At 42.7% G+C, this 72,089-nt stretch overlaps 2 protein-coding genes and 1 long non-coding RNA gene across 6 annotated transcripts; 1 reads left to right on the forward strand and 2 right to left on the reverse strand.

Moving 5' to 3' along the window:
- Positions 1 to 14,574: 14,574 nt before the first annotated feature.
- Positions 14,575 to 41,082, reverse strand: LOC115167863 (histone-lysine N-methyltransferase PRDM9). Of its 4 annotated transcripts, none has more exons than XM_029722575.1 (12): positions 40,470 to 41,082; positions 40,086 to 40,154; positions 38,684 to 38,801; positions 34,048 to 34,176; positions 26,765 to 26,853; positions 19,073 to 19,222; positions 18,815 to 18,947; positions 18,571 to 18,699; positions 18,185 to 18,456; positions 18,030 to 18,097; positions 16,192 to 16,382; positions 14,575 to 15,880 (listed from the first exon to the last, which is right to left on the reverse strand). In XM_029722575.1, exons 2-12 carry the CDS (start codon positions 40,101 to 40,103, stop codon positions 14,874 to 14,876), a joined length of 2,304 nt encoding a protein of 767 aa, XP_029578435.1. In that variant the 5' UTR covers positions 40,104 to 40,154; positions 40,470 to 41,082; the 3' UTR covers positions 14,575 to 14,873. The 4 variants fall into 4 exon arrangements, with proteins under 4 accessions (XP_029578435.1, XP_029578426.1, XP_029578443.1 ...); XM_029722566.1 differs by having other exon boundaries at positions 40,466 to 41,082; XM_029722583.1 differs by lacking the exon at positions 40,470 to 41,082 and having other exon boundaries at positions 40,086 to 40,308.
- Positions 41,083 to 41,549: 467 nt separating this feature from the next.
- Positions 41,550 to 43,487, forward strand: LOC115167919 (uncharacterized). The gene is made up of 4 exons (XR_003870597.1): positions 41,550 to 41,677; positions 42,384 to 42,445; positions 42,899 to 42,994; positions 43,264 to 43,487. It is a non-coding gene; the product is annotated as an uncharacterized LOC115167919 (long non-coding RNA).
- Positions 43,488 to 67,781: 24,294 nt separating this feature from the next.
- LOC115163939 (probable histone-lysine N-methyltransferase PRDM7) lies at positions 67,782 to 68,600 on the reverse strand. The gene is made up of 3 exons (XM_029716133.1): positions 68,597 to 68,600; positions 68,233 to 68,364; positions 67,782 to 68,121 (listed from the first exon to the last, which is right to left on the reverse strand). Exons 1-3 carry the CDS (start codon positions 68,598 to 68,600, stop codon positions 67,826 to 67,828), a joined length of 432 nt encoding a protein of 143 aa, XP_029571993.1. The 3' UTR covers positions 67,782 to 67,825.
- Between the last annotated feature and the right edge of the window lie 3,489 nt (positions 68,601 to 72,089).

Here is a 72,089-nt window from a genome sequence, read left to right on the forward strand (position 1 = left end):
TGTTGGCACAAAACTGTACCTCCATACTTCCATTCATTTTTATGGGTTACCTTCAGACGAGTCCCGTGACACTTGTGGGGGTCGTAGAGCAGAACGGAGAACACCATCGTGTTTGTGATATTAGTTTGTAGGCCAAACAGTTTGGACGTTACAGATAGAAGTTGGCACATCAGCGTTACCGACTTCAGACGAGTCCCGTGGGGTTTGTAGGGGACGTAGTGTTTGTGAGAGTCTCATCTTTCGGAGGCTACAAATGTTTTTGTGAGAAGACCGATTTCGGGATGTCTCATGGTTTGACAAACACCACTGTTGCTAGGCCACCTTGCACCGCTGTTGCTAGGCCACCTTGCACCGCAGATGCGGAAGGGCGATATCAGCGGATTGAGACGCAGCCCATGCTGCACGTCATTCCTCATCTGGATTCATTTTAATTCAGACCTGAATTAAACTGACAATCAGCCCCATGGCCCCACTATATAGAGAATCAGCCGCATGGACCCACTATATAGAGAATCAGCCCTATAGACCCACTATATAGAGAATCAGCCCCATGGACCCACTATATAGAGAATCAGCCCCATGGAACCACTATATAGAGAATCAGCCCTATAGCCCCACTATATAGAGAATCAGCCGCATGGCCCCATGGACCCACTATATAGAGAATCAGCCGCATGGCCCCATGGACCCACTATATAGAGAATCAGCCCCATGGCCCCACTATATAGAGAATCATCCCTATGGGTCCTGGTTGAAAGTATTGCATTATATCGGGGATAGGGTGCCATTTGGTACACAACCAGAGTCACACTATACACCGAATGTACAAAACATAAACAACACCTTCCTAATATCTTTTGCCCTCAGAAAAGCCTCAATTTGTTGGGGCATGGACTGTCGAAAGTGTTGAAAGGGTTCCACAAGGATGCTGGTCCATGTTGACTCCAACACTTCCAACAGTTGTGTTAAGTTGACTGGATGTTCTTTAGGTGGTGGACCATTCTTGATACACAACGGGAAACTGTTGAGTGTGAAAAACCCAGCAGCATTGCAGTTCTTGACACAAACCGGTGCACCTGACACATACTGCCATACCCCGTTCAAAGGAACTTAAAACTTTTGTCTTGCCCCTTCACCCTCTGAATGGCACACCTACTCAATCCATGTCTCAATTGTCTCAAGGCTTAAACATCCTTCTTTAACCGGTCTCCTCCCCTTCATCTACTCTGATTGAAGTGGATTTAACAAGTTACATCAATAAGGGATCATAGCTTTCACCTGGATTCACCTGGTCAGTCTATGTCATAGAAAGAGCAGGTGTTCTTAATGTTTTGTACACTCAGTGTACAGTATGGTGGTGTTGATATAACTGGTAGCTTTAGTCTGAGATGATATAACTGGTCGTTTCAGTCTGAGTTGATATAACTGGTAGTTTTAGTCTGAGTTGATATAACTGGTAGCTTTAGTCTGAGATTATATAACTGGTAGTTTCAGTCTGAGATGATATAACTGGTAGTTTTAGTCTGAGTTGATATAACTGGTAGTTTCAGTCTGAGATGATATAACTGGTAGTTTTAGTCTGAGATTATATAACTGGTAGCTTTAGTCTGAGTTGATTTAACTGGTAGTTTCAGTCTGAGATGATATAACTGGTAGTTTTAGTCTGAGATGATATAACTGGTAGCTTTAGTCTGAGATTATATAACTGGTAGCTTTAGTCTGAGATGATATAACTGATAGCTTTAGACTGAGATGATATAACTGATAGCTTTAGTCTGAGATGATATAACTGGTAGCTTTAGTCTGAGTTGATATAACTGGTAGCTTTAGTCTGAGATGATATAACTGGTAGCTTTAGACTGAGATGATATAACTGGTAGCTTTAGTCTGAGATGATATAACTGGTAGCTTTAGTCTGAGTTTTGGTTTTGTCACATGTATTTGAAACACTTTATATTAGCAACTGTAGCATTGTAGAGACATCTATAAAACTAAAACAGTATTATCATAAAACACCAATCAAAATCAGTAGATATGACGTTAGAGGTTCATTCATTGGATCGCACAGTCCAGTGATCTCTTGATTCATTTCTTCAGAAAATAGGGTTTATTTGAGTATTCTGAATTATTGAGTGTAGTGTATAATTATATCTGTAGTATTGTACTGTGTAGTGTATAATTAAATCTGTAGTATTTTCTGTGGTGTATAATTATATCTGTAGTATTGTGTGTAGTGTATAATTACATATGTAGTATTGTGTGTAGTGTATAATTATGTAGTATTGTGTGTAGTGTATAATTATATTTGTAGTATTGTGTGTGGTGTCTAATTATATATGTAGTATTCTGCTGTGGGGTATATAATTATATCTGTAGTATTGTGTGTAGTGTATAATTATATATGTAATATTCTGCTGTGCAGTGTATAATTATAGATGTAATATTGTGCTGTGTAATGTATAATTATATATGTAATAGTTTGCTGTGTAGTTTATCATTTTATCTGCAGTATTGTGTGTAGTGTATATATCTGCAGTGGGACTGTAATAATTATTCAGAAGGAGCACTGCTTGGTCAGCAGATATACTCTGTATGTAAACACCAGCTATGTGGATGGAGACTGGCCTGTCTGTGGTCTTCACACTCACACCTACAGACATGAACATGTTCAAACATTAACATAAACATGCACACACACATAGATCTATGATGTACCGCACACAGATCCATGATGTACCACACACACACACACACACACACACACACACACACACACACACACACACACACACACACACACACACACACACACACACAGATCCATGATGTACCACACACATAGATCTATGATGTACCGCACACAGATCCATGATGTACCACACACACACACACACACACACACACACACACACACACACACACACACACACACACACACAGATCCATGATGTACCACACACAGATCCATGATGTACCACACACACACAACACACACACACACACACAGAGAGAGAGAGATCCGTGATGTACCACACACACACAAACAGATCTATGATGTACCACACACACAGATCTATGATGTACCACACACACAGATCTATGATGTACCACACACACACATATATCTATGATGTACCACACACACAGATCTATGATGTACCACACACACAGATCTATGATGTACCACACACACACATAGATCTATGATGTACCACACACACAGATCTATGATGTACCACACACACAGATCTATGATGTACCACACACACAGATCTATGATGTACCACACACACAGATCTATGATGTACCACACACACACACAGATCTATGATGTACCACACACACACACAGATCTATGATGTACCACACACACAGATCTATGATGTACCACACACACAGATCTATGAGGTACCACACACACAGATCTATGAGGTACCACACACAGATACAAACATTGCCTCAGTGGCCATAACCATCTAGTTACATCTCCTCCCACCACATGTACATACATGGCAGAAAGTGGACAGATCTCTTGAGTTCGGGCCACTATGGTTGATGTGACTTGATTTCTTATCACTGGTATGAGCATGCATGGCAACCAATGATGAGCCTCTTATAATTGGTTGAATTAGTTTGATAAACCTCCTGAGTACTCTGTTTGTGGTTGGCAACTAATCAAACAGCAGATCAGGATAACACAATCTTTGCAAATAGTGCATTTCAGTTTTTATTTATTTGTGTCCCGGATAGAGCGACATGCCACTTGATTTAGGAATCCACAGTGCGGAAAATCCACAATCTGTTGTCTATCCACTATCTGTCTTCTATCTACTATCTGTCTTCTACCTACTATCTGTCTTCTACAGTGCCTTGCAAAAGTATTCACTCCCCTTGGCATTTTTCCTATTTTGTTGCATTACAACGTGTAATTTAAATAGATTTTTATTCGGATTTCATGTAATGGACATACACAAAATAGTCCTTGTTTCCAAAAATGCAAAAAAATTACAAACGGAAAAGTGGTGCGTGCGTATGTATTCACCCCAGTTGCTATGAAGTCCCTAAATAAGATCTAGTGCAACCAAATACCTTCAGAAGTTACATAATTAGTTAAATAAAGTACACCTGTGTGCAATCTAAGTGTTACATGATCTGTCACATGATCTCAGTATATATATACACCTGTTCTGAAAGGCCCCAGAGTCTGTAACACCACTAAGCAAGGGGCACCACCAAGCAAGCGGCACTATGAAGACCAAGGAGCTCTCCAAACAGGTCAGGGACAAAGTTGTGGAGAAGTACAGATCAGGGTTGGGTTATAAAAAAATATCTGAAACTTTGAACATCCCACGGAGCACCATTAAATCCATTATAAGAAAATGGAAAGAACATGGCACCACAACTAACCTGCCAAGAGAGGGCCACCCATCAAAACTCATGGACCAGGCAAGGAGGGCATTAATCAGAGAGGCAACAAAGAGACCAAAGATAACCCTGAAGGAGCTGCAAAGCTCCACAGCGGAGATTGGAGTATCTTTCCATAGGACCACTTTAAGCCGTACACTCCACAGAGCTGGGCTTTACGGTAGAGTGGCCAGAAAAAAGCCATTGCTTAAGGAAAAAAATAAGCAAACACGTTTGTTGTTCGCCAAAAGGCATGTGGGAGACTCCCCAAACATATGAAAGAAGTTACTCTGGTTAGATGAGACTAAAATTGAGCTTTTTGGCCATCAAGGAAAACGCTATGTCTGGCACAAACCCAATACCTCCCACCACCCCGGGAACACCATCCCCACAGTGAAGCATGGTGGTGGCAGCATCATGCTGTGGGGATATTTTTCATCGGCAGGGACTGGGAAACAGGTCAGAAACCTGTTTCAGTCTTCAAGAGATTTGAGACTGGGACGGAGGTTCACCTTCCTGCAGGACAATGACCCTAAGCATACTGCTAAAGCAACACTCAAGTGGTTTAAGGGGAAACATGTAGATGTCTTGGAATGGCCTAGTCAAAGCCCAGACCTCAATCCAATTGAGAATCTGTGGTATGACTTAAAGATTGCTGTACACCAGCGGAACACATCCGACTTGAAGGAGCTGGAGCAGTTTTGCCTTGAAGAATGGGCAAAAATCCCAGTGGCTAGATGTGCCAAGCTTATCGAGACATACCCCAAGAGACTTGCAGCTGTAATTGCTGCCAAAGGTGGCTCTACAAAGTATTGACTTTGGGAGGGTGAATAGTTATGCACACTCAAATTTTCCGTTTTCTTGTCTTATTTCTTGTTTGTTTCACAATAAAAAATATTTTGCGTCTTCAAAGTGATAGGCATGTTGTGTAAATCAAATGATACAAACCCCCTAAAAAATGTTATTCCAGGTTGTAAGGCAACAAAATAGGGAAAATGCCAAGGGTTGAATACTTCGCAAGCCACTGTATTCTCTATCTGTATTCTCTATCTGTATTCTACCTACTATCTGTATTCTCTATCTGTATTCTCTATCTGTATTCTACCTACTATCTGTATTCTCTATCTGTATTCTACCTACTATCTGTATTCTCTATCTGTATTCTACCTACTATCTGTATTCTATATCTGTATTCTACCTACTATCTGTATTCTCTATCTGTATTCTACCTACTATCTGTATTCTCTATCTGTATTCTACCTACTATCTGTATTCTCTATCTGTATTCTACCTACTATCTGTATTCTATCCACTATCTGTCTTCTATTCACTATCTGTCTTCTATCCACTATCTGTCTTCTATCTACTATCTGTCTTTTATTCACTTTCTGTCTTCTATCCACTATCTGTCTTCTATCCACTATCTGTCTTCTATCGACTTGCTGTCTTCTATCCACTATCTGTCTACTATCTGTCTTCTATCCACTATCTGTCTACTATCTGTCTTCTATTCTGTCTTCTATCCACTATCTGTCTTCTATCCTGTCTTCTATCCACTATCTGTCTTCTATCGACTTGCTGTCTTCTATCCACTATCTGTCTACTATCTGTCTTCTATCCACTATCTGTCTACTATCTGTCTTCTATTCTGTCTTCTATCCACTATCTGTCTTCTATCCTGTCTTCTATCCACTATCTGTCTACTGTACTATCTGGCTTCTATCCACTATCTGTCTACTATCTGTCTTCTATCCACTATTTGTCTACTATGTGCCTCTTACTAAGATACCTTTCTGCTTTCAGATCTCATCTCCTTCCAGGCATTGGGCTTTATTATTTTTGGTGTAATGGCTCTATTCAGCCTGAAATTTGCTATGAGTTTTATTGGAAACCTAAGCCTTTCTGCGAAGTGCTGTTGTTTTACTTTGATCTGAAGTCTCTGTGGTTTTTTCTTTAAAAAAAATTGAACTAGGTAAGTCAGTTAAGAAAAATTCTTATTTACAATGACGGACTACCGGGGAAAAGTGGGCTAACTGCCTTGTTCATGGGCAAAATGACAGATTTCTAGAAAACTGTGCCCTAAAAACTTGCAATCAATCAATTGCAATCAATCAATTGTTTAAATCCTTCATTATCTGAGCACATAAGTTCATTAAAGCCGGCAATCAGCTGAAATTACTCCTCAAGTTCACTCATGTATTTAAGGAATTAGCTTCTGTAATGGGTGGGTTTTTCCTAAACACAGAACCATTGTCACCAAGCAGGGAATGACTTGAGGACTTGAGGGCTTGATATGATCACACAGAATTAGGAGGAAATATGTTTTATAGTCATATCAGTCTGTTTTCAAGTTTAGGCTTTAATGTTGGTTTCTCCCTAAGTAATTAGCGCCTGTTTCTGCTAATTAAGTAATTCCAATAGAAAGATCCAGTCCATTAACTCACAGTGGCTGCGTTTGGCACCCTATTCCCTAGTGCACTACTCGTAGAGCTCTGGTCAAAAGTAGCGCACTATATAGGGAATAGGGTGCCATTTGGAACACAAACAGTTTTGGAGTGAAAACAATGTCCCTTTCATTATTAAACACTGCACAGCAGCTCTGCGTGTGAACACGGCTGTATGCACAACACATTTCTACAGTAACATAACCCACTCTTATTGTATAGAGCTGTTGCTTCTGTCATTGTGGTTGTTGTGAATTATTGTATAGTATAGTTAAGGTACACCACATGACCAAAAGTATGTGGACACCTGCTCGTCAAACAGCTCATTCAAAAATCATGGGCATTAATATGGAGTTGGTCCCTCTTTTGCTGCTATAACAGCCTCCACTCTTCCGGGAAGGCTTTCCACTAGATGTTGGAACATTGCTGTGGGGACTTGCTTCCATTAGTGAGGTCGGACACTGATGTTGGGCAATTAGGCCTGACTCGCAGTTGGCATTCCAATTCATCCCAATGGTGTTCGATGCGGTCTAGGCCAGGGCTCTGTGCAGTCCAGTCAAGTTCTTCCACTGCGATTTCAACAAACCATTTATGTATGGACCTCACTTTGTGCATGGGGGCATTGTCAAAGTTGGAAGCACAGAATCATCTAGAATGTCATTGTATGCTGCAGTGTTAAGATTTCCCTTCACTGAAAATAAGGGGCCAAGCCCGAACCATGAAAAACAGCCCTAGACCATTATTCCTCCTCCACCAAACTTTACAGTTGGCACTATGCATTGGGGCAGGTAGCATTCTCCTGGCATTCGCCAAACACATATTTGTCCATCGGACTTCACTAGATGGTGAAGCGTAGGTTTGTTTGAAGCTGCTCGGCCATGGAAACCCATTTCATGAAGAGCCAGACGAACAGTTATTGTGCTGAAGTTGCTTCCACTGGCAGTTTGGAACTCGGTATTGAGTGTTGCAACCGAGAACAGATTATTTTTCCATGTTACGCGCTTCAGCACTCGGCGGTCCCTTTCTGTGAGCTTGTGTGGCCTACCATTTTGTGGCGGAGCAATTGTTGCTCCTAGACGTTTCCACTTCACAATAAGAGCACTTACAGATGAACTGGGCAGCCCTAGCAAGGCAGAAATTTGACGAACTGACTTGTTGGAAAGGTTGCGTCCTATGACGTTACCACATTGAAGGCCACTGAGCTCTTCAGCATGGCCATTTTACTGCCAATGTTTGTCTATGGGGATTACATGGCTGTGTGCTCGATTTTATACACCTGTCAGCAACGGTTGTGCCTGAAATAGCTGAATCTCCTGATTTGAAGGGGTGTCCACATACTTTTGTATATATAAAAAGTGTACGTTTTTATTAACAGATACTGTAACAAGCTCCCTTCCAACCTTGAACAATCAAAACTCCTCCAGCAACATTACTATTGTACTGCATTTTGCATCACCTCATACAATATCACTTCTCTCCACTCTCTCTCTCTCTCTCTCTCTCTCTCTCCCACTCTCTCTCTCTCTCTCTCTCTCTCTCTCTCTCTCTCTCTCTCTCTCTCGCTCTCTCTCTCCACTCTCTCTCTCTCTCTCCCACTCTCCTTTCCTCCGTTCCCGTGTGTGTGTGAATGATAATCCTTCCTTTATAACTGGAGGTGAAAATGTGCCTGACACTGAGCAGGCACCGTTATCATCCCCACCAGTGTTCTTCCTCTGAGAGGAGCCAAGAGGAAACCCAAAGAAGAGGCAGGCAGGGTATTGATAAGGTACTTTCTCTCTCTAATTCCCACCACAGCCATTTACAGTCCCTTGAAATCAAAGGAAGGTTTCTGTATGAAAGGAAGGTTTCTGTATGAAACAGGAAAGACCATGTTCTGGGCCAGAGTGCTGTCTACAAACTTTTCATTCAGGCAGCTCCCAAGAGCACAATTGCTTTAGAATAAAAAGTGTTCCTCATCTCTGGCCTTTTCTTTTGTTCGCACATTCTATTGAGTGTCTGCCTGCCTGTCTACGTGTGTGTGTGTGTGTGTGTGTGTGTGTGTGTGTGTGTGTGTGTGTGTGTGTGTGTGTGTGTGTGTGTGTGTGTGTGTGTGTGTGTGTGTGTGTGTGTGTGTGTGTGTGTGTGTGTGTGTGTGTGTGTGTGTGTGTGTGTGTGTGTGTGTGTATGTCACACAAATTAGCCCTACCCTCTGTGTGGGATTTTCAGGGCAGTTATTAGTGTTGTAGAATGCACGATCAGCTAGGAGTGAGTCCCTAGCGAGGTTACTTAGGATCTTAATTTGATCACCCTGTTGCTGTAGAACTATCCTGCAATGCAGGACATTTTGTAGTGTGTTTGAGGTTTAAAAATGCTTCTGAAGTTTGTAATTTCCACTTTAGAATTTCAGACTTCATTTTCCCTCACGAAAAATATATCAACTCCTAAAGAATTTCCATTAATTATAATCCACATAATAATTCACCTTTCTTGATGCTGCAGGATTATTTTCATGCTGTAGCAAACTGGCTCAAATGAAGATCCTACATCTGCAAGCACACACACGTAGCGGACACTTCAGAGAAGTCTATAACCCTCAGAGCGGCTGTGGGCAGACAACTAGAACATAATAGAGGTGTTACATCTACACTGGATACATACCCCCTAGCATGACTCTGTACACACATTACATCCAATCACATCTAAAGCCTAGTTAAGAGATCTAGCCAACGGATGTGCTGTTGTAAAACTGTGTCTTATGAAACCGATTGTCCTCACTAAGACATGCAGGTGAAAATAGAGATGGAGAGGGATTGTCGTTGTGTGTGTTGATAGAGACCTTGGATGGTTCCCTCCTCTCTCTCTCTTCCTTCCTTCCTTCCTTCCTTCCTTCCTTCCTTCCTGTGCAGAGGAGTGCACAGTGTTGTCTCAGAGATCCCACAGGGAACATATAGGGAGAGAGAGACACACACACACACATATATATACACACACACACACACACACACACACACACACACACACTGTAATGCTCGGGCATAGTGGGAGAGGAATAAAACGCAGGAAGCAGCGATACAGGGTAGTGGCTTTTAATGAGCCAAATGGCGAAAACACAAGCCACCCCAAACAGCGATGAGAGCGCACATAAAACAAAGTGCCCCAAACACAGGGGAAAAACACAGCAGTCGGCGCAAAACCACGCACTAGCGCAAAAACACAAGCAAACAACGGAGAAACAATCCCGCACAAAGAGCAGGCGGGCCAGCTAGCTCATATAGCCCCGCTAATCAACCCAACTAAGGACAGGTGCAAACAATAACAGAAAGGGGGAAAACAAAAAGGAATCAGTGGCAGCTAGTAGGCCGGTGACGACGACCGCCGAGCGCCACCCGAGCAGGAGGGGGCGCCACCTTCGGTGGGAGTCGTGACACACACACACACACACACACACACACACACACACACACACACACACACACACACACACACACACACACACACACACACACACACACACACACACACACAGAGAGGTGTCCTCCATCCTCTCTGGGAGACAGAGACCTTGAGACAGCTGCTCTGAATGGCAGAAAAACAATGAGGTACTTTGCTGCTCTGGTGAGGAGGTGTTGCCTAGCAGCAGATACGTCAGGATGTTTCATCGTCTGTAGCCGAGGGGAGGGACTGGGAAAGGGAGGAGTGTGTGTGTGTGTGCATGCGTGTGTGCGTGTGTGTGTGTGTGTGTGCGTGTGTGTGTGTATGTGTGGGAGACCAGACCTGCACCACTTTTAATAAACACCACAATTACCGCAGCATGACAATTATTATCACTGAATCTTTCTCTGGAGGAAGCTCTGCAGAGTGGTCAGTATCTGGCACAGCCACAAACCATAACCTTAACCCTAACTCTAACCTTAACCACACTGCTAACCCTAATGGCTAACCCTAACCTTAAATTAAGATTAAAAAGCTTTTTATTTTCTAGAATTTTTACGATGGTCCTTCTATCGGAAATCGCTCAGTCCTGCCTGCCTATTCATGACAATAAACGTCAACCTGCACAATTACTCCTTCTGCATTCCATTTCTATAACTGAGTTATTGATACCGCGGAGAGAGGGAATGAGAGAGGATAGAGAGAGTGAGAGAGGAGGAAGTGGAGGTGAGTGAGAGAGATGAGGGTGAGTGAGAGAGGAGGGTGAGTGAGTAAGAGAGGCGGGATAGTGAGAGAGGAGGGAGAGAGAGCGGAGGGAGAGTGAGTGAGAGAGGGTGAGTGAGAGAGGAAGGAGAGTGAGAGAGGGGGGAGAGTGAGAATGGAGGGTGAGTGAGTGAGAGAGGGTGAGTGAGTGAGAGATGAGGGATAGTGAGAGTGAGAGAGGAGGGAGAGTGAGTGAGAGAGGAGGGAGAGTGAGTGAGAGAGGGTGAGTGAGTGAAAGAGGAAGGAGAGAGGAGGGAGAGTGAGAATAGAGGGTGAGTGAGAGAGGGTGAGTGAGTGATGAGGGATAGTGAGAGAGGAGAGTGAGAGAGAGAGGAGGGAGAGCCATATGATCAATCTCCCTGCTGTGTTTAACCATGCTGGGACAGGTTCCCCTTCTCTGAATGTAACTCTCTCCACCTCTTCTTCTCTCCCTCTCTCCCCTTCTTCTTCTCTCCCTCTCTCCACCTCTTCTTCTCTCCCTCTCTCCACCTCTTCTTCTCTCCCTCTCTCCCCCTCTTCTTCTCTCCCTCTTCTTCACTCCCTCGTCTTCTCTTCCTCTTCTTCTCTCCCTTTCTCCACCTCTTCTTCTCTCCCTCTCTCTCTCCCTCTTCTTTTCTCCCTCTCCCCCTCTTCTTCTCTCCACCTCTTCTTCTCTCCCTCTCTCCACCTCTTCTTCTCTCCCTCTCTCCCCCTCTTCTTCTCTCCCTCTTCTTCTCTCCCTCTCCCCTTATTATTCTCTCCCTCTCAATAATATTGAGTGAGAGGATCTGCAGTGAGAAATGGCGGGAGGGAGAGAATAAGAAGGGGAGGGAGAGAAGAAGAAAGGGAAAGAGGGAGAGAAGAAGAAGGGGAGAGGGAGAGAAGAAGAAGGGGAGAGAGGGAGAGGGAGAGAGTGAGAGAAAGAGGGAGAAAGGAAGAAAGAGAGGGGGACGGAGAGGCAGAGGGGGGGATTATGGTAATATAAAATAATCACGGCCCTCCCTCATTAATTTTCATTCATGAGAACCAACTCTTCCAATGTCATCACGTCAAAACACAATTGATTTGTGTAGCTAAATCTCTCTCTCCCTTATCTGTCTCCCAGCCACTCTCTCTGTCTGTGTCCCTCTCTCTTCCTCTCTCCCCTCTATATTGCTCTCATTGTCCCCCCTCACTCCCTCTGTCTCTACCCCATCTATCCCTCTCAATCTCAATCCTCTCTCTCTCCCCTCACTCCCTCTCGCTCTCCCTTCTCCCTCCTTATCTCATTAAATTGCATAACCTGCTGTTAAATTCAAAACCAACAAGGTTGAATGAAAGAGATCATGCTTGGAGGTTGCTGTGATTCATACAGTCCAAATATAGGGATAAATCATGTTGACACAATGTCAGTTTAAGCTCGTGTCCCAAATGGCATCCTATGCCTTACATAGTGCATTACTTTTAACCAAGTTCCACAGGGCTCTGGTTAAAAGTAGTGCACTGTGTAGGGAATAAGGTGCCATTTGGGACGTATCCTGAAACCCTCAGACACAGCAGTAATGGCAGACGCCACTCAGATGAACCAAGGCACGATGGGACAGGGCTAGACACACACACACACACACACACACACACACACTCACACACACACACACACACACACACACACACACACACACACACACACACACACACACACACACACACACACACACACACCTTGGCCCTGTATGTCTGTGTTCTGCTATAGCCCAGTCTAATCCAGCCATGGTACTATAGAGCCACCCAGCTTGTTCAGCAGACAGCCCTGCTGGAACAACACTGGAACTCATTGTTATTTCTCTAACCTTGTTACTCAATTCCATCTCTCTGGTTCTCTGTCCAGTCCTCTCTCATCTCTCTGGTTCTCTGCCCATTCCTCTCTCTCATCTCTCTGGTTCTCTGTCCATTCCCCTCTCTCATCTCTCTGGTTCTATGTCCATTCCCCTCTCTCATCTCTCTGGTTCTCTGTCCATTCCCCTCTCTCATCTCTCTGGTTCTATGTCCATTCCCCTCTCTCATCTCTCTGGTTCTCTGCCCATTCCTCTCTCTCATCTCTCTGGTTCTATGTCCATTCCTCTCCTTTCTCTACCCTGTATCTATCTATCCTTCCCTCTCTCCCAAGCTCAATACAGGCTTACCCTGGACCCATTCCTGACTAGGGGGTCATATGTATCAAGTGCCTCAGAGTAAGAGTGCTGATCTAGGATCAGGTTTCAACTTTTAAGTTTTAATGTCAAGTGCACAAGTACAGTGAAATGCCTTTCTTGCAAGCTCTAAACCCAACAATGTAGTAATCAATAACAATGTAATACAAAAAATAACATATGGTAGAAAAATAACAGTGAGCATACTATATACAGCTAATATTCATTATGATCTAAAAGACTAAACTGATCCTAAATCAGCACTGCTACTCTGAAACACTTAATATGGCCACAGAACAGGAGCCAATCCTGTCAGGAAATTAGGTGCATGTGCAGTGATTTTCCACTGGGCAAATCAATATTTTCTCTGGTAGGCATGACCTACCTGGCAGGTCAAAACCGTTACATGTTTCCTCAATCTACAAATGCTGCCAACAGACCTATACACAAACTCACATACACGCTGACACACACACATGTTTACACTCATCATATGATGCTGTTCTTCATTTTACTCTTATCTGTCCTGATGCTTAGTCACTTTACTCTGCCTTTATGTACATTTCTACCTCAAATACCTCGTACCCCTGCACATTGACCTGGTACTGCTACTCCCTGTCACAGGAGGCTACAGAGGGGAGGACGGCCGTGTGTTTTATGTATGTTACCATTTTACTCATTCCGCTCCAGCCATTACCATGAGTCCATCCTCCCCAATTAAGGTGAGAACCAACCTCCCGTGCTCCCTGTATATAACGTCATTCTTTCGCACTGATTTCCTCGTGTTAATAGTTACATTTTTTGTCATTGGGAAGGGTCGTAATTTCAAGGTAAAGCCATACACCTGTTGTATTCATTACACGCTGATGGGGGTACTGGAGTTGGGCTGATGGGTGTACTGGAGGATTGGAGGTGGGCTGATGGGGATACAGGAGGACTAGTTGGGCTGTTGGGTGTACTGGAGGACTAGAGTTGGGCTGTTGGGTGTACTGTAGGACTGGAGTAGGGGGCCAGTTTTGGACCTGGTCCTTGAATCCGGGAACTGGACTATAACGGTAGGAATTACTTGAGAGCTAATCAAATGCTAATCTGCCATATAGCAGCAGCCCTCTTGTGTCTATTCAAGTGTTTTTTATTTGAAATATTATAGGTGTTCTTAAATGGTTTATATTAATTGAATTCATGGTCAAATGAAATGACTATCTCCATCCTGGGTTACACACTGGTCAGTTCCTTGGCCATTCCCGCCCAGTTGGGCTTTTAGTAAACATGGATCATCAAAGTTTAAATGTACTTATGGAGTGCACATCATCATCAGGAAATTAAAAGTGAATTAATGGAATGATTAGGATGAAGATTACTGAATCCTCCTCTGGGTGAGTTGTTAATATCTGACACTAATTACACAAGACTAACACAAAAGGTGTATTTTATTATCACATGTTTATAACTTGGAAGGTATACATTTCAGTTTAATAAAAACTGTCGTTAGTATTTACACATATAACATTTATGTAAAATGGCTTTGTTCATACCATAAAATACAATTCATACATTTATGCCTAACAAATTTTAAAAAAACTGTTAGTTGAAAGTTCCACAAATACCATAATTGATATAAAAATAATTCATATTTTATATTTCTTGTAACAGTGATGTAAGTGTAATGTTCTATCAGTGTTACATCACCGTCCCAAAGAGAAATCTAAAGTTCTTTACTCTTTTTAGAACACTTGTGTGTCTTTAGATGTCCTGACTGACTGAAGCTCTTCCCACACTGAGAGCAGTGAAACGGCTTCTCTCCTGTGTGAATGTGCTGGTGTATCTTTAAGCATCCTGACTGACTGAAGCTCTTCCCACACTGAGAGCAGTGAAACGGCTTCTCTCCTGTGTGAATGCGCTGGTGTATCTTTAAGCATCCTGACAGACTGAAGCTCTTCCCACACTGAGAGCAGTGGAACGGCTTCTCTCCTGTGTGAATGCGCTGGTGTATCTTTAAGCATCCTGACCGACTGAAGCTCTTCCCACACTGAGAGCAGTGAAACGGCTTCTCTCCTGTGTGAATGCGCTGGTGTATCTTTAAGCATCCTGACCGACTGAAGCTCTTCCCACACTGAGAGCAGTGAAACGGCTTCTCTCCTGTGTGAATGCGCTGGTGTATCTTTAAGCATCCTGACCGACTGAAGCTCTTCCCACACTGAGAGCAGTGAAACGGCTTCTCTCCTGTGTGAATGCGCTGGTGTATCTTTAGATGTCCTGACTGACTGAAGCTCCTCCCACACTGAGAGCAGCGAAACAGCTTCTCTCCTGTGTGAATGCGCTGGTGTATCTTTAGATGTCCTGACTGACTGAAGCTCCTCCCACACTGAGAGCAGCGAAACAGCTTCTCTCCTGTGTGAATGCGCTGGTGTAGCTTTAGATTTCCTGACTGACTGAAGCTCTTCCCACACTGAGAACAACGGTGTGGTCGTGGCTTGTCCGTCTCTCTCTGTTTCCTGGTGGGAGCTGGGTTGAATGAACCTGTGGTGGTTCCATGGTGTTCTGAGCTGCTGGAGGACATGAGATTCTCCGATCTGATCTCTCCACTTCTCAACAGTCTGACATACTCATCATGGTGACATCTCTTTATGTGCTTGATGAGGAAGATCTGAGAGGTGAAGGAGAACGGACAGCCAGAACACGAGAAGATCTGGAAAGACTCAACGTTCACATCTGTGAGAGATGGAGGGGAGAGAGAAATAGTAATTAAATCAAGTTCACAACGTGCATAATCATTATTTTTCTAACACACCTGACATGAACAGAGAACTCAGGACCAGTATGATAATACACAACACAAAATATATTTAACATCAATGATGAGTTTCAATTGAGAAATAAGTAATAATTATGTAATATGAAGTAAATAAAATGAATGTAAGAGGAGTGAACTGAGGAGGATGTAGCAAGGGCAGTGCTCGTGTTGTTCCAGAGGAAGAGAGAGAGGGATGAAGAGAGGAGGTTAAGGGGAGAGAGTAAAGTACCTTTAGCACAGCTCTTTTTGTCCCAGAGGTAGTCGAAGACAATGCCCAGGTCTCTGGCGTACTCCCCTCCGTACCAAACCAACAGCTCCTCTCCAACAGCTATGGGCTTACAGCAGCGGTACAGAATCCCTCCTCTGTACTGGAAGGCCACCAGATTCTGTTCTTCTTCACTACGAGCACAGTTCACATACCTGAGAGAGAAGTAGAGGGTTAATAATGTTCAAGAAATACATTAACCTCTTGGCGTTACCCTAGGATAGGGGGCTCCACAGCGCATTTTGAAAATAATTTGTGCCCATTTTAAACGGCCTACTACTCAAACTCAGAAGCTAGGATATGCATACAATTAATACTTGTGGATAGAAAACACCCTAAAGTTTCTAAAACTGTTTGAATGGTGTCTGTGAGTATAACAGAACTCATATGGCAGTCAAAACCCCAAGACCGATCGAAACAGGAAGTGGAATTCTGAATTGTGGACTCAACTTCACATCTTTGCCTATTAATCACACCGTGAGCTATGGTTCATTGAGCACTTCCTATTGCTTCCACTAGATGTCCCCAGTCTTTACAAAGTGGTTTGAGCCTTCTACTGTGGAAACTGACAGAATGACACGCTGTTGAAATTGGTCACATGAGGAGGGCCATCACCATTATGACGCCGGCGGCCCTGTCTACCCCCTCCTTTGGAAACGTTTTGAAACATAATACAATCGTCCCCCTCAAATCTTATTGGCTCTCTTGTTGAAACAGGCCCTTGGATATTTATGTTATACAACGGTTGACATGTTTGAACGAACCTAAATGGGGGAAAAATGTTTGTTTTGTTTTTTTCTCTCGAAATGGCTGTCCCGCGGCCGACGAAGGTTTTGGATCAGCCTTCAGACGCGCTAACAACAACAAGCTAATGGAACATAAAGGATGGACTTTTTCGAACGAAAATACATTTGTTGTGGACCTGGGATACCGGGAAGTGCTTTCTGATGAAGACAACCAAAGGTAAGGGATTATTGACAATAGTATACAAGATTAGATGTGATATGCGATTGTTCCAAGAAGGCGCAGAGCTGTATTTACTTGGTAATTTTCTGAGTATCGCATCCCCTTTTATCGCAAAGTGTGATTACCCAGTAAAGTTATTTTTAAATCTGGTATTACAGGTGCTTTCAAGAGATATTCATCTATAAATCTTAGAATGACAATATTACATTTTTAAAATGTTTTTGAATAGTAATTGAGTAAATTGTAGCGCTGTTTCCCGGGATGCATTTGAGGGAAAATAGTTAGTCAACGTCACGCGCCGATGTAAAATGCTGTTTTTATATATAAATATGAACTTTATCGAACAAAAGAATGCATGCATTGTGTAACATGATGTCCTAGGTGTGTCATCTGATGAAGTTTGTAAAAGGTTAGTGCTGCATTTAGCTGTTTTTTGGTTATTTGTGATGCATGTGGTTGGTCGGAAAATGGCTATGTGGCTACTTTTACGATGTACTCCTCTAACATAATCTAATGTTTTGCTTTTGCTGTAAAGCCTTTTTGAAATTGGACAATGTGGTTCAATTCAAGAGAGGTGTATCTATAAAACGATATAATTTTTAAAAAAATGTGAAGAAAAAAAAGTATTACATTTTGTTATGCTAATGGCGATATGATTTTTCGCTGGATGTCCGAGGCCGCACAGGGGTTAAGATTATCAGCTATCAAATAGAGTATGAGACAGGTAGGTAGGTACAGAAAAAGAAGGAGGAAGAGGACTGAGACTTCCTCCGTACTTAGAGAGAAAGAGGAGGAAGAGGACTGTGAGACTTCCTCTGCGCTTCAGTGTTGCTCACCTCATCCAATTGGAGTGAGTGTCTCTCCCAGCATCAATGTAGTCGTCCCAGTGTCTGCTCTTGTAGATCTGAGGAAAACAACAATTCATATTTACAGTTTTGATCAGGTTGGAAAAAATGTAAGCACAGACCAATGACACACACACTCCTCTCACCACCCAGGAGTATCCACTCTCCATGGCCTGGTCCTTGTCTGTGATCTCTCCTTCATAAGGGCCATAGTGGGCTCCTGCAGGCACAGTGTTTCCTTGGTTGAACACACCCAGTCCTGCTTCAGGGATGCTGGATGTCCTGACCTCCAGGCCGGATGGCAGGGTGAGTCTGGCCCTATCAGGGGCTCCTAAGGGGACAGGGATATCAGGGACGAAGAAGGCAGGACCATGAAGCTCACACTCCTCCATGAAAAAAGACTTGCAGTCCTCACAGTCTGAGAGAGAGAAAGATAAACAGAACATGTTAAACATCAGTTTTCATGATGATGAAGACGCATTCAAAATGTAAAACACCAGAGTGGTTGAGAGAGAAAGATAACATGACTCACAGAGGTAGTGGTCATCTTTGGGGTCCTCCTCCTCTGTGTAAGTGATTCTTGGTCTGTCTCTCAGGTTTCTACCGCGCTTGTATGTGTTCAGTGCTTTCTGCCTTTCCAGCCACTCTCTCTTAGACAGACCTGGTGCAGACAATGCACACACACGCTTAAGTCAATGTGCCCCATCTTTTCTCTCAGACCAAATACAATCTTAATATCAAACTCTTAACAGTCTATTCATGTCTGTCCCTGTTACCTGAGGTTGATGGTTTGGGGTGCAACAAGGGAGTCCCTCTCTGAGTGAGAGCTGGGGTGTCTGCCCCTCCTCCCTGAGTGGAACGCCCTGTCTCCCCTCCACTGGTGCTGGAGGTTGCTTCACTCTGACCCTCCTGGAAAGAGGAGAGGAGGGTTCAAACTGACCACTGGGTCTGTGTGTCATCACTTGGCCTTTGTTTTGTAGCATCATTAATGAAAAGATTGTGTGTTGTGTTGTGTGTATGACAGTAACACACACCTTGTCTCCTAGCCCCTCCTGTTCTCCACTGTGTGTGTCTGCTGTGCTGCCGTCTCTGAGGAAGACCACTTCTTCAGTCAGCTCCTCCAGGAATGGCTGGGGTGGTTCTGTCCCCATATTACTGGGTCCTGCCTCCTCACCACTGAGGGGCTGAGCGTTATGACAAATATCACAATGATGACTAGACAGAACTGTTAACCCTCTTCATCTACAGTGTGGCAATTTCCTACAGAACCTGATACACAGTGTAAGTATTCACACCCCTTGTCTTTTTCCACATTTGAATTTAAAATGTAGTTTTGGTCTCTGGCCCACACACACACACACACACACAATACCCCATAACGTTAAGGTTTTTGAACATGTTCACAAATTAATAAAAAATGAAAAGCTGAAATGTCTTAAGTCAATAAGTATTCAACCCCTTTGTTACGGGAAGCTTAAATAAGTTCAGGAGTAAAAATGTGCTTAACCTCTTTGGTATAGGGGGCAGTATTGAGAATTTTGGAAAAAATATGTTCCCATTTTTAACTGCCTCCTACACCAACTCAGAAGCTAGAATATGCATATTATTGTTCAGGTTTGGATAGAAAACACTCTGAATTTTCTAAAACTGTTTGAATGGTGTCTGTGAGTATAACAGAACTCCTATGGCAGGCAAAAACCTGACAAGGCTTCAAGCAGGAAGTACCCTGTCTGACAAGGAGTCGTGCGTCTTACCTCTTTTTATTGAAAAGTAAGGATCTTAGCTGTAACGTGACAATTCCCAGGGCTCCAATAGGCTCTCAGAGCCCGCGAAATAACTGAAGGTTTACGAGGGAACCTCAGGTTGAAATATATTATCGCCTTTTGTAAGTGGATGCTCGGAGGACCTTTCAATGATGCGCGTGCATGAGTCGCTTCTGAGGAGAAATTTTATTCGGCTGTTTAGGCTCAATGCATACTCCCGGTCGGAATATTAACACTTCTCTATGACATAAATGGCATAAAAATTGGTTTTAAACAGCGGTTGACATGCTTCGAAGTACGGTAATGGAATATTTAGACATTTTTGACACGCCAATGCGCCATGCGCGACACCGCGAAGAAGCATTCTAGAACTCACGAACAAAACGTCGCTGTTTGGATATAACGATGGATTATTTGGGACCAAACCAACATTTGTTATTGAAGTAGAAGTCCTGGCAGTGTATTCTGATGAAGAACAAGCAAGGTAAGAACATCTTTCTTATAGGAAATGTGATTTTGGTGGATGCTGACCTGGGTGGGTATCTAAATAGCTAGCCCTGTAATGCCGGGCTATGTACTTAGATTATTGCAAAATGTGCTTCATCCGAAAAGCTATTTTAAAATCGGACATATCGAGTGCATAGAGGGGTAATGTATCTATAATTCTTAAAATAATTGTTATGCTTTTTGTGAACGTTTATCGTGAGTAATTTAGCAAACTGTTAGTAAATTCACCGGAAGTTTGCGGTGGTTATGCTTTTTCTGAACGTCACATGCTAATGTAAAAAGCTGGTTTTTGATATAAATATGAACTTGATTGAACAGACATGCATGTATTGTATAACACAATGTCCTAGGTGTGTCATCTGATGAAGATTATAAAAGGTTAGTGCTGCATTTAGCTGTGGTTTGGGTTTATGTGACATGATATGCTAGCTTGAAAAATGGGTGTCAGATTTTTTCTGGCTGGGCACTCTGCTGACATAATCTAATGTTTTGCTTTTGTTGTAAAGCCTTTTTGAAATCGGACAGTGGGGTTAGATTAACGAGATTCTTGTCTTTAAATAGCTGTGAAATAGTCATATGTTTGAGAAATTGAAGTTATAGCATTTCTAACGATTCAAAAATCGCGCCACTGGATTTCAGTGGCTGTTACGTAGGTGGGACGAGTTCGTCCCACATGTACTAGAGAGGTTAACAAGTCACAGAAGTTGCATGGTGGTACAATAAGTGTTTAACATGATTTTTGAATTACTCTTTACCCCACACATACAGACAATTGTAAGGTCCCTCAGTCGAGCAGTGAATTACAAATACAGCTTCAACCACAAACACCAGCGAGGTTTTCCAGTGCCTCGCAAAGAAGCGCACCTATTGGTACATGGGTAAAAAAAAATAAGACATTGAATATCCCTTTGCGCATGGTGAAGTTATTAATTACACTTTGGATGGTGTAGCTATACACCCAGTCACTACAAAGACAGGCATCCTTCCTAACTCAGTTGCCAGAGGGGATGGAAACATTTCACAGCTTAGAAATGTTCCATACGCACAAAAAGCTGATTTCTCTCAAATGTTGTGCACAAATTTGTTTACACCCGTTTGTGAGCATTTTACCCTTTGTCAAGATAATCCATCCACCTCACAGGTGTGGCATATCAAGAAGTGAGTTAAACAGCATAATCATTACACAGGTGCACCTTGTGCTGGGGACAACATAAAGGCCACTCTAAATGCGCCGTCGTGTCACAACACAATGCCACAGATGTGTCAAGTTTTGAGAGAGCATGCAATTGGCATGCTGACTGTAGGAATGTCCATCAGCACTGTTGCCAGAGAATTTGATGTTCATTTGAAGAGTATTTCTGTTTGTAATAAAGCCCTTTTGTGGTGAAAAACTAATTCTTATTGGGTGGGCCTGGCTGCCAAGTGGGTGGACCTATGCCCTCCCAGGCCCACACTATGCTGCGCCCCTGACCAGCCATGTAAAATCCATAGATTAAGGACAAATTTATACATTTTAATTGACTGATTTCCTTATATGAACTGTAATTCTGCAAAATGTTTGAAACTGTTGCATGTTTATATTTTTGTTCAATATAGTTACTCCACAATACTAAGCCTCTACAGAATAAAAAAAAAAGATTCCAAAACATCCAACATGGCATTAAAGTAAGAGTAATATGGCAAATAAATGTACTTCATGTCCTGAATACAAAGCGTTATGTCTGTTATTCAAACTCAATCAGCATGACAGAGTGATCTCCAGCCTTGTCCTCGCCAACACTCACACCTGTGTTAACTTTTTTAGGATAGGGGGCAGCATTTGGAATTTTGGATGAAAAGCGTGCCCAAAGTACACTGCCTGCTACTCAGGCCCAGAAGCTAGGATATGCATATAAGTGGTAGATTTGGATAGAAAACTCTAAAGTTTCTAAAACTGTTCAAATAATGTCTGTGAGAATAACAGAACTTATTTGGCAGGCGAAACCCCGAGGACAAACCATCCAGGAATTTTTTTGTTATTGAGGTGACAGTATTTTCAATGGGTTTTCTATGTGGATCTAGATTTCTAAGGCCCTTGCTTGCAGTTCCTATCGCTTCCACTGGATGTCAACAGTCTTTAGAAATTGGTCGATGTTTTTCTTTTGAGTAATGAAGAAGTATGGCTGTTCAGAACGAGGGTCGAGTCTAGTGTACTGTTGTGGTTGGGGCGCGTGACCTGAAAGCTTGCTCCACTTTGTTTTCGTCCGGTATTGAACAGTTTATCCCATCTTAAATTTTAATGATTATTTACGTTAAAAAAATACCTAAAGTTGTATTAGGAAAGTTGTTTTAAATGTTTGGATCAAGATTACAGGTAACTTATTAGATATTTTGTAGTCATGTTGCGCAAGTTGGAACCGGTGTTTTTCTGAATCAAACGCGCCAAATAAATTGACATTTTGGAGATATAACGACGGAATTTATCAAACAAAAGGACCATTTATGATGTCTATGGGACATATTGGAGTGTCAGAAGAAGATCTTCAAAAGTAAGGCATGAATAATATCGTTATTTCTGAGTTTTGTGTCACGCCTGGCGGGTTGAATTATGATTGTCATGTGTTTGTTTGATGGGGTGCTGTCCTCAAATAGCATGGTTTGCTTTCGCCGTAAAGCCTTTTTGAAATCTGACACGGTGGCTAGATTAACAAGAAGTTAAGCTTTAATTTGGTGTATTACACTTGTGAATGTATGAAAGTTAAAAATGTCTAATATTTATTTTTTTATTTCGCGCTCTGCCATTTTACCGGATGTTGTCGAAACGTTCTGCTTGCGGAACCCCTAGCCGTAAAAGGTTAACGAGAGAGTCACTGACATGATGTCAGCTGGTCCTTTTGTGGCAGGGCTGAAATGCAGTGGAAATGTTTTTTGGGGGGATTCAGTTCATTTGCACGGCATAGAGGGACTTGGCAATTAATTGCAAATCATCTGATCACGCTTCATAACATTCTGGAGTATATGCAAATTGCCATCATACAAACTGAGGCAGCAGACTTTGTGAAAATTTATATTTGTCATTCTCAAAACTTTTGGCCACGACTGTAGAGCACCCGTCCAGCACTCTAACATCCACGGGAACGGAGAGGGGTTGAGTGGGGATGCCCAGCTCGGATGCCAGGGTAACATCCATTAGACTCGTATTGGCCACCCGAGTCGATGAGTATCTGGAGAGACTTGGACTGGTCGCCCCACAACAGGGTGGCATGGAGAGGGGGGCGAGTAGGGGGAGAAGCAACATTATCTTTAAGACCCACCAGAGTACTCAATCCTACCCATGAGCTAGGTCTCTTGAAGGGACTGGTAGACACAATGACCGGCAGTACCGCAACACAGACAACTCTGGGTGTTAAGTGTGCGTACGCATTCGGCTGGAGACAGCCTAGCCCGGCCGAGCTGCTGCGGCTCGGGAAAGGGCAAATTGGCAGTCTTCGGAGGCTCTTGGAGGAACTCGGGTAAGCTCTGATCCTCTCGGGGACTCCCGGAGTTCATCAGATGCAAGGTGGGATCCTTGAGTGAGCAATTGGCACTGCAATCGAATACCTCCAGACTGAGGCAGATGGCGGATTGTTGCTCCCACACCACCGTGGCCCAGGGGAGTGCCCTCCCGCACATCAGCGTAATAATGTACGCTATCTTCGAGCGGACTGAGGGGAACAAAGGCGGCTGCAGCTCGAAAACGAGGGAGCACTGGGAGAGAAAGGCCCAGCAGGTTCTGGAATCTCCATCGTAGCGCTCCAGGGGAGGTAAGCGGGATTCCCGGGAAACCGGGGTGATGGCGCTGTTACCAGCCGGGTTACTGAGGGGCTGGGAGGTTACTGTCGTGGTAGGCAACCCACGGAATTGCTCCCGCAAAGCGTCCAATGCTAGGTCGTGACGGTCGGCCACGTCCTGGAACCCTTCCATCAGACCACAAAGCAACTCCTCGTGTCTACCAATGAGGGCCCCTTGGGAGGAGATGGCGTTGCAGAGCTGGTCTGCTGGGTCAGTCATGGCCAGTTTGTACTATCAGGTTTCAGGTAAGACCGAAGTGCAGGCTGTGTTGAAGTAACAATGTTTATTGCAACAGGGGCAGGCAAACAACAGGTCAAGGCAGGGGTCAATAATCCAGAGTAGTGGGGCCAAGGTACAGGACGGCAGACAGGCCCAGGGTCAGGACAGGCAGGGGTCAAAACCAGGAGGACGAGAAAAAGAGAGACTGGGGAAATGCAGGAGCGGAGACAAAACGCTGGTTGACTTGGACAAACAAGATGAACTGGCACACAGACATAAAACACCGGTATAAATACCCAGGGGATAAGTGGGGAAGAAGGGCGACACCTGGAGGGGGGTGGAAACAAGCACAAGGACAGGTGAAACAGATCAGGGCGTTACAAAATCTAAACTGGATTTGCTTACCAAAACATTGAATGTTCCAGTGGCCTAGTTAGTTGACTTAAAAAAAAAAAAAAAGGCTTGAAAAATCTATGTCAAGACTTGGAAATGGCTGTCTAGCAATGATCAACAATCAAATTGACAGAATTTAAGAATGGGCAAATATAGTACAATCCAGGTATGCAAAGCTCTTTGACACTTACCCAGAAAGACTCACAGCTGTGAATACTTATGAAAATGGTATATTTCGGTTTTCCTTTTCAATACATTTGCTAACATTTCTAAAAACACGTTTTCACTTCATCATTAAGGGATATTGTGTGTAGATGGGTAAGAAAAATATATATTTAATCAATTTTGAATTAACCTGTCTGGGCCAGGGGGCAGTATTGAGAATTTTGGAAAAATATGTTCCCATTTTTAACTGCCTCCTACACCAACTCAGAAGCTAGAATATGCATATTATTGTTCAGGTTTGGATAGAAAACACTCTGAATTTTCTAAAACTGTTTGAATGGTGTCTGTGAGTATAACAGAACTCCTATGGCAGGCAAAAACCTGACAAGGTTTCAAGCAGGAAGTACCCTGTCTGACAAGGAGTCGTGCGTCTTGCATCTTTTTATTGAAAAGTAAGGATCTTAGCTGTAACGTGACAATTCCCAGGGCTCCAATAGGCTCTCAGAGCCCGCGAAAAACATGAAGGTTTACGAGGGAGCCTCAGGTTGAAACAGATTATCGCCTTTTGTAAGTGGATGCTCAGAGGACCTTTGAATGATGCGCGTGCATGAGTCGCTTCTGAGGAGAAATTTTATTCGGCTGTTTAGGCTCAATGCATACTCCCGGTCGGAATATTATCACTTCTCTACGACATAAATGGCATAAAAATTGGTTTTAAACAGCGGTTGACATGCTTCGAAGTACGGTAATGGAATATTTAGACATTTTTGACACGCCAATGCGCCATGCGCGAGACCGTGAAGAAGCATTCTAGAACTCACGAACAAAACGTCGCTGTTTGGATATAACGATGGATTATTTGGGACCAAACCTACATTTGTTATTGAAGTAGAAGTCCTGGCAGTGTATTCTGATGAAGAACAAGCAAGGTAAGAACATTTTTCTTATAGGAAATGTGATTTTGGTGGATGCTGACCTGGGTGGGTATCTAAATAGCTAGCCCTGTAATGCCGGGCTATGTACTTAGATTATTGCAAAATGTGCTTCATCCGAAAAGCTATTTTAAAATCGGACATATCGAGTGCATAGAGGAGTAATGTATCTATAATTCTTAAAATAATTGTTATGCTTTTTGTGAACGTTTATCGTGAGTAATTTAGCAAACTGTTAGTAAATTCAACGTAAGTTTGCCGGGGGTTATGCGTTTTCTGAACGTCACATGCTAATGCAAAAAGCTGTTTTTTGATATAAATATGAACTTGATTGAACAGACATGCATGTATTGTATAACACAATGTCCTAGGTGTGTCAACTGATGAAGATCATCAAAGGTTAGTGCTGCATTTAGCTGTGGTTTGGGTTTGTGTGACATTATATGCTAGCTTGAAAAATGGCTGTCTGATTTTTTCTGGCTGGGCACTCTGCTGACATAATCTAATGTTTTGCTTTCGTTGTAAAGCCTTTTTGAAATCGGACAGTGGGGTTAGATTAACGAGATTCTTGTCTTTAAATAGCTGTAAAATAGTCATATGTTTGAGAAATTGAAGTAATAGTATTTCTAACGATTCAAAAATCGCGCCACTGGAATTTCAGTAGCTGTTACGTAGGTGGGACGAAATCGTCCCACATACCCCAGAGAGGTTAAGGCTATAACACAACAAAATGTGGAAAAAGTGAAGGGGAATGAATACTTTCTGAAGGCATCATAATTTAATTCATTGGTTCACACTTCATAGCACCTTGAGAGCACAAGTATCTGCTAGTGTAGTGCTGAAGAGAAACAAAAACTCACCAGATATAATAGTATGCACCTGTGCAGGTATTTTAAAAAACAGTTACCTGTGCAGGTACTTTTTACAAAACACTTACCTGGACTGTAGGTGTAGCAGGATTGTCAGGCTGAGGTACTCCCCGAGACACTGCTGGTCTCCTGGTTGGGGGTCGGAAGCTCCGTGGTGCTGTGGGGACAGATCAGAGAACTAATATAAGCCTTACCTGGCAACTAACAGACCTCTTCTATTAGGGACGTCTAACGTTCAGCTTGCAGCAGATCCTTTGGACGCTCTAGTCTAAAGCGCCAGGTTAAATTGTGTTCAGGAATAAACATGTTTTATCTCTAAAATGGTTAAACTAGTGAGAAATGTGATTTACTGAACAAATCTGTGAGTTTGCTTCATTACTATCATCCTAACATCAGATATTGAACCATTTTGCCATATCTAATTAATGTGTGTTACACTACTTTTTATGAAGAGGTTACTACTTTACACCCCACATTTTAACATCAAACTGGGGGGAAATACACGTCCTTTTTACCTCAGATTGGTAATGTTAGTATAAATGTTTACAGTCCACACAATGACAAAAGATCAAATACATAACAGATTAATATCTTTGGTTTTATACTGTTGATTTTGTTAATACACGCTGGGGTCGTTACCATTTTCTTTCTCAAATGGCACTGATAATTCGTGGAATTCTTTTAAAATGTTGCTGGCCACACAGTCTAGATAGAAGCTTTCTACAGGTTCTCAGCTAACCAATATATATATACAGTGGGGAGAACAAGTATTTGATAACCTGCAAAATCGGCAGTGTTTCCTACTTACAAAGCATGTAGAGGTCTGTTATTTTTATCATATGTAGACTTCAACTGTGAGAGACGGAATCTACAACAAAAATCCAGAAAATCACATTGTATGATTTTTAAGTAATTAATTTGCATTTTATTGCATGACATAAGTATTTGATCACCTACCAACCAGTAAGAATTCCGGCTCTCACAGACCTGTTAGTTTTTCTTTAAGAAGCCCTCCTATTCTCCACTCATTACCTGTATTAACTGCACCCGTTACCTGTATAAAAGACACCTGTCCACACACTCAGACTCCAACCTCTCCACAATGGCCAAGACCAGAGAGCTGTGTACGAACATCAGGGATAAAATTGTAGACCTGCACAAGGCTGGGATGGGCTACAGGACAATAGGCAAGCAGCTTGGTGAGAAGGCAACAACTGTTGGCGCAATTATTAGAAAATGGAAGAAGTTCAAGATGATGGTCAATCACCTTCAGTCTGGGGCTCCATGCAAGATCTCACCTCGTGGGGCATCAATGATCATGAGGAAGTTGAGGGATCAGCCCAGAACTACACAGCAGGACCTGGTCAATGACCTGAAGAGAGCTGGGACCACAGTCTCAAAGAAAACCATTAGTAACACACTACGCTGTCAAGGATTAAAATCCTGCAGCGCATGCAAGGTCCCCCTGCTCAAGCCAGCGCATGTCCAGGCCCGTCTGAAGTTTCCCTGCTCAAGCCAGCGCATGTCCAGGCCCGTCTGAAGTTTCTCCTCTGGACCATCTGGATGATCCAGAGGAGGAATGGGAGAAGGTCATGTGGTCGGATGAGAAAAAAATAGAGCTTTTTGGTTTAAACTACACTCACCGTGTTTGGAGGAAGAAGAAGGATGAGTACAACCCCAAGAACACCATCCCAACCGTGAAGCATGGAGGTGGAAACATCATTCTTTGGGGATGCTTTTCTGCAAAGGGGACAGGACGACTGCACCGTATTGAGGGGAGGATGGATGGGGCCATGTATCGCGAGATCTTGGCCAACAACCTCCTTCCCTCAGTAAGAGCATTGAAGATGGGTCGTGGCTGGGTCTTCCAGCATGACAACAACCCGAAACACACTGCCAGGGAAACTAAGGAGTGGCTCCGTAAGAAGCATCTCAAGGTCCTGGAGTGGCCTAGCCAGTCTCCAGACCTGAACCCAATAGAAAATCTTTGGCGGGAGCTGGAAGTTCGTATTGCCCAGCGACAGCCCCGAAACCTGAAGGATCTGGAGAAGGTCTGTATGGAGGAGTGGGCCAAAATCCCTGCTGCAGTGTGTGCAAGCCTGGTCAAGAACTACAGGAAACGTATGATCTCTGTAATTGCAAACAAAGGTTTCTGTACCAAATATTAAGTTCTGCTTTTCTGATGTATCAAATACTTATGTCATGCAATAAAATGCAAATTAATTACTTAAAAATCATACAATGTGATTTTCTGGATTTTTGTTTTAGATTCTGTCTCTCACTATTGAAGTGTACCTATGATAAAAATGACAGACCTCTACATGCTTTGTAAGTAGGAAAACCTGCAAAATCGGCAGTGTATCAAATACTTGTTCTCCCCACTGTATATAAAATGTGATTGCTGAACAAATCTGCGAGTTTGCTTCATTACTTTCATCCTAACATACTTCAAATAATATTTTTGCAGGAATCTCCTTGCGAATGATTCTGCCGAAGATTGTATCTTAGCCGGGCTGGGCAACCCGAGCTTTTGATATATATATATATGCACACACATACACGGGGTCATTTAGCAGACACTCTTATCCGGAGCGACTTACAGGAGCAATTAGGGTTGTGCCTTGCTCAAGAGCACAGAGATTTTTCACATAGTTGGCTTGTGGACTTGAACCAGCAACCTTTCAGTTATTGGCCCCACACTCTTATTAACAGCTAGGCTACCTGCAAAGTTTCCATGTGGACTTTGAATAGTGTTAGTTTTAACAATGCTACAACCCAAGAGTTTGCCCCCCTTTCTATTGATTTCAGCATGATATCGATGAAAGTGATTTACAAAAAAAAAGCATTATGTTACACTTACCGTGTTGGCGACCCACTTTAATCAAAATGTAGCTAGCTGTCTTCTACAAATTGTCTAACCAGTGATATACACATTATTCCCAGATGCAATGTTGTTTTTGAGCTGTGTTAGTTTTAGCAGGAAGTGCACGTCACACCCTGATCTGTTTCACCTGTCTTTGTGATTGTCTCCACCCCCTCCAAGTGTCGCCCATCTTCCCCTGTGTATTTATACCTGTGTTCTCTGTTTGTCTGTTGCCAGTTCGTCTTGTTTGTCAAGTCAACCAGCGGGTTTGTGTCAGTGCATGCTTTTCCCCAGTCTTTTTTCCCCCTTGTTCTCCTGGTTTTTGACCCTGTACCTGACCACTCTGCCTGCCCCTGAGCATGCCTGCCGTCCTGTACCTTTGTCCCGGTTGCTGTAATAAACATTGTTACTTCGACACGGTCTGCATCTGGGTCTTACCTTGATACCTGATAGTGCAACCTCATTAGAGGTCGACCGATTAATCAGAATGGCCGATTAATTAGGGCCGATTTCAAGTTTTCATAACAATCGGTAATCGGTATTTTTGGCCACCGATTTGCCGATTTAAAAATTACACCTTTATTTAACTAGGCAAGTCAGATTAAGAACACATTCTTATTTTCAATGACGGCCTAGGAACGGGGGTTAACTGCCTTGTTCAGGGGGGATTCGTTTTTGCAACCTTCTGGTTACTAGTCCAACACTCTAACCACCTGCCTTACATTGCACTCCATGAGGAGCCTGTATGGCAGGCTGACTACCTGTTACGCAAGGGCAGCGAGAAGCCAAGGTAAGTTGCTAGCTAGCATTAAACTTACCTTGTAAAAAACTATCAATCTTAACATAATCACTAGTTAACTACACATGGTTGATGATATTACTAGTTTATCTAACGTGTCCTGTGTTGCATATAATCAATGCGGTGCCTGTTCATTTCTCATCGAATCACAGCCTACTTCGACAAACGGGTGATGATTTAACAAGCACATTTGCGAAAAAAGCACTGTCGTTGCACCAATGTACCTAACCATAAACATCAATGCCTTTCTTTAAAATCAATACACAAGTATATATTTTTAAACCTGCATATTTTGTTACTATTGCCTGCTAACATGAAATTGTGTCACTGCTCTTGCGTTCATTGCCTGGCTCGTTGTGAACTAATTTGCCAGAATTTTACATAATTATGACATACCATTGAAGGTTGTGCAATGTAACAGGAATATTTAGACTTAGGGATGCCACCCGTTAGATAAAATACGGACCGGTTCCATATTTCACTGAAAGAAAAAAAAAAAATTGTTTTCGAGATGATAGTTTCCGGACACACTATTCAACAGCCAGTGAAATAGCAGGGTGCCAAATTCAAAACAACAACAATCTCATAATTAACATTTCTCACACATACAAGTATTATACACCATTTTAAAGATAAGACTCTCGTTAATCCAACCACATTGTCCGATTTCAAAAAGGCTTTACGGCGAAAGCACAACATTAGATTATGTTAGGACATCAACTTCACAAGAAAAACCACACAGCCATTTTCCAAGCAATGAGAGGTATCACAAAAACCAGAAATACAGCTAAAATTAATCACTAACCTTTGACGATCTTCATCAGATGACACTCCCAGGACTCAATGTTACACAATGCATGTATGTTTTGTTCGATAAAGTTCATATTTATATCCAAAAACCCCATTTTACATTGGCACGTGATGTTCAGAAAATGTATTGCCACCAAAACTCTCGATGAATGAGGACATCAATTTACAAAAATACTCATCAAAATATTGATAAACTTTACAACAGTAATTGAAAGAATTATAAATATACTACTCCTTAATGCAACCGCTGTGTCAGATTTCAAAATAGCTTTACGGCGAAAGCACATTTTTCAATATTCTGAGTACAGAGCTCAGCCATCAAAGCAAGCTATACAGTTACCCGCCAAGTTCTGGAGTCAAAACGTCAGAAATAGTATTATAAATCTTCACTTACCTTTGCTGATCTTCGTCGGAATGCACTCCCAGGACTCCCACTTCCACAAGAAATGTTTGTTTTGTTCGATAAACTCCATATTTATGTCCAAATACCTCATTTTTGTTTGCGCGTTCAGACGAGTTATCCAAATGCGCCATGCTCGCGCATTTTGTTGAGACGAAAAGTCCAAAAAGTTATACTACAGTTTGTAGAAACATGTCAAACGATGTATGGCATCGATCTTTAGGATGTTTTTATCATACATCTTTGATAATATTCCAACCGGACAAATCCTTTGTCTTCAGAAAGGAAAAACAAAGCACCTCCCGCTGACGGGCACGCGCATGAATGATCTAATGGCACTCCGGTTGAAATGACTGTCATTCCCTTCCAGGTCACAGTAGAAGCCTGTAACAGCGTTCTAAAGACTGTTGACATCTAGTGGAAGCCTTAGGAACTGCAAAATGACCCCTAAGTCACTGTAGTTTCAATAGGGAATCAATTTAATAAACTACAAGCCTCAGATTTTCAACTTCCTGGTTGGATTTTTCTCAGGGTTTTGCCTGCCATATGAGTTCTGTTATACTCACAGACATCATTCAAACAGTTTTAGAAACTTCAGAGTGTTTTCTATCCAAATCTACTAATAATATGCATATCCTACTGTCTGAGTAGCAGACAGTTTAATTTGGGGACGCCTTCATCCGGACGTCAAAATACTGCCCCCTACCCTAGAGAAGTTAATGACCTAAGGCTCGTAAGCATTCATTCAAACAGCACTTTCGTGCGTTTTGCCAGCAGCTTTCGCAATGCATTGCGCTGTTTATGCCTGTCAACTCCCAAGATTAGGCTGGTGTAACCAATGTGAAATGGCTAGCTAGTTAGCGGGTGCACGCTAATAGCGTTTCAAACGTCACTCGCTCTGAGACTTGGACTGGTTGTTCCCCTTGCTGTCGATGTGTTCCTGGTAAGAGCCCAGGTAGGAGCGAGGAGAGGGACGGAAGCTATACTGTTACACTGGCAATACTAAAGTGCCTATAAGAACATCCAATAGTCAAAGGTATATGAAATACAAATCGCATAGAGAGAAATAGTCCTATAATTCCTATAACTACAACCTAAAACTAGTTACCTGGGAATATTGAAGACTCGTGTTAAAAGGAACCACCAGCTTTCATATGTTCCCATGTTCTGAGCAAGGCACTTAAACGTTAGCTTTCTTACATGGCACATATTGCACTTTTACTTTCTTCTCCAACACTTTGTTTTTGCATTATTTAAACCAAATTGAACATGTTTCATAATTTATTTGAGGCTAAATTGATTTTATTGATGTATTATATTAAGTTAAAATAAGTGTTCATTCAGTATTGTTGTAATTGTCATTATTACAAATAAATCCCAAAAAAATCGGCAGATTAATCGGTATTGAAAAATCATAATCGGTCGACCTCTAAACCTCATCTCCCTGTTATAATCGATGAGTGGACAAAACTGCGATGCGTTTCTCTTTCTGTTTTGGTGACCCTCGTATAAAAATGAAATATTCAAAAATATAGCTGAATTTGTTCTGCAGGTTGTCTTCTAACCAGAGATGTAAAAATATCTCCAGCTCCATGTGGTTTTTGAGTTGTGGTAGTTTCCACAGCGCATATACCCCCCCCCCTCTCATTTATTGCCAATTGTCAAAACAACAGCGGTTTTGTTGCGTGTGCAGTTTATAAACGGCTTGTTTAAAAAATTACAAGTAACAGGATTACTGTTGTTGTAAATGTATTTGTAGATAGTAAAGTTTGTTTTCAATATATCACAAACTGTTTCTGCATTTTGGTTATTGATATGGAAACTTGAAAACTATTTCTCAATATGTCTTGTCAACATTAAGCAGCAACAGCATCATTTTAAGTTTTAGTAATATAAATGGAACTTTCAACATTCATTTCCAATGGTATAGAACTTAATCAGGTAAAAACCACTGAACGACTCCACATACCAGACATCACCAAAATGGGTTTGCCCTAGCAGTAACACAGACCATTTCACTTATTTTAGCATACCTTACACTCCTTTAGCTCTACCTGTCTACTAACCTAGTGGTATCTGTGTAGGTCCTACCCGTCTACTAGCCTAGTGGTATCTGGGTAGGTCCTACCAGTCTACTAGCCTAGTGGTATCTGGGTAGGTCCTACCTGTCTACTAGCCTAGTGGTATCTGGGTAGGTCCTACCTGTCTACTAGCCTAGTGGTACCTGGGTAGGTCCTACCAGTCTACTAGTCTAGTTGTACCTGGGTAGGTCCTACCTGTCTACTAGCCTAGTGGTATCTGGGTAGGTCCTACCAGTCTACTACCCTAGTGGTATCTGGGTAGGTCCTACCAGTCTACTAGCCTAGTGGTATCTGGTTAGGATCTACCTGTCTACTAGCTTAGTGGTATCTGGGTAGGTCCTACCAGTCTACTAACATGATACTTCTAATAACATCCACATTTACTACTACAGCTCTACCTGGTGGGCATCTCTCCAGCCGAGGGGTCCACTCATCCTCCTCGGAGTCACTGGGTGCGAGAAGCGGAGCATTGTTCACCAGTTTAGGTCTGCCTCTCCTCATAAAAGCAGGTACTGGGGAGTTCAGCCCTGAGGGACACATTCGCACACACAGCAAAGATACTGCTCAATACAACACATAGTAGAGACACTGCTCAATACAACACACAGTAGACACTGCTCAATACACGAGGAAGTTCCATAATTTAATGATTATGACAGCCCAAAACGCAACCAAACTATACCGACTATAGAACAATGTCACACTTTTGAGCAGAGCCAGGAGAGACCCAATTTAAGAAACTCAACCCAAATTCACCCTAAAAAGGAAACATCTATATTACAGGTATTTCACAGCTTAGAAATATTACAGTAGTAGAGACACTCTGCTCAATACAACACACAGTAGAGACATGACGCAATACAGGAGTAGGACAGGAGTAAAAAAAAAAGTAAGTGATGAATCTAAAATCAGTCAGAAGAGGGTAACAGACACATCACAGGGGCTATAATGCTGAAGCATCTGTTTAGAACATTTTTCTCACAACCAAATATGGTTGTGATAGGAAGTCGAGTCTAGAGGGAGATTGAATGAGGTGAAAAACTAGGCCCACATTCTGCTCATTTACTCATCGATGAAACACCTGATCTCAATAAATGTTTCTGTTCCCAAAACTTTAATCTGTTACAAAAACAGTGCACTAAGTTTTATAGACCTGATGCTTTGACCAATTTTTTTTTAAAGTACATTGTTTAGGAGTGCAAACTTCCAATTGAGTTTGTACACACCAGAAATTCACAGTCATTCCCTAACAGAAATATGCAAATAAATGCAACAATAAGCCAATAAGACCTCGCTAGCTCTTGCTTGGCTTTGCCCACCTCCTTGCTTGTTCTGTCCACTATGCTCAGGGTTGCCATGTCTGCAATTTCCCTGTAAAACTATGTCGCAGGTGAAAATGTATTGGCCGCGGGTTGCGTTTTTTTGGGCTCCTTCTAAATTGCAACATGGTCGCCATTGTGTTTCTCTTAAAAAAATATATATATTCACTGTGACCTGCAGCTGCTGACGATCAGGCAGTGCGGCAGGCTGTTACTGGTGAGTGGTGGGGAGGGGGAGAGCCGGAGGGGTGTGTGTGTGTTGAGAGCACTGGTTGAGAGTCACAACTTTTTACCAGTTGTAGGCAGACTATTTAGATTGGTCAAATGCATTCTAATGTCGACTTTTCTTATGGAAAACTGTATCAAGAGAAGCAAAGGGTTTCAGGCGGTCACGTCCTGACCATGGTAAGCTGTTATTTTCTATGGTAGAGTAGGTCAGGGCGTGACGGGGGTTTATTCTATGTGTTCTATTTCTATGTTCTTAGGTTCTAGTTTTTGTATTTCTATGTTGGTTTGTTTGGGATGATCTCCAATTAGAGGCAGCTGGTCATCGTTGTCTCTAATTGGAGATCATACTTAAGTAGGGGTTTTTCTTCCTGGGTTTTGTGGGTGATTATTTTTGAGTAGTTTGTTTCTCCTCTGCGTCACGGTTTGTTGTTTTGTCTATTCAGTTATTTGATGTATTGCATAGTTTCACAGAGTAAATAAAATGTGGAACTACACACACGCTGCACCTTGGTCCTCTCCTTTTGACAGCCGTGACACAGGCATTCTCAATTCTTGGGTCTCGAGCACTGCACGAGTGGAAATTTGAAATGGAAATGATGGAACTCCCTCGCGTCCTTCTGTTATGGGAAAAAGTCCACAATGAGATTGACATTAAATGTGGAGAATGATATATTTGCATCTGTTGGCCATCAAGTAGCCTATTACTTTTGATGTCATGTAGGCTACTGTATCCTACCATTTGATAAAATACATATGTTGAAATGACTATCACTGGAATCATACCAAATCAATTTGTGCCACTTGTGTAGCCTACCTGGAGCTGGCAAATGGATAGATAACAAATAGTATATAACTTCAGTTTGTTGTTGTAGCCTTGTGTTATTATGCAATTATGAATGTGTTAGGCTCGGGCGTCGTAGTGAGGAATCAAACGCAGGAAGCAGCGAGCACTGGGTAGTGGCTTTTAATAGTTGCAACAGGCGAGCACACACAAGCCACCCCAAACAGCGAAATAATGCGCACACAAAATAATGTGTCCCAAACACAGGGGAAAAAACATGCGGCGCAAAAAACAAACGCACCAGCGTAAACCCAAGCACAACAGGAAAATAATCCCGCACAATGAACAAGCGGACCAGCTAACACTAATAGCCCCGCTAATCACCCCCACTAAGAACAGGTGCACACAATCACAAACAGGGGGAAAACAAAAAAGGGAAACAGTGGCAGCTAATAGGCCGGTGACGACGACCGCCGAGCGCCACCCGAGCAGGAGGGGGCGCCACCGTCGGTGGGAATCGTGACAGAATGCCCATGTTTAGTTAATTAAATTGGAAGTTATCAATCGTGACCAAGGTTACAGCTCTTTCGCAAATGTATCATTTTCCACATTTAGTGTCAGTTTCATTGTGGACTTTCCCCTGAAATTAGTTGTTATCCTATCAGGGACTATAGGCTACCTGCATCTAGCTCAGAAAACCATGGCAACGTTGAATTGCAACTATAAACACAGATTTTTGTCAGTAGCCATGCCTATTGAAATAACAAGTCAATCTCGCAAATATGCCATTTATAATGGTTTTTAGTCTTAACATCTGGCACATAATAACAGCACAATTGCCAGAAAATAGCCTAACATTTGTTTTTTGAAGTGTTTTCGTGCACAGAGATTTCGAGATCCTATGTCCAACTTCATTACTCAAACTCTCCTGTCGGATTTATCTAGTTGTGCATATGCGGAAATTTGAATTATTTACAATTATAAACTGGGTGGTTCAAGCCCTGAATGCTGATTGGCTGACAGCCGTGGAATATCAGACCACATACCACAGGTATGACAAAACATGTATTTTTACTGGTCTAATTACTTTGGTAAACAGTTTATAATAGCAATAAGGCACCTCAGGGGTTTGTGGTATATGGCCAATATACCACGGCTAAGGGCTGTATCCAGGTACTCTGCGTTGCGTCGCGCTAAGAACAACCCTTAGCCATGGCCTTATTGCTTAATTATAAACTGGATGGTTTGAACCTTAAATGCTAATTTGTGAAAGCGGTGGTATATCAGACCGTGTACCACGGGTATGACAAAACAATTATTTTTACTGTTCTAATTACATTGGTAACCAGTTTATAATAGCATTAATATTGACAGCTGCTGGAGCCAGTTCCAAGGGCACTGGTTGAGAGAATGCCAAGAGTGTGCAAAGCTGTCATCAAGGCAAAGAGTGGCTACTTTGAAAAATCTCAAATCTCAAATATATTTTGATTTGTTTTAACACTTTTTTGGTTACTACATGATCCCGTATGTGTTATTTCATAGTTTTGATGTCTCCACTATTATTCTACAATGTAGAAAATAGTAAAAAATTAAGAAAAACCCTGGAATGAGTAGGTGTATCCAATTTTTGTTGACTAGTACTGTATATGCGATGGGTGTATAGACATTGTGGACAGTATGTTGTTAGAATATATAGTATATCTGGAGACTACATGCCTAGAATATGGCTGGACTCGCAGAAAAATCATGGGGCAGCAACAGCAAAAACTGTCATCTTTCCGCCTGGGCAGAGCCCTCCAGAAGGCGAATAAAATTCCCACCCACTCCACCCTGAATTCCAGCTCCTTCGCTCTGGCCACAGGCACAGACTACATAAGGTAAAAAAAATAGGGCCAAGTACTCTTTTATTCCAAATGCAATTCTGCAGCTTAGTCAAATGTTGGACTAATTACCCTTCATCACTTGCACTTTAAGTATGGAATTGCACTTACCCAGCCTACTTGCTTGTAAACATCCTTTGCAATTTTTTTGTTGTTGTTGTTTTTTTAATATGTGATATGTTTTATGACTGCTGCAAAATGAATTGCCTCTCTGAGGACATTAAAGTTTTCTGAATCTGAATAAGGCACTTTAGGGGTTTGTGGTATATGGCCAATATGCCATGGCTAAGGGATATGTCCTAAGAACAGCACTTACCCATTGTATATTGGCCATATAACACACCTCCTCAGGCCTTATTGCTTAATAATCGTAGCAGTGAAAACAAGTTAAATTGACATCCATTGTTGGAAAATGATCTGGTGAGTTTAATAAGGGCAAATTATATTTTCTCTTGCCACCTATTCTTAACCTCACAATAATTATTATTTTGATGGAAAACATAATTTGTTTCTTAGCCTACGTCGTTACATATTACATTGATATTCCTTCTTAATTCGCTTGATAACATTATGGAAAAAGGGTTTATTGGATACATATGGCATGTCCTCCCTTGCTGCTGCAAAAAAAATCATTTGTAGCCTGCTTTTCAGCCCTTGTGGGTTTTGAGTGTTCATTGGGCAAGAAATTTCAGCTTGACCTGGCAACCCTGACTAGGCTTTATTTGCTCCCACTATAAGCGACACAGATGAACTATTGTGGGTTAAGTTATAATATCTTAGCTAAAATGTAATTTTGTCACTGTTCAGCTATATCTGGGACACTTACCTATAGTAAGCATAGCCAGGTGGTTCCTCTTCAAGTTTCTGTACCGAACTTTCTCACATTTCACAAGATGGGTCCATTCAATCTTTGAGAAATAGGTCTTCAAATCATGGAAATCATCCTAGTGGGAGTGTGCAGGTGTAACTATAATGTTGGCTCAGTTACAAATGACACAAGCAGAAACCACCTGAACATATCAGATACAGTAGCTACGTAGCTAAATTTTACCTCTCTATTTTAAAGTGGTCCCATCTAGAGGTTGACATGCGAGTGAAAATTAATTCCTGTCCTGTCTTGCCCTGTAATTTGTTTTCCTGTGCTGTCCTGATCCTGCAACAGTTCTATATCCCTGGAATATTACTGTCCCTTCCCGATAAAGATCATTCCCACCCCATGTTCATTTTTGAACGCAGAAATGTGTATTGAGAATAATTTCAGTAATGCAATATGCGACTGTGATATGTGGTTGTCTTACCTATTTTAGCTAAATGCACTGATTGTAGGCCTATGACGTATCCTATAAATTACGTAAATGTAGATAGACTAAGGCTGGAGGATGAGGACAGAAACCCCAGCAGGATGGTCTGCTAAGCACAGGCATACAACTGTAGCCTGCAGATGAGCAGTGCACACATATTAACATTTACAACACATTGACATTTACAACATGAAAATAAAAAATAAATAACCCGAGCAGCAGTACTGCATAAGTCAATCTATTTTTATTTCACTCTTCACCTCAGATGGCTCGGTTTGGTTAAATACTAGAACAATTGAGCTTGACAGTAAAATTGTTAGGAAGTAGAGCAGCTAACATTACAGTATGCCGCTTCAGGCTGCTTGTTCCTCTCCGCTCTCTGCTTGATAGCCTATTTGATTAAACCTCAGCATTTTTTACAAGCCATGTACTTGGTTCCTTTGTTGTCAAAGACAACTGAACTCCATCAAATTTAGCTAAAACATATTTTTGGGGGTTTAATATTAATGTTAGTGATGGGTCCTTGGCTGCAACTGAAGTAGGTTGGCAATTTATAACTGGAGCGAACGGGGAGAGGGGAAATAACCATTTATTTTGTTATCGAATTCTATTAAGTAAACTATATTAGGCATAGCCTACACTATTGTTTTTCTTTTATGAAATACTCCACACATTACATATTTCCGCCCAAAAAACAAAGTTTATAACTATTAAAGTTATTGTACTGCCCTTTCCTGAGGACTGTTTGATCCTGTCCGAAACGTGACTAGAATTTGAATCTCATTCCTGACAGAAACCCGCAGGATCCGGCGAAAGAGCCGTGGGAGTCCTGTTCCCTTGTCAACCTTTAGTCCCATCATCAGTACCTTTGTCTATGCTACTTAGCTACCGTTAGCTGATAAACTAGCTAGGCATTTTTCAACTTACCTCTTCCGAAGAACTCATTTTAGCTGTCTTCCCTCGAAGTTCTTTGCCTTTTAGAACTTGTAGCTATAACTTCGAATTATAGGGAAGTTAGTTAATATCATTATCAACTGTTCATTTGCCAACAGGTAGCTAATTTCACTATTTTGGTTAACTAGCTAACGTTAGCGTTAGTATTTTAGCTAGCTAACTCCCACTAGCTAGGTGCATACATAGTAGCTAACACAGTAGCTAGCTAGCTACGTTACAGTACGTTACTGTACTTTAATTTAGCAGTAAAACTTGTTGATTACCAGAGCTAACAAGTTATTCTCAATATAGCTAATAACATATCAATGTTTTACTAGTTATAGCCTGGTATGCTAGCTAGCTAGCTAAATTACCTGCCTTTTGAAGCCGTTGTTTGGAAAAACTACCCAATGTAATCCGATCGTCCAAAACTCAGTCACTCTGAACTGAGGTAAATTTCGCGAGACAATTTATGGCGCCAAACAAAGCCCACTGATCCGCGAGACAATTTATGGCGCCAAACAAAGCCCACTGATCCGCGAGACCTATTTCTGGCGCCAGACATACAACGGCGGGAAAGAGGATGGAAAATAACTGACTGAACTCTCTCTGCCCAGTTGCCACTTGCCAGTGTTGCTGTTGTTGCAGTCTGTTCATGGTGCTGACAAGTCCAGCCAGTCTGTCTCTTCATGTGAGGTTGGGCTGGTTAAATTTAACCTACTGGTTAAATTCGTGTCTTTTCGCACGAATTAAGTAGGACATAAATTTGCATATTTTCTCACGATTTAAATCACGCAAGTAAAATTCACAAAAAATAACTAAATCTGCTGGAATAGAATATGTACATATATGCACGAATTGAATGTGAGGTTGGGCTGCTGATAGAGCTCAATGGTTGACTGTTTCTTTCTATGTATAATTATACGTTTAGTCTAAACTGCCAACTCTCAAGCATATGCTGTGAGTCATACGCATTTGACCCTCTTCTCACCCTCTCAAGGCATTATATTTTACACATTAAAAAGTACAACGCGTTAACCTTTCAACTGTGCTCTAAATCTATGGGATTATAATGATGACAGAACTACATGAGTTTGTATTTTGAATTTCGTTGTAGTACATTGACATTCGTGGTTACAAGTACCATTGCAAATGTGTAATTCAATTTTGCAAGCTGGTATCATGATATGTGAAATATTTAACAATGGTAGCAAACTTGTAACTTGACATTTGAATAAATTCAATAAGATGTGTAAGTATAATTTATTTTATTTTCAGTCCATTTATGAGTATGAATATTTTGCTGTGAATCAAAAATACACTTGCAGATTTTGAATCTGGCGCACACAGAGTTCTGTAGCTGTTGTCATGTTACCAAGAGATTCATAAACTTATAAAATGTTTTGTACATTTTTAGAAAGATATTTGTAAGCAAAAATTTGATTTATGCAGCTCTGTGGGCAGGACCTTTTACTCCTGACCAATCAGTTCCCTCTGTTAAAACCACAACCGCCTAACCATTGGCTGGATTGTTCCATCGATCAAATCTCAGGAAGTAGCTCCCCACATGAGCAAGAGAGGATAAGGTAAATAAAACCAAAACGATCTGTTTGAAAGTTATTGTCTCTTTTATCTGTGTTCCTTTTTTTTGTGAGAAGCCATGACAGTAGTTTGCTTATCATGTGAAATTTAACAGTACATTTCAGATGAATTCCAGACTAGCCATTGCATTGACAGCCGCTATTGTCTTAGCTAGCTGGCCTCTGGCATTCATTCTAGCTTTACAATTAACTAGCTAGCTTTATCAGGCAGCTTTAGATGCGCAGGGAAAATAAATATATTTGCTAGTTAGTTAACCATCTGATTGACAAAGTTGACTATAAATGCCATTAGCTAGCTAGATAGCTAAATTGACTACTATAGGAAAGCTAGCTATCTCCCACCATCATCACTGCAGTGTAGCTAATGTTAGCTAGGTATATATATATATTTATGTATATACATATATATTATATATTTGAAGCTATATATATTTCAAGCTATATTTTAAAGACTTGTTACTGACTTTTGAACACTTGTCAAACTACTTCATTCCACTGCATGTTTATTGATTAATTGGTGACTGAAAAGGTTAGCTATAAAAATGCCTCCCCAAATGTCATTGCAAATAGACTATTAGGCTGGTTGGGTATCATTTGGCTGATGTGCACATTTACATTAGTGTTTAATTAGCCAAGTTACTGACTGACTAGGATTATTGTTATTCATGTTTTTGTTGTTATTGCATTTCAGGTGGAGAGGGAGTAAGATCACTTGAAAGCAGCATGCTGCCAGACCACCAAAGGACCCTAGAGGTATTACAGTCAATACTTATAAACTGGATATTGTATTTGAAGTGCCCATTTATAATCAATGACACTTATAAAATGGTTGGATTGTTCAGCAATGTGCAGTAAATGCTAACGCGGCTTTGCTGGTGAAACGTACATAATGTATTTATTGTCATCTCCCTATCAGGCCACTGCATGCTGTGACAAGGGCCTGGATGGGACTTGTTACTGACTTTCCACTGCCTGTTTATTTATTAATTGGTGACTGAAAGTAGGCAAATGCCCCTCTTAGTTTCACAGCGAAAATAGATAACCTAGCTAAAATTAAACTGGTGACAACTTGATCAAGCTTATGAATATGTAAAATGGTTTACAAAATGATGGCACATTAAAGTTGAGGTTCTCAGCAACTTAAACCAGCACTGAAATGTGACCAGTGAGGTTAATTTGTTCCCCACTCTCTGCTCTTTTCCTCAGGTTGAAGAACATCCCCAACACCCAGACTGACCTAAAGAACTTGGGAACCTCCCAGACACCAGGAGAATCATCTTGTTCTTGGTGTTTATTCACAAGGTCAGATATAAATAGATCCAAACATGTTATTCTATATCATGTAGAATTGTAGCTAAACTTTTAACTTGGGAAGCTCATTCAATAACACAGATGTGGGTGATTTCTGTCCCAGGGGACTGAACTGTGAGCAAGCTTTTGTTTAATTTAGACTACAATTAGTTGAATGAGGTGTTAGTGAAGTGCTGGAACAAAAACCTGTACACTCCTGTGACTGTCATGACTTCCATTGACTAAATACGGTTTCCACTTTCTTTTGTTAATCTATGCAGGTTTGTCATGATTTCCAGGAGCCTAGTGGAGTTGGATACAACATACTCCAAGGCAGGACATTTCCCTGCATCCAGGTTAAGGTCTGCTACCAGCAGGAACATGGAGCACTCCATGTCAGTAATCATATACACTACCGTTCAAAAGTTTGGGGTCACTTAGAAATGTCCTTGTTTTTGAAAGAGAAGCAATTTTTTTCTCTATTAAAACAACATCAAATTGATCAGAAATACAGTGTAGACATTGTTAATGTTGTAAATGACTTGTAGCTGGCAGATTATTTTATGGAATATCTACATAGGCGTACAGAGACCCATTATCAGCAACCATCACTCCTGTGTTCCAATGGCACTTTGTGTTAGCTAATCCAAGTTTTTCATTTTAAAAGGCTAATTAATCATTAGAAAACCCTTTTGCCATTATGTTAGCACAGCTGAAAACTGTTGTCCTGATTTAAAGAAGCAATAAAATTCGCCTTCTTTAGACTAGTTGAGTATCTGGAGCATTAGCATTTGTGGGTTCAATTACAGGCACAAAATGGCCAGAAACAAAGACCTTTTTTATGAAACTCGTCAGTCTATTCTTGTTCTGAGAAATTAAGGGTATTCCAATAGAGAAATTGCCAAGAAACTGAAGATCTCGTACAACGCTGTGTACTACTCCCTTCACAGAACAGCAAAAACTGTCTCTAACCAGAATAGAAAGAGGAGTGGGAGGCCCCGGTGCACAACTGATCAAGAGGAAAAGTACATTAGAGTGTCTAGTTTGAGAAACAGACGCCTCACAAGTTCTCAACTGGCAGCTTCATTAAATAGTACCTGCAAAACACCAGTCTCAACGTGAAGAGGCGACTCCTGGATGCAGGCCTTCTAGGCAGAGTTGCAACGAAAAACCATATCTCAGACTGGCCAATAAAAGATTAAGATGGGCAAAAGAACATAGACACTGGACAGAGGAACTATGCCTAGAAGGCCAGTGCCCATCACTATGCTAAGGATCCTGGGACTGAACACCTCCCTCTGCAACTGGATGGTGCCAGGACAACAACCTCTCCCCCAATGTGGGCAAGACAAAGGTGGCTGAAGATACCCCCCGTTCACATCGACCGGGCTATAGTGGAGCAGGTTGAGAGCTTCAAGTTCCTCTGTGTCCACATCACTGAGGATGTATCATGGTCCAAACACACCAACACAGTTGTAAACAGGGCATGACAACGCCTCTTCCCCCTCAGGAGGCTGTAAAGATTTGGCATGGGCCCTCAGATCTTCAAGGTATGGCAACTGCTCATCATCCGACCGCAAGGCGCTACAGAGGGTAGTGCATACGGCCCAGTACATCACTGGGGCCAAACTCCCTGCCATCCAGGACCTCTATACCAGGCGGTGTCAGAGGAAAGCCCCCAAAAATGTCAAAGAATCCAGCCACTCAAGTCATAGTCTGTTCTTTCTGCTACCGCACGGCAAGTGATACCTGAGCGCCAAGTCTGGGACCAAAAGGCTCCTGAACAACTTCTACCCACAAGCCATAAGACTGCTGAACAGCTAATCAAATGGCTACCCGGACTATTTACTATACATTGACTCTGTTAGCAGTTGATGCTATTCTTCAATAACACAGACCCCAAGTTAAATCAGGGGGAGGAAAATTGGTTTATTCAAAGAGAACAGATCATGCGGGGAGGTAGATGGTAGATTTTCATGCTCCCTTGTCCTCAGTGATTCTCTCCAGTGATTCATTGCAGTGATTCTCTCCAGTGATTCACTGCAGTGATTCTCTCCGCAGAACAAAGGGACAGGATGTAGTTTTATAACCCAGCCCTAGTCTGTGGTTGACCAATTAGAATTCCCTGCAATAAAACTGGGCCAATGTCCAATTAACAAGTATTCTGCTCCAGACTCGGATCAATGAAACACGTAGCTATGAGTTCAGGACTGCCATTCCTAACAGATTCTAAACAGATGTTGAACTGGAAAACAACTATTTCCATTGATTGTTAATTCTAGTCCTCTCATCCTCTGCATTGTGTATTTATCTTCGACATTCTTACAACTCCCTTTACTATTTATTTTTTTAATTGTAATTTTTTTAGCACTTTTTTACTTTCTTGCACTGGCTCTATGCACACGCATACAATTACGTGTAAGGTCCCTCAGTGGAGCAGTAAAAATTTGAAAAGCAGACATTGAATATCCCTTTGAGCATGGTGAAGTTATTAATTACGCTGTGGATGGTGTATCAATACACCCAGTCACTACAACGATACAGGCGTCCTTCCTAACTCAGTTGCCGGAGAGGAAGGAAACCACTCACCAGGAGGTCAATGGTGTCTTTAAAACAGTTACAGAGTTGTATAGCTGTGATGGGAGAAAACTGAGGATGGATCAACAACATTGTAGTTACTACAGAAAACTAATGTAATTGACAGTGAAAAGAAGGAAGCCTGTAGAGAAAAAAAAAATCATCCTGTTTGCAACAAGGCACTAAAGTAATACTGCAAAAAATGTGGCAAAGCAATTCATTTTTTGTCCTGAATATAAGGTGTTATGTTTGGGGAAAATCCAATACAACACATTATTTAGTCCTACTCTCCATATTGTTTTGCTTCTGTTACTATCTCTTTTTTTATTTAGAAAATATTAGTCTTTTTAATTCTGCATTGTTGGGAATGAGCTCATAAGTAAGCATTTCACTTTAAAGTCTTCACCTAATGTATTCGGCACATGTGACCAATACAATTTGATTTGATCCCTCCTGGAGAGCAAGCAGGATTTTCTTCCAGACCTATTTTAAAGAGAGAGTTCACCCAAATGACAAAATGTTTGTGTCCTTACCTTGAAAGCAGTCTATGGACAAGGAGACTGGTGGTCACCCACTGCCATCAACCATTAATATTTCCTGTGCAGAGCCTTGGTGTAGTGGTAACACTTTCTCGGCATGTGCTGCATACAACTTTTCACCTGAGAATTGAGATCAATCCCTGCTTCCAACCTTCCCACTGTTTCTAGCCTTTGCCTATCTCATTTCATTACGGTCTGAATAAAGTGTCAAACCACCTAAGAAATTAGCATACTTAAACCCCCCCCCCAAAAAAAAATCCCAACGTAACAAAGTTGTCCAATTTTGAGTGTTCATTTAATGTTCAAAGCATCCTGAATACACCTTACGTGTGGTTTTTATTATTTTTATTTTCCACCCTGGTGATAGGCCTAAGCCATGTCAAAAAAAATTGAATTGCAGGAAATGACTTTAAAACAGTAACATTTTCTCCCGTAAGGGTTGTTCTAGGGGGGAATGAAATTCACATAGCAAATCTCACTCCAAGCTTCCGTCAAACAATTTTCAGCCCTGTTATTAGTTATACCCACAATGATCTAAGATAGGTTTGTTGTTGTTCATTCAGGCTTTTAAATCTGAAACTAAATCTGAAATGAATGACCATGCAGATATAAATCCATTGCTTTTACGCTATAGGCTACTGGCCAGATTTGTCTCTGCACCAAGACACGGAGGGAGGGAAAGAGAGGGTGGTGGACAGAGAGGGAGCGATGGAAAGAGGGAGATGGGAAGAAAGAGAGGAAGGTAGACAGACGGGGAGAGAGATAAAGACGGTGAGGGGAAGAAAGAGGGTGGTAGAGAGACAGACAGGGAGAGAGAGAAAGACAGGGAAGGGAAGAAAGTGTGGGTGGTGAACAGACAGGAAGAGATAGAAATACGGGGAAGGGAAGAAAGAAGAGCACAGAGTAAAGAGATGGAAGGTATGAAAGATTGATAAAGAGAGATGCTGCAGGGAGACAGATGTGAAAAGAGAGAGAGGAGGTAGAGAGAGAAGGGCCTTTCCAGGGTGTATCCATCAGGTGTGGCAGTAGGTTGGAAGGATGAATGGATGGATCAGGGCACGCTCCCTGAGGGGCAGAAGAGGTCTTCACTCCCACTGACACAGCACTCACACACACAGACACACACACACACAAAAATACAGACACACACGCACAAATACAGACACACACACGCACAAATACAGACACACACACAAATACAGACACACATGCACACGCATACAGAAACACACACACACACACAGAGGCACAAACCCACACAGATGCACAAACACACACAAAAGGAGGGATAGAAAGGGAGAGAGCGAGGAGAGTCATAGAGCGAGAGAAAGTGATGAGAAGTTGGTGTAAGAGCAGCGAGCGTGGGACAGGCCCAGCCCTGTAGGCAGAAAGGCAATATCCGTCACCATGGCATTAATTATAGTCTGTGTTCATTAGAGTGGCCCCCCGGGGCCCGGGTTATTAGACAGGCCCCAATTAGGTCTGCGGTGAGCTAACGACGCTGGTATCTCAGCCTGGGACGGACACGGAGCGATGGGAGAAATACGGAAGTGTACTGGGATAAAATGCCTTCATCAGCCCTTTTCTTTGGGATGGGGGGATGTAGGGAGGAAAGGGGAATAGAGAGATGGAAGGATACTAAAGAGAAGTGTAATCTTCCAAGTCATATCCTGTATTTTTCCTCAGGATTTGGAAGATTCAAATTGTATCTTTCCTTGCATGGGTCAGGAGGATTATGTTACTGTGATGTGAATGGGGCCGTAATGTATTACTGTGATGTCAATGGGGGCCGTGTAATCTGGTGGTGTGAATAGGGGCAGTGTAATCTGGTACTGGGATGTGAATGGGGCAGTCATTGTAATCTGGTACTTTGATGTGAATGGGGGCCGTAATGTATTACTGTGATGTTAATGGGGGCCGTAATGTATTACTGTGATGTGAATGGGGGCCGTAATGTATTACTGTGATGTGAATGGGGCCGTAATGTATTACTGTGATGTGAATGGGGCCGTAATGTATTACTGTGATGTGAATGGGGCCGTAATGTATTACTGTGATGTCAATGGGGGCCGTGTAATCTGGTGGTGTGAATAGGGGCAGTCAGTGTAATCTGGTGGTGTGAATAGGGGCAGTCAGTGTAATCTGGTACTGTGGTGTGAATGGGGCAGTCAGTGTAATCTGGTACTGTGGTGTGAATGGGGCAGTCAGTGTAATTTGGTACTGTGGTGTGAATGGGACAGCCAGTGTAATCTGGTACTGTGGTGTGAATGGGGCAGTCAGTGTAATCTGGTACTGTGGTGTGAATGGGGCAGTCAGTGTAATTTGGTACTGTGGTGTGAATGGGGCAGTCAGTGTAATCTGGTACTGTAATGTGAATGGGGCAGTCAGTGTAATCTGGTACTGTGGTGTGAATGGGTCAGTGTTGTCTTGTGCTGTGATGTCAATGAGGGCAGTGTAAACTGCTACTATGATGTGAATGGGGGCAGTGTAAACTGCTACTATGATGTGAATGGGGGCAGTGTAAACTGCTACTATGATGTGAATGGGGGCAGTGTAAACTGCTACTATGATGTGAATGGGGGCAGTGTAAACTGCTACTATGATGTGAATGAGGGCAGTGTAAACTGCTACTATGATGTGAATGGGGGCAGTGTAAACTGCTACTATGATGTGAATGGGGGCAGTGTTGTCTTGAGCTGTGCCGTCCCCTCTGGTAGGTTGAGATACTACAGGGAGGAAGGGACGGTAGTGCAGGAACCAAGGTAGAGAAAGATTGTCAGGGAAGGCCAGGGTTCTTGTGTGTCTGGTCTTCATGTATCTACAGGCAGATTAATGACCCGGAGCCCTTGAGAACCAAGACCTAAAACCCAGACCAGAGCCCACTGGACACTAGGTCTTGATATGGATACTCCATCTCTAGTTTCAGATGACAGAAGGTAAGGGGGGTGGGGGTGCCCTCATTTAAACCCAGTGTCCATTCATATCACAGAAATTGTAGAAATATCTGTCATTGAGCCAAATTCATAAGAGTCCCTTGAATGACAATGACATCTACCTATTGCTCATCTTTACAGTCCCAGCAGACAAAAACAATAAAAGAGAAATTGAGAATTTGATTTGATCCAGTGTAACAGATGTCCAGCAAAGACAAGAAGACTGGTCTTGGCACCAGTGTAACAGATGTCCAGCAAAGACAAGAAGACTGGTCTTGGCACCAGTGTAACACTGCAACTTCGTCTCAGAGCATTTCATATTATTCTGAACGTAAATCAGAGAAATACGATTCAGTATGATATGTTACGTTTCATATGGTAAGTATTCATTTGTGGATGTCCATCAATCATTTTGTATGATATGTTACAAATTTCAATTCCTACAATATGTTACGAATTCCAATTTGTTGTTAACGTTAGCTAGGCTAGGGGTTAAGGTTAGGAGTTAAGTTAAAGAATTAAGGTTAGGGTTAGGGAAAGGTTTAACTAGGGAAAGGGTTAACTAGAAGGCTTAAGGTTAGGGGAAGGGTTAGCTAAAAGGGTTTGGCCCATAGGGCTCTGGTCAGAAGTAGTGCACTACATAGGGAATAGGGTTCCATCTGGGACTCACTCACTTAGTAAACTCCATCCGTGCATTACCTTTATTGCATCAATGGAGAATTGTGAAACACTGTTTGACCTTGTAATATATATATGTAAATATACAATTTAACGCAAGATTTAGGAATAACAAAGCCATTTTTTCTAAATGAAAAGGGATGACTTTGGGGGAATACAAGCTGTCCTGTATTCTAATGGTTGTGATGTATAAGGGTATACTGTAATGGTGGTACTTTTTATCCCATACAGATACACAGTGCTGATCCTGCATATCCTAGTTCCTTTTGTAATACAGTAGTGTAACGGCGACGCTGAGAGTCAAGAAGCAGGTGAAATGTTTAATAAACCATGGAACGAGACAACATAACAGTAGCGTCTACACATAAACACAGGAACAATACTAACTGGGGAAAGAACCTAAGGGAGTGCCAGATAAAGGGGAGGTAATAAGGGAGGTAATGGAGTCCAGGTGTGCCTTCACCGCCAAGAGCACTCGATCACCGATATCGTAATTCCTCTCTGCAGGGGACAGTTTCTTAAAGTAATATGCACACGGATACAATTTCTCTGGATTACCCTGTCGTTGAGACAGAACTGCCCCCACACCCACCTCTGAAGCGTCCACCTCCACCACAAAGGATATCATGGGATCTGGGTGTTTGAGCAATGAGGTGGAGGTGAAATGGCCCTTGAGTAGACGGAAGGCCTCGTTGGCTGCTGGGCTCCACACGAACCTACGGGGACCACCATTGAGGTGAGAGGGGCGGCGACGGACCTGAAGTTCCTGATGAAACGGCGGTAGAAGTTGGCAAACCCCAAAAACCGTTGTAACCCTTTTATGGTGGTTGGGACTGGCCATGACCTGACTGCATCTACCTTCTTGTCGTCCATCCTCACTCCCTGCGGGCTGATTTGGTAGCCTAAAAAGGAGACAGCCTTCTGATGAAATTGGTACTTCTCAGCCTTGACAAACAGGGGGCGTTCCAGGACTGCTTGAACGTGAGTGAAGTGAGGAGGAAGACAGGTGGCATGGGTCTTGGAGAACACTCCCGCAGGTCCTGGTATACCTCCGGGATGTTGGGCTGAAGGGCAACCAAAGGACTCTCAACCGACGTGGAACCACAGGGGATGGGGAAGCAGGTCCTCCTTCATTTGGGTGACCTGTCTGTGATTCTCATCCTCGTCCATGAAATGGTGGGGTTAGGGCGTTGAAGCCAAGGGAGGCCGAGGATAATCTGGTGCACTGGTGGTGAAGAAGGGGATGTTCTCCTGATGAACGGACTCCACGGTGAGGGTGAGTGGTTGTGTGATGTGTGGGATTGTTCCGGATCCTAGTGGCCGATTATCGAGGGCTTGAACAGGGAGAGGAGGCAAGGGTCTGGTCAATGAAGTTCCCAGTGGCACCGGAATCCACTAATGCTGTAGACAGTACATGAGGGACAGTCAACTGGTGTGATGGACACCAAAAAGAGAAAGTGATGAAGATGGAATAATCACTCCTGCCCCAGGAGGTGGAAAATCGGATTAGGAACTGCCGGACACCGCTGGAGCTGGTGCCGTCCTTGACCACAATACAGACAGAGCACCAACTGTCTACGTCTGCAGCACTCTGCCGTGGGGAGGCGTGTGACCCCTACCTCCATGGGTTCATGCTATGATCCAGAGTGTTCACTGAGAGAGGGAGAAAAGCGATGAGAGTACCGACGCTCCTGAACTTATCCAGACGGATGGCCATCGCCAGTTCCGTCTGGACCACCTCGCGCAGACCTCTTCTGAATAGTGTACGAAGCGCTGGCTCGTTCCATCCGCTGGATGCTGCTACTGTCCTGATAGGTGAGTGCGTACTCCAATTACGGCAGAAGGACCAGACGGCTGCCGAGTATGCGCTCACCTATCAGGACAGTAGCAGCATCCAGCGGATGGAACGAGCTGGCACTTTGTACAATATTCAGAAGAGGTCTGCGCGAGGTGGTCCAGACGGAACTGGCCTGTCGAGACGACAACCTCTCCTTGGACGCACTCATTGCGATGGCAACCTCCCTCATTGCCCTCCGGGGGATGATCGAAGATGCATTTGAACAGAGTCATGAACCCCTCATATGAATCTAGCTCCTCCTCTCTCCCAGACAGCCGCTACCCATTCCAACGCCCGCCCAGTCAGCAGAGAAATAACCATGGCAACCTTAGACCTCTCATGGTGGGGGCTCCCATCTGGTACATAAAGTAGAGGGAGAACTGAAGTAGGAAGCCAAGGCATTTAGATGGGGTGGCATCATATTTATCCGGGAGAGACAAACGGGCATCGTTGACCTGAGCGTTTTGCTGAATGGGCGGTTGTGCTGGCTCGCTGGTTGTAGACTATCCTCCGCTAGTTGACGGTTTGAGACTTTGCACACTGTGAAGAACCTCTTCCATAGCCGTCCCCAGTTGTGCCAGCTGGTCATGGTGTTGACATAGAAGGTATGCCTGCTCGTCGACTATCTGGGAGATATTCTGTTTTCCTGCCGCTTCCATTGTTGGAGTCAGTATTCTGTAACGGAGACGCTGAGAGTCGAGAAGCAGGTGAAACGTTTAATAAAACATCAAACATGTAACGAGACAACATAACAGCAGATTCTACACATAAACACAGGAACAATACTGACTGGGGAAAGAACCTAAGGGAGTGCCAGATAAAGGGGAGGTAATAAGGGAGGTAATGGAGTCCAGGTGTGCATAATGATGGATCCCAGGACCGGTGGTTAGTATAACGGCGACGTCGAACGCCTGCATATCCTAGTTCCTCTCATAATACAGTAGGTCAACAGCACTCTACTGACCCTGCATATCCTAGTTCCTCTCATAATACAGTAGGTCAACAGCACTCTACTGACCCTGCATATCCTAGTTCCTCTCATAATACAGTAGGTCAACAGCACTCTACTGACCCTGCATATCCTAGTTCCTCTCATAATACAGTAGGTCAACAGCACTCTACTGACCCTGCATATCCTAGTTCCTCTCATAATACAGTAGGTCAACAGCACTCTACTGACCCTGCATATCCTAGTTCCTCTCATTATACAGTAGGTCAACAGCACTCTCTCAAATCAAATAAAAGTGTATTGGTTGCGTACACGGTTTATGTTACTAGCTCCTAACAATGCAGTCAAATGTCAAACAGCTAAAATGTAAAGAAAAAATACAAAAAAAGAAAGGCAAAAAATCAAATCCAATTAACAACCCAAATAACACTTTAGCAGTATTAAAATGTAATCTATACGTATGTACACCGGGGGAATTTACACAAGATAAGCAGTAGATATATTGAGTGAGCTATGTCAAGAATCCAGTATATAAATAAATATGCGGTGTGCACAAAAATACAATGTACAGTAGTCAAAATATAAAAATAAGCCATGTTGGGGATACAGTATTGCTGTGAATCAATGCTTGACTTCACATTGAGAAACGTTATTATATTTTCGGAGGGTCAGATCAATGAAATGCACATATCCATCCTATAGTAGTGTAACAGTGCAGTTTCCGTCCCTCTCTTCGCCCCAACCCGGGCTCGAACCAGGGACCCTTGCACACATCAACAACTGACACCCCACGAAGCATCGTTACCCATCGCGCCACAAAAGCCATGGCCCTTGCAACGCAAGGGGAAACCCTACTTCAAGTCTCAGAGCGAGTGACGTCACTGATTGAAATGCTATTAGCGCGCACCACCGCTAACTAACTAGCTAGCCATTTCACATCGGTTACACTAGCATAGACGATATGCTCTCATCTTTTTTAATATCCTTTCATACTATCTCTCCTTCATGCTAAGACAGAAAGAGGGGATGGGGCATCTTCAGTCCAGATCATCAACTAGATTCAGCCGCAGGATGGTCGGGGAGCCAGAACATAATTACAAATCATTTGTAGACTGCAAATTAACTGCAAGAAGCCCAAACAGATATAATGTTTGACTAAAACATAATAATTTCAAACCTGGCTTACATTTATATACGATCACATGTCTATTATGCATGAGAACACTTGGGAACAGATTTCTTCAATAAAAATCACCTAATTTCCTGGTATTTTTACAGTCTTATGTCCAACAATAATAAAAATATGTATTTAAAAAAAAAATGTTGCTCAGAAAACTTGGGGGGCCAAATAAAACTACCTGTACCCTGAAATACAGTATGCGCCCATCTCATTTAATATCCTTTTATACTATCTCTCCTTAAAGCCAAGACGGAGAGAGAGGATCTCCAGTCCAGGTAAAGGCAAATTCATTGTTTTTGTTGGAGACAGTCTGAATCCGTCTACGCACTTCCTTATCTGCGTCCCAAATTGCACCATATTCCCTACGTAGTGCACTACATTTGACCTGGGCTCTGTCAAAAGTAGTAAACTATGGAATAGAGTGCCATTTGGGGTGCACTGGGCTGATTAAACCCATTGACTGGTCTGTCAGGGAGGTGGAGGGATAGCCCACCGCAGTCAACAACACACTGAAACACATCTCTTCCTCTCCTTTCCCTCTCAACCTCTTCACCACATCATCATCAGCTCATCCTGTCTCCTATATTCTTCACCTTTCTATCTCTCATCCTCTCCACGTCATCTCCTCACATGGCCAATGGCTTGAATACAAACACCAGAGATACACTGCAGGGTTCAGTAAACTCTCCTCAATTTTGTAGTCAAACATTTCATGATTGTTGTCCTTCCTAGAATATCCTAACTAGACTCCTAACTCACCTGGAACTTTCAGTGTACACATGGAGTTCCGTTGACATTCCACCCTCAGTGGGTTTCTGCTGAACTATGTAATACTGTACATGGAAGGCTCTGTGGTTACACAACCACAAGCTGATTATGAAGTGTTTCCCCTCAACCATATCCCGCTAACGATCCAGAGATTTCATATTTATTCAACTCAGTTCTCCCATGTAACATCCTGTGGGCCCTGGTCAAAAGTAGTGCACTATATAGGGTGCTATTGGAGAAGCAGGCCATGTTTTCAGATTCCACTGTATACTCATGAATGATCCGACTGAAGTGTCCCATCACAGCTTCCGACTGAAGTGTCCCACCACAGCTTCCGACTGAAGTGTCCCACCACAGCTTCCGACTGAAGTGTCCCACCACAGCTTCCGACTGAAGTGTCCCACCACAGCTTCCGACTGAAGTGTCCCACCACAGCTTCCGACTGAAGTGTCCCACCAGAGCTTCCGACTGAAGTGTCCCACCACAGCTTCCGAGCTTCCGACTGAAGTGTCCCACCACAGCTTCCGACTGAAGTGTCCCACCACAGCTTCCGACTGAAGTGTCCCACCACAGCTTCCGACTGAAGTGTCCCACCACAGCTTCCGACTGAAGTGTCCCACCACAGCTTCCGACTGAAGTGTCCCACCACAGCTTCCGACTGAAGTGTCCCACCAGAGCTTCCGACTGAAGTGTTCCACCACAGCTTCCGACTGAAGTGTCCCACCACAGCTTCCGACTGAAGTGTCCCACCACAGCTTCCGACTGAAGTGTCCCACCACAGCTTCCGACTGAAGTGTCCCACCACAGCTTCCGACTGAAGTGTCCCACCACAGCTTCCGACTGAAGTGTCCCACCACAGCTTCCGACTGAAGTGTCCCACCACAGCTTCCGACTGAAGTGTCCCACCACAGCTTCCGACTGAAGTGTCCCACCACAGCTTCCGACTGAAGTGTCCCACCACAGCTTCTGCTCTCGCCGTGAAAGCTCAGGTGGCTGTCGGTTTCACTTCACACATAGTAGGTCTACCATATTTAGACAGCCCGGCGTCTCCTTTCACCTCTGAAATATGTGTTGCCTGGTTTGTTTATTGTTTGTTTGTTGTGGTACTGAGTGAACTCTGAGAACAGCCTGCTCTTCCATCAGGTTCAGAATAACGACCAAAGCATGCGGAAATCACATTAACATTCATTAACGTCATCTCATATATCTGCCCTAACTTCTGAATGTTTTTCAGTCCATATGGAAGAATGAAAAGATTCTCTCTCTCTTTCTCTCTCCTGAGGGAGGGCAGAGGAGCCATCCATGCTTCACTAACCTGGCTACACACACACACTCTCCTCACAGAGAGATGGGTTGATTAGTATGTTTGTTGTGGGCCTGGTCTCCACGTTAATTGAACCCATTGATTCTGTCAGACTGACCTAAAGCACACAGGTCAAAGCCATAGCTGTCTAGTCTGGATGTATAATCGTCCTTTAGGGCTCAGGTCAGATCCCTGCGCCATACATCAACATACACAATACAGGCACACACACATTACACAGGCAGCGGAGTCCTGCTTCGCTCCCGGGAATGGCAACAAGCTGTTCTGAAAATGACCGGAATGGTAATTTCTGTGTTTTCAGAGTGTATTCTCTGCGCTGTATAGTCTCATGGGGGAGAGCATGGAGCAGAAAGAGGCAGCCAGTGGACATGATGTATTATACTATTAACACAGCAAAGATTACCTCTGAGATGGAAGGCTTGGGAAGGAAAAGGAGAAGGGGGGTGGAAACAGGAGAGGAGGGGTCATGTTGACTGGGTCAAGGATGTGATTTGTCAGTCACAGTCAGTTTGTGGTCTATAGATCTGCCTGAGAATGTTTCCCCACACTAACCCTTGACCTCTATGGTTGATAATGTCAGGTCTTTTCAAATCCATTTGGTCCATGAGGCGTATCTAATGCTACCCATTGTACAGTATGTACCTGTACCCAGCCACCTGTACATTACTGTATATAAAGCATACTTCTAAACATGCATTAATGTATGGAGCAACTTCATTCAGAGATGATACTGCATGTATGGACCAACCTCATTCAGAGAGGGTACTGCCTGTATGGACCAACCTCATTCAGAGAGTGTACTGCCTGTATGGACCAACCTCATTCAGAGAGTGTACTGCCTGTATGGACCAACCTCATTCAGAGAATGTACTGCCTGTATGGACCAACCTCATTCAGAGAATGTACTGCCTGTATGGACCAACCTCATTCAGAGAATGTACTGCCTGTATGGACCAACCTCATTCAGAGAATGTACTGCCTGTGCTGACATATTGGTATGGGAGAATGATTCCACTTCTTCAATTGAAGGACTTTATTGGCTTGGGAAACATTGCCAAAGCAAGTGAAATAGATAATAAACAAAGGTGAGAGAGAAAATAATCTCTCACTCACTCTCTCCCTCTTTCTTTCTATCTCTCCCTTTCTCCCTCTCTCTCCCTTTCTTCCTCTGTCCCTCGCTCTCTCTCTCCACATCTCCCCCTCTCTCCCCATATCAATTCAATAAAAGGGCTTTATTGGCATGGGAAACATGTTAACATTGCCAAAGCAAGTAAAGTAGATAATAAATAAAAGTGAAATAAACAATAAAAATGAACAGTAAACATTATACTCACAAAAGTTCCAAAAGAATAAAGACATATCAAATGTCATATTATGTGCAAAAAGTTAAAGTACAAAAGGGAAAATAAATAGATATGGGCAACAGGTCACACATCTTGCTGCTGTGATGGCACACTGTGGTATTTCACCCAGTAGGTATGGGAGTTTATAAAAATTGTGTTTGTTTTCAAATTCTTTGTGGATCTGTGTAATCTGAAGGAAATATGTGTCTCTAATATGGTCATACATTTGACAGGAGGTTAGAAAGTGCAGCTCAGTGGGCAGTGTGCACATAGCCTGTCTTCTCTTGAGAGCCAGGTCTGCCTTCGGAGGCCTTTCTCAATAGCAAGGCTATGCTCACGGAGTCTGTACATAGTCTAAGCTTTCCTTAAGTTTGGGTCAGTCACAGTGGTCAAGTATTCTGCCACTGTGTACTCTCTGTTTAGTGTCAAATAGCATTCTATTTCTTACTGAGATTTACTGTCAGGACCCAGGTCTGACAGAATCTGTGCAGAAGATCTAGGTGCTGCTGTATGCCCTCCTTGGTTGGGGACAGAAGCACCAGATCATCAGCAAAACAGTAGACATTTGACTTCAGATTCTAGTAGGGTGAGGCCGGGTGCTGCAGACTGTTCTAGTGCACTCATATCTCCCTCTCCCCCTCTCTCCACATATCTCCCTCTCCCCCTTTCTCCCTCAACTCCTTCTCTCCGTCAGTGCCCTGATTGGAGTGCAGAGAGATGTGGGAAACCCCCACCCCCTTCCCTTCCCAGGTGGCACCCTATTCCCTTTATAGTGCACTACTTTTGACCAGGGCCCATGGGGAATAGGGTGCCACTTGGGATGCTGAGTAATGAGTCTTAGCCTAGTGAAAGCCCCATGTTAATGATCAATGTAGGGTCATATGAATGGAGGCATTAAAAAGCTCAGTTAATGGAGAACAGTGAGTGTTTGTGATTAACCCTTAACCCTTAACCTATAATTAACCCTTAAAACCCTTAACCTGGAATTAACCCTTAAAACCCTTAACCTGGAATTAATCCTTAACCTGGAATTAACCCTTAACCTGGAATTAACACTTAACCTGGAATTAACCCTTAACCTGGAATTAACCCTGAAAACCCTTAACCTGGAATTAACCCTGAAAACACTTAACCTGGAATTAACCCTTAACCTGTAATTAATAGAGAAAGATTGTCACATTAACACCCTTCTGACCCCGTTGTGGCCCTCCCTCCACACTGCAGTACAGCTCTACTGACCCCGTTGTGGCCCTCCCTCCACACTGCAGTACAGCTCTACTGACCCCGTTGTGGCCCTCCCTCCACACTGCAGTACAGCTCTACTGACCCCGTTGTGGCCCTCCCTCCACACTGCAGTGCAGCTCTACTGACCCCGTTGTGGCCCTCCCTCCACACTGCAGTACAGCTCTACTGACCCCGTTGTGGCCCTCCCTCCACACTGCAGTACAGCTCTACTGACCCCGTTGTGGCCCTCCCTCCACACTGCAGTGCAGCTCTACTGACCCCGTTGTGGCCCTCCCTCCACACTGCAGTACAGCTCAACTGACCCCATTGTGGCCCTCCCTCCACACTGCAGTACAGCTCTACAGGACACTGAGGTACTGCATAGAGGACTCATAGGGACTGATATACTAACTATTCACCCCAGTACAAATGAACTGTACTCAACACAAATACAACATAAACTCATTAAAAAGCAACTCTAATGCAAAATGTGATTATTTTTCAAAGAGTAAATACAGTATTGAAAAGAAAGAGCCAAAGGCAGGAGTTTTAGTAATTCTGGCTTGAGAAGAACAGGACCAGCCGGAGGTACACTCTACTCTAAATGGATTATGGTTTTAGCAACACTCAAATGAAATAGGTGAGTAGCAGAAAATTGCCCTTGTAATGAGAAAAACACTCAACCTATTGTGTCACTTGTGTTGCCATTGAGGTACAGTAGTGTGTACTGTAATGGTTTCCATTGAGGTACTGTAGTGTACACTGTAATGGTCTCCATTGAGGTACTGTAGTGTGTACTGTAATGGTTTCCATTGAGGTACAGTAGTGTGTACTGTAATGGTCTCCATTGAGGTACTGTAGTGTGTACTGTAATGGTCTCCATTGAGGTACTGTAGTGTGTACTGTAATGGTCTCCATTGAGGTACTGTAGTGTGTACTGTAATGGTCTCCATTGAGGTACTGTAGTGTACACTGTAATGGTCTCCATTGAGGTACTGTAGTGTACACTGTAATGGTCTCCATTGAGGTACTGTAGTGTGTACTGTAATGGTTTCCATTGAGGTACTGTAGTGTGTACTGTAATGGTTTCCATTGAGGTACTGTAGTGTACACTGTAATGGTCTCCATTGAGGTACTGTAGTGTGTACTGTAATGGTTTCCATTGAGGTACTGTAGTGTGTACTGTAATGGTTTCCATTGAGGTACTGTAGTGTACACTGTAATGGTCTCCATTGAGGTGCTGTAGTGTGTACTGTAATGGTTTCCATTGAGGTACTGCAGTGTGTACTGTAATGGTTTCCATTGAGGTACTGTAGTGTACACTGTAATGGTCTCCATTGAGGTACTGTAGTGTACACTGTAATGGTCTCCATTGAGGTACTGTAGTGTGTACTGTAATGGTCTCCATTGAGGTACTGTAGTGTATACTGTAATGGTCTCCATTGAGGTACTGTAGTGTATACTGTAATGGTCTCCATTGAGGTACTGTAGTGTACACTGTAATGGTCTCCATTGAGGTACTGTAGTGTACACTGTAGAGGTACTTCTGGGTCTGTGAGGATTGTGTCACACTAGAGAGCATCACCTGAGATCAGTTTACAGTGTTGATGTAACTATCTTACTATTGTGTATTACCTGTCTGTCTACCTGCCTGTCTACCAGTCTACCTGTCTACCTGTCTGTATACCTGCCTGTCTACCTGTCTGTATACCTGCCTGTCTACCTGCCTGTCTACCTGTCTGTATACCTGCCTGTCTACCGGTCTACCTGTCTGTCTACCTGCCTGTCTACCGGTCTACCTGCCTGTCTACCGGTCTACCTGTCTGTCTACCTGCCTGTCTACCGGTCTACCTGCCTGTCTACCTGCCTGTCTACCGGTCTACCTGTCTGTATACCTGTCTGTATACCTGCCTGTCTACCGGTCTACCTGTCTGTCTACCTGCCTGTCTACCGGTCTACCTGCCTGTCTACCTGCCTGTCTACCGGTCTACCTGTCTGTATACCTGCCTGTCGACCTGCCTGTATACCTGTCTGTCTACCAGTCTACCTGTCTGTATACCTGCCTGTCTACTGGTCTACCTGTAGGTATACCAGCCTGTCTACTGGTCTACCTGCCTGTCTACCGGTCTACCTGTCTGTCTACCTGCCTGTCTACCGGTCTACCTGTCTATCTACCTGCCTGTCTACCGGTCTACCTGTCTGTATACCTGTCTGTATACCTGCTTGTCTACCGGTCTACCTGTCTATCTACCTGCCTGTCTACCGGTCTACCTGTCTGTATACATTTTACATTTACATTTTAGTCATTTAGCAGACGCTCTTATCCAGAGCGACTTACAGTAGTGAATACATACATTTCAGCTCGTTCCATCTCATCCCACAGATGCTCAATTAGATTGAGATCTGGTAACTGGGCAGGCCACTGCAGTAAGCTGAATTCACTGTCATGTTCGTGCAACCATCCCTGATAGTCCTACCCTGTAGGTCAACCATTCAGTCATAGACCATAGTATCTCACCATCCCTCTCCCCTGCCCTCTCTCTCCCCTTCCCTCTCTCTCTCCTGCCCTCTCTCTCCTGCCCTCTCTCTCCCCTTCCCTCTCTCTCTCCTGCCCTCTCTCCCCAGCTCTCACTCCTGTCCTTTGTCTCTCCCATGCCCTCTCTCTCTCTCTCCCCTGCCCTCTCTCTCCCCCGTCCTCTCCTCTCTCCTGCCCTCTCTCCCCTGCCCTCACTCCTGCCTTCTCTCTTGCCCTCTCTCTCACTCATGCCCTCTCTCTCCCCTCCCCTCTCTCCTGCCCTCTCTCTCTCCCATGACCTTACTCCTGCCCTCTCTCTTGCCCTCTCTCTCTCCCCTCACTCCTGCCCTCTCTCTCTCTCCCCTGCCCTCACTCCTGCCCTCTTTTTCTCTCCCGTCCTCTCTCTCCCTGCCCTCACTCCTGCATTCTCTCTCTCCCCTGCCCTCACTCCTGCCCTCTCCCCTGCCCTCTCTGTCCCCTGCCCTCACTCCTTCCCTCTCCCCTGCCCTCTCTGTCCCCTGCCCTCACTCCTGCCCTCTCTCTCTCCCCTGCCCTCACTCCTGCCCTCTCCCCTGCCCTCTCTGTCCCCTGCCCTCACTCCTGCCATCTCTCTCCCTTGCCCTCTCTTTCTCTCCTGCCCTCTCTTTCTCCCCTGCTCTCTCCTGCCCTCTGTCTTGCCCTCTTACACTGATCCATATCTTTTCCTCTTTGTCTCTACATATCTCTTTCTTTCAATCTTTCATCTCTCCCTGTCTCTCTCTCACTCCTTCTTTCTCTCCCTCCCTCTCATCTCTCTCTTGCTCTCTCTCTGACTATGACGAACAAACAGACACATCAAATCATTAAAACAAAATCCTTATTACTTGAACCGAGTGGTGTTAGAAAGTAAAGGAGCTGATGCCCTGTTTAACAGAAGGGCCAGAGTGTGGTAATTTGTCCCATTCTAGGCTTTACGATTAGAGCTACAATAACATATTGACTGCATCCCATATGTCCCCCTATTTCATGTAAAGGGATTAGGTTGATATTTGACATGTAGCCGTTGATGAGGACATTACATTCAGTCATTAAAACAGACAATTTGTTCCCTATTTCTTCTTTTAAATGTAGATTGTTTTTCCCATTGCTGTCAGTATTCTCCAGTAGGCCTATTTCTCAAGGTGAACGGTCTAACACCCTCCCCACGCTCCACCCTGCGTGCATGTGTCCAGCTCCAAACCGTTACAGGTCATTACGTTCTCTGACAAGAGGCTAATCTCCTATTAGTCCTGCCTGCCGGTCTATGAATCTTCCCAACACATCTGGGATATATTGGTGCAGCAAGACATGTACTTAGATTAGGAATACATTTTGATTAAGATAAAACAAGGCTTAGCCTGAATAACCAACACTTAATTATTAACAATCCCTCAATACAGATGATTGTTTTCCTGGTGTAGCATATGATTGGTCCATTAACCTAGAATATGGTGTTGTTTACTAGAGATGGAACTGACAAGCAAGTATAACCTGACCTTCAATCACTACCTAGTTTACATACAGTACACATTCATTTATCTATATGCTATTACACTGAACAAAAATATAAACGCAACATGTGAAGTGTTGGTCTCAGGTTTCATGAGCTGAAGTAAAAGATCCAAGAAATGTTCCATACGCACTAAAAGCTTATTTCTCTCAGATTTTGTGCACAAATTTGTTTACATCCCTGTTAGTGAGCATTCCTCCTTTGCCAAGATAGTGCATCCACCTGATAGGCGTGGCATATCAAGAAGCTGATCATGATCATTACACAGGTGCACCTTGTGCTAGGGACAGTAAAAGGCTACTCTAGAATGTGCAGTTTTGTCACACAACACAATGCAACAGATGTCTCAAGTTTTGATAAAGAGTGCAATTGGCATGCTGACTGCAGGAATGTCCACCAGAGCTGTTGCCAGAGAATTTAATGTTAATTTCTCTACCATAAGCCGCCTCCAATGTTGTTTTAGAGAATTTGGCAGTACGTCCAACCGGGCCTCACAACCGCAGACCACGTGTAACCATGCCAGCCCAGGACCTCCACATCCGGCTTCTTCACCTGCGGGATCGTCTGAGACCAGCCACCCGGACAGCTGATGAAACTGTCCGGGTCCCCACAAAAGGGCTCATTCCCCAGTGGGTGGGCCTATGCCATCCGAGACCCACCCATGACTGGGCCACTGCCCAGTCATGTGAAATCCATAGATTAGGGCCTAATTTATTTATTTCAATTGACCGATTTTGTTATATGAACTGTAAATTTGTAATATCGTTTAAATTGTTGCATGTTGAGTTTATATTTGGTATACACTCCCCTACGTATTTATTTGGACAGTGAAGCAAAAACTTGTAATTTGACTAAGGGATGCTGGCCTTCTAGGCAGAGATGCAAAGAAAAAGACATGTCAGACTGGCCAATAAAAATAAAATATTAACATGGGGAAAAGAGCACAGACACTGGACAGAGGAACTCTGCCTAGAAGGCCAGCATCCCGGAGTAGCCTCTTCACTGTCGATGTTTAGACTGGTGTTTTGCGGGTACTATTTAATGGAGCTGCCAGTTGAGGACTTGTGAGGCATCTGTTTCTCAAACTAGACACTCTAATGTACTTGTCCTCTTGCTCAGTTGTGCACCGGGGCCTCCCACTCCTCTTTCTATTCTTGTTAGAGACAGTTTGCGCTGTTCTGTGAAGGGAGTAGTACACAGCGTTGTATGAGATCTTCAGTTTCTTCGCAGTTTCTCGCATGGAATACCCTTCATTTCTCAGAACAAGAATAGACTGACGAGTTTCAGAAAAAAGGTCTTTGTTTCTGGCCATTTTGAGTCTGTAATCGAACCCACAACTGCTGATGCCCCAGATCCTCAACTAGTCTAAAGAAGGCCAGTTTTATTGCTTCTTTAATCAGAACAACAGTTCTGATTATCAGTTAGCCTTTTAAAATGATAATCTTGGATTAGCCAACACAACGTGCCATTGGAACACAGGAGGGATGGTTGCTGATAATGGGCCTCTGTATGCTTATGTAGATATTCCATTAAAAATCTGCCGTTTACAGCTACAATAATCATTTACAACATTAACAATGTCTACAGTGTATTTCTGATCAATTTGATGTTATTTAAGTGGACAATTGCTCAATTGCTTTTCTATCAAAAACAAGTATATTTCTAAGTGACCCCAAACTGTTGAATGCTAGTGTACATATACCATAACCATTGCAGAATAAATTCCTCACTTTTTCTGGCCATGATGAGTTGATATTCCCGAAGTAACCGTACAACAAATTACAAAGCACATCTCTCATTTAATTGGGCCTATTAGATAGGCTATTATAATTGCAATAAATGCCATACATCCGACAAGCCCAGTTTATAACTTACAGTAGAATTTAACAGGTGAACAGACTGTTGGTCTTTTGTGTGTACTGTAGTTTCTTTTTTTCCAGAGTAGACAATGTTTCAGGATTCGCCGGCAGTGCAGTATATTTAGGTTTGGGGAAAAATGAATGCAAAAATAGCATTCAAACGATCTGTTTATATGTCCACAATAATTTGTAATTGTTTTTGTCTTTCAGAAATGGTCAGATCCACAAATGTCACTGCAAAAGAAAACATTCTGCCAACACCTCCAAAGACATTTGATCAAGTTGGCAGTACATTGCTATTTCCTTTACATACGGTCTTGGCCTAATTCTAATACTTCCAATGTACACAGCAAATAAGGGCGTTATTGTCACCATAAAAGGTGACTGATGGAGTCTTAATGCCCTTTCCCACACACAGTTTTACGACACGTCTGATTTATAACGGGAAACATGCGTATTTATGGGGTGCATCAAGTTTAAAAATCTATAATTTTGTGAGTGCATAGTCTTTTTAGAAATGGCACATGCAGCTATTTAGTGTTAAATTTACACAAAGGTTATAAATGAGGCCCCTGGAGAGAAAATAAACTGGCCTCAGAACAACTCCCTACTTGGAGTCAGACAATCAACAGTGAATACATAGAATGAAGATGAGAGAATCCTTCTCTGGGTGTGAGTTGCTAAAATCTGACAAGACGAACAACAAAGGAGAGGAGATGTGTATTTTATTATGATATCAAAAACATATTTAAATCTTGCCATGTTTATGATTTGAAGGGGTATACATTTCAGTTCACAAAGATTAGTTAAATATTTACAGTTAATATACACATGCGTAAGTTACTATATTCAAATGTGAGTTCCGTGAATATCATATCAGAATAATTCAACATTATCTATCAGAGTTGGGATCAATTCCATTTCAATTCCAGTGAATTCCAAATTTTACATTGGAAGAGAATTGGAATTTAAACTGTACTTCCTGAACTAACCCCAAACCTGGTATCTATGTAGAATATAAAGTTACTGAATCTCATTGTCACATTACCATCCCATTTACAAGTGAAATCTTCTTTACTTTTTAAGAACACTGGTGTGTCTTTAGATTTCGAATGAAAGTCTTCCGACACTGCGAGCAGTGGAATGGCTTCTCTCCCGTGTGAATGCGCTAGTGTATTTTTAACTTTCCTGACTTCCTGAAATGCTTCCCACACTGGGAGCAGTGGAACGGCTTCTCTCCTGTGTGAGTGAACTTGTGTCTATTGTAATCAGTCCCTGTATTGAAACTCTTCCCACACTGGGAGCAGTGGAACGATTTCTCTCATGTGTGAATGTGCTGGTGTGTTCTGAGATTACTCTCTTGACAAACTCTTCCTACACTGGGAGCAGTGGAATGGTTTCTCTCCTGTGTGAGTGCGCTGGGTGTGCTGTTAGAACGTGTATGAAACCAAAGCTCTTCCCACACTTGGAGCAGTGAAACGGCTTCTCTCCTGGGTGAATGCGCTGGTGTATCTTGACATTTCCTGACTTCCTGAAGCTCTTCCCACACTGGGAACAGTGGAATTGCTTCTGTCCTGTGTGAATGCGTTGGTGTGTTCTGAGATTATCTTTTAATGAAGCTCTCCCCACACTGAGAACAGGCTTGTCCGTCTCTCTCTGTTTCCTGGTGGGAGCTGGGTTGAATGAACCTGTGGTGCTTCCATGGTGTTGTGAGCTGCTGGAGGACATAAAATTCTCTGATCTGATCTCTCCACTCCTCAACAGTCTGACATACTCATCATGGTGACATCTCTTTATGTGCTTGAGGAGGAAGATCTGAAAGGTGAAGGAGAACGGACAGCCAGAGCACGAGACGATCTGGAAAGACTCAACGTTCACAAATGTGTGAGTGTGTGTGTGAGAGAGGGAGAAAGAGAGCAATTAAGAGGAGGGAAATCACAACAAATACAATACAGATATTATCCTGACTATGTGACCTGAACATCTCAGGACATGATAATACACAACAGAAAACGCAATGATGAATGTCATTAGCTAGGTTTCCATTAGATTGGCATCAGATTTTCATGCAAATATAAAAAATAAAAAAATCATCGCATTTTCCCGCTATCAAACTGACATAAAAAGCTGCGTGTGATAACTTATTGCAAGCAACAATAACCTCTTAACTCTGATGCCGTGTGGTGGCATTTTCTAAAATGATGCATAATATTCATTGTTTCTGCTGTATGTTGTATATCAATATTCACTGATATACAGTGCCTTCGGAAAGTATTCAGACCCCTTGACTTTTTACACATTGTTACGTTACAGTGGTAATGTAAAATGGATTACATTTAGTTTTTGTTCTCAGCAATCCACACCCATAATGACCTTATTTACATAAGTATTCAGACCCTTTTCTATGAGACTTGAAATTGCGCTCAGGTGCATCCGGTTTCCATTGATCATCCTTGAGATGTTTCTACAACTTGATTGGAGTCCACATGTGGTAATTTCAATTGATTGGACATGAATAGGAAAGGCACACACCTGTCTATATAAAAGGTTTCACAGTTGACAGTCTATGTCAGAGCAAAAACCAAGCCGTGAGGTTGAAGGAAATCTAAATCAAATCTTATTGGTCACATACACGTGTTTAGCAGATGTTATTGCGGGTGTAGCGAAATGCTTGTGTTTCTAGCTCCAACAGTGCAGTAGTATCTAACAAGTAATATCTATCAATTTCACAACATATACCCAATACACACAAATCTAAGTAAAGGAATGGAATTAAGAATATATAAATATATGGACGATTAATGTCAGAGCAGCATAGACTAAGATACAGTAGAATAGTATAGAATACAGTATATACATATGAGATGAGTAGTGCAAGATATGTAAACATTATTAAAGTGATTAGTGTTCCATTTATTAAAGTGTCCAGTGATTTCAAATCTATGTATATAGAAAGCAGCCTCTATGTGCTAGTGATGGCTATTTAACAGTCTGGTGGCCTTGAGATAGAAGCTGTTTTTCAGTCTCAGTCCCAGCTTTGATGCCCCTGTACTGACCTCGCCTTCTGGATGAGCAAGGGGGTTGGGGGCCTTGGTCAGGGAGGTGACCAAGAACCCGATGGTCACTCTGACAGAGCTCCATGCTGTGGGGATGTTTTACAGCGGCAGGGACTGGATCGAGGGAAAGATGAACGGAGACGTCCTTGATGAAAATGTGCCCCAGAGCGCTCAGGACCTCAGACTGGGGCGAAGGTTCACCTTCCAACAGGACAACGACCCTAAGCACACAGGCAAGACAACTCAGGAGTGGCTTCGGGACAAGTCTCTGAATGTCCTTGAGAGGCCCAGCCAGAGCCCGTGCGAAGCCGATTGAACATCTCTGGAGAGACATGAAAATAGCTGTGCAGCAACACTCCCCATCCAACCTGACAGAGCTTGAGAGGATCTGCTAAGAAGAATGGGAGAAACTCCCTAAATACAGGTGTGCCAAGCTTGTAGTGTCATACCCAAGAAGACTCGATGCTGTAATCGCTGCCAAAGGTGATTCAATAAAGTACTGAGTAAAGGGTCTGAATACTTATGGAAATGTGTTATATCACACACACTCCTCTCACCACCCAGGAGTATCCACTCTCCATGGCCTGGTCCTTGTCTGTGATCTCTCCTTCATAAGGGCCATAGTGGGCTCCTGCAGGCACAGTGTTTCCTTGGTTGAACACACCCAGTCCTACTTCAGGGATGCTGGATGTCCTGACCTCCAGGCCGGATGGCAGGGTGAGTCTGGCCCTATCAGGGGCTCCTAAGGGGACAGGGATGTCAGGGATGAAGAAGGCAGGACCATGAAGCTCACACTCCTCCATGAAAAAAGACTTGCAGTCCTCACAGTCTGAGAGAGAGAAAGATAAACAGAACATGTTAAACATCAGTTTTCATGATGAAGACGCATTCAAAATGTAAAACACCAGAGTGGTTGAGAGAGAAAGATAACATGACTCACAGAGGTAGTGGTCATCTTTGGGGTCCTCCTCCTCTGTGTAAGTGATTCTTGGTCTGTCTCTCAGGTTTCTACCGCGCTTGTATGTGTTCAGTGCTTTCTGCCTTTCCAGCCACTCTCTCTTCTTACACAGGTCTGACACACACCAGTCTAGAGTGCTTTCACAAATTATTCACACCAGTGTTGTGTTACAGCCTGAATTCAAAGGGAAAACAGGTTGTGAAATTGTTGCACATTTATTGAAAATGAAATACAGAAATAATATCTAATTTACAATAGTAGAAGCACCTTTGGCAGCAATTAAAGCTCTGAGTCTTTCTGGGTAAGTCTCTAAGAAATTTCCACTCCTGGATTGTGCAACATTTGCCCATTATTCAAGCTCGGTCAAATTCAAATCAAATGTTATTTGTCACGTGCCGAATACAACAGGTGTAGACCTTACCGTGAAATGCTTACTTTCAAGCCCTTAACCAATAATGCAGTTCAATAAATAGTTAAGTTAAGAAAATATTTACCAAATAAACTAAAGTAAAAAAAAAAGAAAATTGAAACAAGAAATTACATAACAATAACGAGGCTATATACAGGGGGTACCGGTACCGAGTCAATGTAAACAGTCCGGGTGGCCATTTGATTAATTGTTCAGCTTGCCGTGTGGTAGCAGAGAACAGTCTGACTTGGGTGACTGGAGTTTTTGACAATTTTTTGGCCCTTCCTCTGATACCGCCTAATATATAGGTCCTGGATGTCAGGAAGCTTGGCCCCAGTGATGTACTGGGCCGTATGCACTACCCTCTGTAGCGCCTTACAGTCAGATGCCGAGCAGCTGCCATACCAGGCGGTGATGCAACCGGTCAGGATGCTCTCAATGGTGCAGCTGTAGAACTTTGAGGATCTGGGACTCATGCCAAATCTTTTCAGTCTCCTTGGGGGGAAAAGGTTTTGTCGTGCCCTCTTCACAAGTGTCTTGGTGTGTTTGGACCATGATAGTTCATTGGTGATGTGGACACAAAGGAACTATAAACTCTCGAACTGCTCCACTTCAGCCTCGTCGATGTTAATGGGGGTTTGTTCGGCCCTCCTTTTCATATAGTCCACGATCAGATCCTTTGTCTTTCTCACTTTGAGGGATATGTCCTGGCACCACACTGCCAGGTCTCTGACTTCCTCCCTACAGGCTGTCTCATCGTTGTCGGTGATCAGGCCTACCACTGTTGTGTCTTCAGCAAACTTAAATGATGGTGTTGGAGTTGTGCTAGGCCACGCAGTCTTGGGTGAACAGGGAGTAGAGGGGACAAGGCATGCACCTCTGAGGGGCCCTAGTGTTGAGGATCAGCGTGGCAGATTTTTTTTATTTTTTTATTGAATTTGAAACATACATTATACTTGCAGTGAAGCCGCTCAACAACTACATCATACCAGTCATCCAACAGATTCCCATTCAGAGAGACACACAGAAGCATCCAGGGTTAATGCCCTGCTCAAGGGCATGTTGACCGATCAATCACCAGGCCAAAAAACGTGAACTCCAAGATCCCCCCACAGTTCCCCAATAGCTGTCCCTCAACCATTCGAGACCCCTCCCACAGCCCCCCAAGGAATAAAAAAAAAAAATACAATTCATTCCATTCCCCACCCCCAAGAACCCCCCAATGCACCAACAACCAAGAGAATGAACTAAAGAGAAAAAAGGAAAAGACAGAAGAAAACAGCAAACAATGCAAAAAAATATACTATATATAATAATACATTTCAAACAAAGGACATCAAGGACAACTAAAATCATAACAGCAATGCCAACTGTATATATATGTGTGTGTTATTGTATGTGTTTATTTGAATGAGAGTGTGTGTATATGCATGTGTACAAACACCTGCACGGCATCAGCCTCAGGCAAACCGGCATTAGTTGTATAAACACTGCCACTTAGTGTCATTGAAAATGTACTTTTTATTATGTTTTATTTTGACTTTTTTTCATTTATTTTTTAAACTTTTATCTTTGAGCATCATTCTCTCTCTCATACAGCAACTCCACTCCCACATACCAACCCTCAGCTTCCCTCAGCCCATCCCATCCATCTCTGCTGGCCACCCACTTCGGGTTTCTACGCAACACATATCTTTCAACTATGCTGTGATGTTTAACGTACAATTTCAATCTAATCGAATAGAATCCACAGATTGTGAATTGAAGATAAATACTTTTACTAAGAGTATTAGTATATCAATAATTGACTGACCCGGTCTCTCCAGATCTCCTAACAGTACTATTTCTAGGGTCAATTTTAGATCAATGCTATGCATTTTCAGCCATTCCTGAACCTAAGACCAGAAACAGGCTACCTGAGGGCAATACCAAAATAAATGGTCTATTGATTCTGTATCCTTAGAACAAAATCTGCAAAGCTTAGAGGATTTTATGCCCCAAATATTCAACATTTTGTTTATGGCAAGAATTCTATATAATAATTTCAGCTGAAAAGCACAAAGTCTTGAATCTTGCGTTGTTTTATATATCAACTCATACACCCTGTACCATGGAATCGGTACATAAAAAAATCTCTTCCCAACTATTTTGCAATCTGTATGGCACAGTTGTCAACATCCTGGTCCTCAAATGAAATTGGTATACTTTCCTATTTATACTATTTTTATTCCTCCGCCAGTGTTGATCCTTTATATTGGGCAGACAGACCAGTTTCCTACCTCTTCCCGCTGCCACCCTCCTCCTCCATTTTTGGGGTAGTGCTGTAATCAATTGGTTGTACTCTTGGATTGAGCAGACCTTTACGTACAATTCTGATAACTCCATGAAGGACATAACTCTACCATTCCAATTTACAATATCATTTTAGAACAAAATACCCTTTTCAAACATCTTTCCCATAAATACAGGTATTTTATCAACCAGCACATTTGAATTCAGCCATAATATTTGTTCTATCTTTTCAGGGGGATGAAATTGAAATTGTAGCCAGCTCTGAAGTGCTTGTTTGAAAAAGAGAGATACTTTGAAAAAAGTATAATTTTCAGTTAATCGAAAATGACACATGGCAAACTGCACAAAGGCAAAAAGGCCATTTTTAAACAATTGATGAGCTTTTCCTAGTAATCTACTTGAGAACCATTTAGGGTTCAAATAAAACTTTTGAATGAGTGAAGCTTTTAGAAAGAGGTTTAGTGCTTTTATATTTAATAATCTCAACCCACCCAATTCATATTCATTATATAGATAGGCACGTATTATTTTGTCTGGTTTATCGTCCCAGATAAAGCAAAATATTTTTTGCTCGTATGATTTGAAAAACAAATCATCAGGAGTAGGCAGCGCCATAAGTAAGTGAGTAAACTGATATATGACTAAGGAGTTAATCAAGGCAATTTTTCCATAAATAGACAGGTATTTACCTCTCCATGGTTGCAGGATCTTGTCTATTTTTACAAGTTTTCTACTGAAATTCATTGTGGAGAGCTTATATCTTTTGTGATATGAATACCAAGTATGTCTACTTCACCATCAGCCCATTTTATAGGTAAGCTGCAGGGTAATGTAAAAGTTGTATTTTTTAAGGATCCAATACATAATATTGTAAACTTATCATAATTAGGTTTTAGTCCAGACAGGCCAGAAAAGTTATCTAGATCTTCAATGAGACATTGCAGGGATCTAGATTGTGGACTTAATATAAAACTTGAGTCATCGGCATACATGGACACCTTTGTTTTCAAGCCTTGGATTTCTAATCCTCTAATGTTGTTATTGGATCTGATTTTAATAGTTAGCATTTCGATGGCCATAACGAATAGATATGGTGTGTTTAACGCCTCTTGACAATTCTTTATTAACATTTTACACC

Source organism: Salmo trutta, chromosome 3, assembly GCF_901001165.1.
Source record: "Salmo trutta chromosome 3, fSalTru1.1, whole genome shotgun sequence".
Classification (NCBI taxonomy): Eukaryota; Metazoa; Chordata; class Actinopteri; order Salmoniformes; family Salmonidae; genus Salmo; species Salmo trutta.

Coding starts and splice junctions, on each gene's coding strand:
- LOC115167863 (XM_029722575.1), bottom strand. Junction 18,948..19,072: donor AGGAGGGGCTAGGAGACAAG/GTGTGTGTTACT, acceptor TCCTCTTTCCAG/GAGGGTCAGAGTGAAGCAAC. Junction 18,098..18,184: donor AGAGTGGATACTCCTGGGTG/GTGAGAGGAGTG, acceptor TGTTTTCCTCAG/ATCTACAAGAGCAGACACTG.
- LOC115163939 (XM_029716133.1), bottom strand. Junction 68,122..68,232: donor CAAAGATGACCACTACCTCT/GTGAGTCATGTT, acceptor TCTCTCTCTCAG/ACTGTGAGGACTGCAAGTCT.